Here is a 72,089-nt window from a genome sequence, read left to right as displayed (position 1 = left end):
CTGCTCTTGCATGGAGGGAGCATTTAAAATCGAAAGAAAATGAAAAAATTGCCAAAGCTAACGCAGTAAAAGAGCGAAAATTGGAACGTCAAAAGCGCAAATTGGAGAAATTGGATAAGATGCGAAAACATAAAAAAGGAAAGAAAAAAGAAATATGCAGATCCTGCAATAAAGAGCTTGACAGCGACGTGGAGAATGATGCCCTAAAAAACGTAGGGTGCGATACGTGCCCAAACTGGTATCATCTTAAATACACCGAATTTCAAAATCTTCGATATGATGAAGTAATTGAATTAGATTTTGTATGCACTGCATGCAAAGAAAAATAATTCCAACATCCATTAAAAATCGTTTTTTTTAAGACAAATAAGTATAAAATACTTTATTGATTTTTTTAATGTTTAAGACTGTGTTGAAACAAGAAGACAATAAATTCCAAATGTTACTTGATGATCTCTTTTTTATTCTTACTTTAGTTTAGATTTAAGTTTAAATCTGTTAAGAAGTAAAACAGCAATTTATTTTCATTCCATGCCTTAAGTTTATGTTAAAAACAAATCTACAAAAAATGAATTCCAAATGTCTGTAAAATCTTTAATTTTTTTACTTATTATTCAAAGCAAATATTCATTAAAATGTGAATTATTTATGTTAATGTATGTTTTTGATATTTAAAACAATAAAAATGATCAAACTTATAACAATTTTTTATTAAAATACGATGTGCCGACTACTGGAACATGTCATGCCGACTATTGGAAAATGCTGCCTACTACTAGCAAAAAATCACTATTTTACTTAATTCCCAAATTTCACAAGTTTTATAAGTAATGATCCATTTTTTTTTGTTTCATCGTAAAGTAAACAAAATTTCGAAGCAGATAAGCTTAAATTCATTGCAATTGGAAAAAAGCTCTCGGAATGGCAAACGTATGTGCTTAAAAAACTAGTATTCAAACATCTTTTAAGAAAATGGTGGAAAATTGAATATATTTGATGTTTTTAGTTGGCTCCAAAAACTAATGATATAATTTCATTAAATAAATGAAATAGTTTCATTAAATAAATGAAACAGTTTGAATAAATGAAACAGCTTCATTGAATAAATGAAACATTTTCATTAAATAAATGCAACAGTTTCATTAAATAAATGAAGCATTTCTGAAGTCACCAATACTATTTTGCGGAATGAAAAAGGGGTCTGAAATCTTATCTATATTTCTTCTAATTATTTTTCTTTATTAAACAAATGTTTTAAATTTTCCACAATCATAAACAGAACACATTTATAAATTTGCCACGAACATCCACCAGGATGTAGGGTAAGTGCTCCTAAGTTCGGCATGTCCCAATAGTCGGCAGTTTTTATATTTAAACTTTAATAACTAAGAATATACACAAGTAAACAATAAAATAACGGTACAGTGACGTCAACCACAACCTCTGCTATCATTCCATAAAAAAAAAATTGAGCGATGATGACTCATTGCGACGGAATTTTGTTTTCAGTCTGTGTGTGTCGCTCAACACGTGTGCTAGTGGTTGTTTCTTAAGAAAAAATTGGTGGAGGTGTCGTCATTAAAAGGTAAACAAACATATTAAATTTAATAATTTTGTGATCAAAAACTGTTTATTATAGTGAAGAAGAGACTAAAGAATATTTTAGCAATTTAAATTTTTTAAAAAACTACATGTGTCTGCCAATTAATTCAATGCCGACTTTAGGAACAAAAAAATTGAGATTTTCCATTTGTCGGCAGTGGGATGCCGACTATTGGAAAAAATGCGATTTTGTCCAAATTAACTCAAAATGATAAATTTTGTTAAAAAATGGGTTTATAATCGTTTCATAACAAAAAAAGTAGATCTGAGTAAGTTTACCCAGTAGTCGGCATGCTTTAAATAATTATAGGTACCTGCCTATATTGGGATGCCGAAAGTAACTAAAGTCGGCATTAGATTTTATTTCTTGTATTGTTGAACAAAAATAGACTATTTTGCGTTGCAGGTACATAGACATTAATCAAAAATGACCTCAAAAGGAAAAAGGCCCTTTGGCACTTATTCGGAACAGTGCCTTAGTGATGCCCTAAATGATATAAGAAATGGTTTACTATCCATTTCGGCAGCAAGAAAAAAGTATGGAGTTCCTCGGTCCTCATTGCAGGACAGACTACGGGGTCGAGTTCCTGAGGGTCCAGGGAAAATGGGACCACCTACAATATTAACATCAGCTGAAGAAGAGCGGCTAAAAAACTGGTGTCACGATTTGGCTAAGTGTGGTTTTCCACTTAAAATGGATGATTTTCTAAACACAGTACAAGGGGTAATTAAAGCGGATAAGAGAACTACGCCATTTAAAAATAATCGTCCGGGCAGAAAATGGTTTTCAGCCTTTTTAAAACGACACCCTGATATAAGCCTTCGAGAATCCGAGGGAATTTCTAAAGGTAGAGCAATAATAACAGAAGAAAATAATAGAAAATGGTTTTCCGACTTATACGAATTCTTAGAGGAACGCAATGTACTAGATATTATTGATGATCCAGCCAGGATATTTAATGGGGATGAAACCAGTTTCTCAATGTGCCCCAAAACGGGAAAAGTTTTAGCCCCAAAAGGTTACCGAAATGTGTACACTATTCAAAAAGGGAACGAAAAGGAAACCGTGACAGTTTTATTGGTTTTTTCGGCGAATGGAAGAATTGTTAATCCGATGGTTGTTTTTCCATTTACCAGAGTACCAAAAGATGTAGTAAATAGTCTCCCAGAGTCATGGTTTCTGGGAAAATCGGAATCAGGATGGATGACTAGCGAAGTATTTTTTGAATACATCGCTAACTGTGTACATAAATGGATTGAGGAACAGCAAGTCCGTCGACCAGTCTTATTATTTGTCGATGGGCATAAATCGCATATGACGATGGAATTGAGCGAATTTTGTGACAATAACCAAATTATATTGTACGCCCTGCCACCTAACGCAACCCATATTTTGCAACCGGCAGACGTCAGTGTTTTTAAACCATTAAAATCAGAATGGAAAAAAACATTGCGAGAATGGCAAAATAAACCTGAAAATGTATACAAATGTCTTTCGAAATCTACCTTCTGTCCTCTCCTACATTCAGTACTTTCAAAAATTGACTTGGAAGGCACCATAAAAAATGGGTTCCGGAAGTGCGGACTGTATCCTTTAAATCCCGATAACATAGATTACACAAAATGTGTTAGAAACTACTTAGAAGAAATGAACACTGAATTTAGTACTACAAATAACAGCTCTATTGCTACGGACTGTGACAAAGCAATTGAAATCATAAATCTCATAAGTCCAAACCTAAATTTACGGGGAGTTGAGGCTAAAGTTGTAATAGAAGAAATAGAATCTTGGAAGAACTCACAAAATGCATATAATGTTGAAATACTAAGCAATATCACCTTGCAATCTGGGATTGAAGAAGTAAATAATACACCAGCGACTTCTCCATGTGAAGTAAACAACAGCTGATGCCTAATTTTTGTTCGACTCCGACAACTTCAAAAAATGCAGTGGAATGCGGACCTTCTAATGCTTCAATAAGCGATCCAATTGTTCGAGATATTTTAAGTCCCGCTAACTCTTCTTCAGCAGGTAATTTTTACAAACATATCTTCAATAAAAAATATAAAATTGATTATTGATTTCGAATTTAGGTTCTCAATCGGTGATACAAAACTCGGGAGCGTTAGTGTCAAAATCATTTGAAAACCACCTTCACTTTCCAAAATCAACTTCAGCCGCAAAACCTACCACTAAAGTCAAGGCTCCAAGTGCAATTTCTGCTCTTGCATGGAGGGAGCATTTAAAATCGAAAGAAAATGAAAAAATTGCCAAAGCTAACGCAGTAAAAGAGCGAAAATTGGAACGTCAAAAGCGCAAATTGGAGAAATTGGATAAGATGCGAAAACATAAAAAAGGAAAGAAAAAAGAAATATGCAGATCCTGCAATAAAGAGCTTGACAGCGACGTGGAGAATGATGCCCTAAAAAACGTAGGGTGCGATACGTGCCCAAACTGGTATCATCTTAAATACACCGAATTTCAAAATCTTCGATATGATGAAGTAATTGAATTAGATTTTGTATGCACTGCATGCAAAGAAAAATAATTCCAACATCCATTAAAAATCGTTTTTTTTAAGACAAATAAGTATAAAATACTTTATTGATTTTTTTAATGTTTAAGACTGTGTTGAAACAAGAAGACAATAAATTCCAAATGTTACTTGATGATCTCTTTTTTATTCTTACTTTAGTTTAGATTTAAGTTTAAATCTGTTAAGAAGTAAAACAGCAATTTATTTTCATTCCATGCCTTAAGTTTATGTTAAAAACAAATCTACAAAAAATGAATTCCAAATGTCTGTAAAATCTTTAATTTTTTTACTTATTATTCAAAGCAAATATTCATTAAAATGTGAATTATTTATGTTAATGTATGTTTTTGATATTTAAAACAATAAAAATGATCAAACTTATAACAATTTTTTATTAAAATACGATGTGCCGACTACTGGAACATGTCATGCCGACTATTGGAAAATGCTGCCTACTACTAGCAAAAAATCACTATTTTACTTAATTCCCAAATTTCACAAGTTTTATAAGTAATGATCCATTTTTTTTTGTTTCATCGTAAAGTAAACAAAATTTCGAAGCAGATAAGCTTAAATTCATTGCAATTGGAAAAAAGCTCTCGGAATGGCAAACGATTAAAGTTACACAAACTCTTAAAGTGCCGACTATTGGTGCACTTACCCTATTGTGTTTGCCAATAATCGGTTGTTTAACTTTCTTATTATACGGCAAACAAAAGAACGGTTTATATTAATCCATCTGCCGAATGAATATATTAAAACTCAAATTTTTATATTAGGGCCAAATTGTGATTTGAGGGTATTATGATATTTTCCCCAGACCATGGGAAAAGTGGTAGAAAGTGGCAACCCTGTTAGGATAACAAATGCACATTCATTCTAAAATGACACTACCATGCCCCAAAAGACAAATTTAAAATAAAAGTAGAGCTAATAGAAACAAATAACAAAACAATTTTTAATAATATTCTATTGTTGCTTTTGTTTTGCAATCCCCATTCTCGAGGATCAGTCAATATTATTGTGATTATTATCCCATCCAGCTACAAAGTACAGAAATGGCTTGTTTAAAGCTCTCTATACACAACAGGGAACAACTGGACACAAAATATTACATTTTAAAAAATTGAAACGGATCCAAAAATCTATTTAATGCAGAATACTCGATTTATTGCTTTTGATATGCACAACACTGTACATATGTGTGTATATAATCACATACATCCAACATACATATGTATGTATATACGAATATTAGCAGAAGCGTAACTGTACAAAAATTCCTTACTTGCTTTACTAGCGATTGGCTTTGATATACATACAGTCAACCAAAAAAGCCTACATACACCCTATAAATCTCGGGTTTTAAGGGTAAGGAAGCATTTTTATGAAAATCAAAGTACATAGTTATATTTCGTATCCTTAATAAACAATATTAAATACAACAAAAATATATTCCATAATACGAATAACGGTAAATTCTATAAAAACTAAAAAATTAATAGGGAAAAAGTGTACATACACCCAATGAAATATGGATATTACCGTAAAATTTATGGAATAAGCAATACAAATTGTAATTTTTTTTTTTTTGCTTTAGCAAATGCCTCTGGTTGTTCATGATATCTTTTAGGCAAAATAGGAACACATTTGTGGATTAATTGCCGTAATTTTAGGTCCTGAGCTTCGCTAAATATACGAATTCCTGAGTTTTTTCATAAATTTTATAGTTTTCACAGCATTCCAAGGGGAAAATTACATGCAGAAGCCATGGAATTACCTTGTAATAAGGTCTGGTACGATCCTCGATCATCCACTGAATCAGCAATGCGAAAGTATCCAACATTTATAGCGCTTTAAGTGACCCTAACGATCATAATACGAGAGCATAGTAGTTAACTGCGTAAATTTCATACAAATTTCATGCATTCTTTGGTAGTGGTTTTATTTTGATGCTTTGGAAGCTTTAGGAGCGGGTTTGTAGAAAACTATTGTACATTTCTGATTGAGTTAAGGTCCAAAAATTATATCAGACCTTATTACAAGGTAATTCCAAGGCTTCTGCATGTAATTTTCCCTTGGAATGCTGTGAAAACTATAAAAATTATGAGAAATCTCAGGAATTCGTATATTTAGCGAAGCTCAGGAGCATATATTATCCACAAGAACAACTTCAAAGCGTTTTAGGATTTCAAAATTATTAGTCTCGCTGTATTTTCTGGGGTTTCATAAACTACCAGACTGAAAAACTCAAAGAAATCTGCAAGTGTCCGCTTTAACGAGCTATGCGCGAAATCTGACCTGAAATAACGGCAATTAATCCACAAATTTGTTCCTATTTTGCCTAAAAGATATTATTAACAACCAGAGGCATTCGCTAAAGCAAGAAAATGTAAAATTTCTATTGCTTATTCCATAAATTTTACGGTAATATCCATATTTCATTGGGTGTATGTACACTTTTTCCCTATTAATTTTTTAGTTTTTATAGAATTTACCGTTATTCGTATTATGGAATATATTTTTGTTGTATCTAATATTGTTTATTAAGGATATAAAATAGAACTATGTACTTTGTTTTTCATAAAAATGCTTCCTTACCCTTAAAACCCGAGATTTATAGGGTGTATGTAGACTTTTTTGGTTGACTGTACATATTCATTCTCATTAAAATGTTTGTCTCATTTTTTTCTACTTGTGTATCAAGGCTTATTCTCTCGTATGGTATTCTCTGTTTTTCCTTGTTATGTATTTCTTTGTTGTTATGAAGTAAATTCCAGCTGTGCGGTGTGAATGTGCGTCTGTGCGTTTAACAAGCAGAAAACATGATTAGGCAAAACAACCCTGTCTGCCAAAAAGTTGATCAGGAAATTTTCAGCAACATTGTTTTAGTTGACATTATAACGCCGCCAAGTGCGGATGAATAACAATTTTACGATTCGTATTTTTAACTTAGAAAAGTAAGTATGTAAATATTGGACAAACTATTTCTTTTAAGTTTTATGTATTCATTTGTTTATATAAGTGAATTTTCATTTATTTGGGTTTTTCTTTCTAATAAATGCAAGCAATAGAAAATCTAAAGAAGAGTGGACAGAAAAAATGCCAAGAGTCTGGTGTCCAGCGACAAAAGACAAATAAATTACTAACAGTTTTTATGATATTCAATTTTACTTAATGGTGACAACGCCCAATAGGATCATAAACTTCGTTGAAAGTAGGTATGAAGTATGAAGTGTTTAATGTGAAAAGAAAATACAAATATTAAACTAAAACTCTTTCATGTAGTTTTTATATGTACAGTGGTTTTATGTGAATTTTGTATGCTGTATCCCAACATCATGGAAGTACACAGCGGATGACTGAGTGGCAAAATATAAAGGTAAGTTATTGTGTAGAAAACCAGTTATTTAGTAACAAATTGTTTATTCTTTCAATTTTACTTACAGATGACAACGACAAATGGTATCATTAATGTATTTAGTTAATACCTAAGGAATCAAAAATGACGTCTTGTATCCATGGTCAAAACATATTTAGCGTTGACTTAATTTTTATGCATTACGTGAGTATGAAATGACTTCATAAAATAAATGAAATCTTACGTTACATCAATGAAATGTATCATTGATTTTGAACCAACGTAAGGCTTCATTGCATTAATGAAAGTATTTCTTTACATTAATGAACGTATTTAATTACACTAATGAAAATATTTCATTGCATTAATGAAAGTATTTCATTGTATTAATGAACGTATTTCATTGCAATAATGAAGAAGTTTCATTGCATTAATGAAGAGGTTTCATTGCATTAATGAAGAGGTTTCATTGCATCAATGAAAAAGTTTCATTTCATTAATGAAGATATTTCATTGCATCAATGAAGAAGTTTCATTGCAATAATGAACAAATTCGTTAATTTTACTTTAATGAAACTCAATGAAACTTTTTTCGTTTATTCAATGAAGCTCTACGTTGGGTGCCGTGACATAACTCCCAACGGACATAACTCCCAAAACGATTTTGGGAGTTATGTCCGACCCCCCTTAGCGGACATAAGTCCCAATGGGAGTTATGTCCGTTTTTAAAATTTAAGTGATTTTTATTTAAATACAATTTTTATTTCAAATGTATAAGAAAAAAATTAAAAATTAACTTTAAGTTCATATGCATTTTTCATTCCAAAAAAATTATAATTGATTTAAAATTTTTAAGAAAATTAAGTACAAAATAAGTAGAAGTAGAAAATCGAACTATATTCAAAATTTGCCTTCCAACATAAACGAAAAATGCTGCCTACAGAAAATAAAAAGTTTTTGTTAAAATTCGCAGATACCTTCTGTAAATATTTTAAAAAAATCGCGCCAGTTTTTACGAAAATATTTTTACAATTTAAGAAGATAAAAAGTTTTTTTTAAATATTTAAATACTTTCTGAAAAACGAAAAGCTCCGCAGGCGCGCGATTTTTAACAAATATATTTTCACAACTTAAGAAAATATTTTTTTTTGCAAAAATATTCAAATACTTTCTGAAAAACGAAAAGCGCCGCAGGCGAAAATATTTTTGAAAAAATCGCGCGATTTTTTACAAAAATATTTTCACAGTTTAAGAAGATAAAAAGTTTTTGTAAAATATATTCAAATGCTCTCTTTCTATTTTTGAAAAAATCGCGCGATTTTTTACAAAAATATTTTCGCAAATTAAGAAAATAAAAAGTTTTTGTAAAAATATTCAAACACTTTCTGAAAAACGAAAAGAGCCGCAGGCGAAAATATTTTTGAAAAAATCGCGCGATTTTTAACAAAAATATTTTCACAGTTTAAGAAGATAAAAAGTTTTTTGTAAAAAATATTCAAATGCTCTCTTTCTATTTTTGAAAAAATCGCGCGATTTTTTACAAAAATATTTTCACAACTTAAGAAAATAGAATTTTTTTGCAAAAATATTCAAATACTTTCTGAAAAACGAAAAGCGCCCCAGGCGAAAATATTTTTGAGAAAATATGGCGCGATTTTTTACAAAAATATTTTCACAGTTTAAGAAGATAAAAAGTGTTTGTAAAAAATATTCTAATGCTTTCTTTCTTCGCGCGATTTTTACAAAAATATTTTCACAATTTAAGAAAATAAAAAGTTTTTGTAAAAATATTCAAACACTTTCTGAAAAACGAAAAGCGCCGCAGGCGAAAATATTTTTGTAAAAAATCGCTCGATTTTTTAAAAAATATTTTCACACTTTAAGAAGATAAGAAGTTTTTGTAAAAAATATTCAAATACATTCTGGAAAATCGCGCGATTTTTACAAAAATATTTTCACAATTTAAGAAGATGAAAAGTTTTTGTAGAAATATTCAAATACTTTCTGAAAACCGAAAAGCGCCGCAGGCAAAAACATTAAAAAAATCGCGCGATTTTTTACAAAAATATTTTCACAATTTAAGAAGATGAAAAGTTTTTGTAAAAATATTCGCGATTTTTTACAAAAATATTTTCACAATTTAAGAAAATAAAAAGTTTTTGTAAAAGTAATTTAAGAAGATAAAAAGTGTTTGTACAAATATTCAAATACGAAAAAATATTCAAAAACGAAAATATTTTTGAATATATAGCGCGCGAACTAATTTTATGAAATCAGGAGGATTTTGTGGATACTTCGGTATTGTTTGTCACTTAGGCCTTCTCAAATGTATAATTCCGCTTACGTTATAACTTCTACTCTAAAATTTAAAAAAATGTATAACTATAAATTTCAAAATTAAGCAAAGAAATAATTTATAAATTAAGAAAAAATCGTTGGGAGTTATGTCCGCAATTTTTTTGGGTGTTATGTCCGCTTTGCTTTACGGACATAACTCCCAACGAATTTTGGGAGTTATGTCCGCAAAGCACAGCGGACATAACGCCCAAAATCATTTTGGGAGTTATGTCCGTGGGAGTTATGTCCGGGCACCTCTACGTTGGCCAAAATCAATGAAAAATTTCATTGATGGAACGTAAGATTTCGTTTATATAATGAAGCTTTTTCTTTCAGTGTACTAGGTAACTGTGATGTTGTGAATGCTTGAACCTTCACACCTCTTTTTCTAAGTCATGAAGATCTTTCTTAACGTCCATCGGTGTGGGAAGATTGTTTAAAAGATTGTAGCAGGGATTCTCGTGGCGATAGCACTTAGAAAGCCAATTATCAATATCTTGTTATGCTGATGAGCCGGTATAATTTTATGATAATAATGAAGCACTCTGTTGCAGTCCTCAAGTCAGCGACTGACAAGCTGGAATACTTAATCTCAATTCGTATCACGCTCTAATTTTATGGCAAAAAGCAGTTGAGACAACTTAAATAAGCTGCTGAACGTTTCACGCGATCGGAACCAGGGTACCATCGACCAATATATACAAGAGAACAATAGAATAGTATGGAATTAGATGAGTGAAATATTTTCATAGTCTTAAAGACATTTTAGTTATCTCTTTCGTCATCAATGATAGAAATTGACTACTTTATCTTATAATCACCATCCGATCTATTTGCCGCATGTAGTTTTAGGAATACATAAGTTTAACAGTTCCGTAGATAACACCCTACCTTAGGGAACTCCTTCTTTCATTTACCGGTCTTCGAATTCTTATTTCTTATGTCTATAGTTTCAAATACGGCTGGAGTTAGAATCCTCTATGTCATCGAACAGATTAAGGCTAGAGAAGGCCTCGTATAGGCCAAGGATCATCATGACTGTTTGACGCTTAAACCTGAATCGCGTCTATGAAAATCTCTCTCCTTAAGCTGGTATGTGAATAAACGTATCAACGGCTCACAGAGTTGCGCAATGGACCAAATTTGAAAAAAATGTGATGTTACCTTTTATATATGTTTACGTTTCTTTCTTACAGTAAATACATCATTTACGACGAATCTGAAAGAATTTTGTCGATACGTGCATCCATAACGAAGTTATAACTGTTTAAATATGAAAATATTTCCCAGGTAATCTAAAGCGATAATCATATGAAAATTAGACGATCACTATAGTAATTACTTCTGAAAATCTCGTTGATGATATTAAAAGTTTTGGATGGGGATTTGAGGGGTGGACTATAAATATAAAATTTTAGTACAACAAGTTGACATCAACTGGACATCGGTAAAGTACCGTTATCAAGAATTAAAAATTTAAATTTGATAAAAAAATATAAATTCGCAATATTTCGTAGAGCATATCTTTTGATTGTCACCTTGGCTTGATTTCCGTTAATTGGAAGCAAATTGTGTAAAAACATTCTGACCTGCATCTTTCTAAGGTATATCGGTTCAAATTTATATAGGCCCCATATATGTATATAGGTTTGGTTACCTTTTTTGTTCCAATGAAAACACTTTGATTAATGTTTTGGTAACAAAGTAAATTTTATTAATATTAAAGGTGGGTTCATTAATTAAATAAAGTGTAAGATACAAAATTTACAAAGTTCAGAAACACAAATTAAACAGGAATTTACTTTAATTGTAATAATTCACTTCTATGCTATCTTCTTCTAAAACTTCTACTAAACTTCAAATATCGATTTTTACAAAAATATCCTTCAAATTTAATATGTAATATTTTCTTAGGACCCTGAGTAGTTTCACCGATTTTCGCAAAAATCAGATTAGGGTATAGCCCCAATATATATCTTCCCCCGATTTTGCTATAATTCGCTCAATTTTTGATGAATAGCCTTCAAATTTAACATATGATGTTTCCTTAGGCCCTTGTTCAGTTTTACTGTTGACTTAGGTTGATGAATGTTTGCATATGTACTTATGAGGGCACAGGAATGAAAAATATCAACTTTGGTCCATATCGGTTCAAGTTTGAATATGGCTTCCATATATAATTTCTCCCAATGTCACGTCACATTTTCCTAATTTATTCAATATCTCACATACATTGCGTGTTTAGTGCATCGAATACTTAAAATCGGGCGAAAATATGTATGCGAGCTATATCCAAAATTGAAAAACGACCTATGAAAACATCCCATGTTAAATTTGAAGGCTATTTTTCAAAAATTGACCGATTTATAGCAAAATCGGTGAAACTGAAAAAGGGCCTAAGAAAACATTCTATGTTAAATTTGAAGGCTATTGTTCAAAAATGTATCTTTCAAAATCCCATGTTAAATTTGAAGGCTATTTTTCAAAAATTGACCGATTTATAGCAAAATCGGTGAAACTGAAAAAGGGCCTAAGAAAACATTCTATGTTAAATTTGAAGGCTATTGTTCAAAAATGTATCTTTCAAAATCGGTGAAAGATATATATGTAGGCTATATCGAAATATGTAGCGACTTTTGCGAAATCAAATCAAAATCGGCAAAACTGAACAGGAACCTGAGGTAACATCCCATGATTTATAGCAAAATCGAGGGAAATATATATGGGAGCTATATCCAAATCTGAACCGATTTTTACGAAAATCGGTGAAACTAGCCAGTGGCCTAAGAAATAATCGCACGTACAATTTGAAGAATATTCGCTCAAAATTGAACGAGTTGTAGCAAAATTGAGAGAAGATATATAAGGGGGCTATATCCAAATCTGAACAGATATGGACCAAAGTTGATATTTTTCATTCCTGTGCCCTCATAAGTACTTGTGTAAAAATTCATCAACCTAGGTCAACGCCTTCTGTTTTTGTCCATTTTTGTACGGAAGCGGAAATACTGTGCGGCGCTCTCTGAAGTTATTCTACAAAAACTGCCTTCGCAGTTGGTCTATAAAAGACTTTATTCTAAAGCCCATCTCTAAATCTACGAACGAATTCCTTCTGAAGTTCTATTAAAAAGCCCGTCTGCAGTAATGCTATGAAAGACTCCCCTCGCCAATAAAAGACCTGCTTCTAAATCACGGCTATAAAGACTGTTTCCTGCAGCTTGTCTATGAAAGCTAGTTTTTTATGGACTTGTTTGTTAAGGTAATCTATGTACGATAGACTTCCGCATGTTGCCTATGAAAATATGTCGTCTGAAGTTATTTTAGGAAAAACTAGCTTGCTTGTGAAAGACTCTTATGAAGCTCACCAATGAAAGGCTTCCTTGTAAACATTGTCTATTAAAGGATCCGCTCCGCATTTCTTTTTGATAGGCTCCATTTTGAAGTTTTTTTAACATCTATGAAAGTTCTTCTGAAATACACACTAAGCGATTTTCTATTTATTTATTTTATTTATTTCAAATATTTACTGTAATAAACAAGTAAAAAAGCATTAAGAGCGGCCGGGCCGAACTTTTCATACCCTCCACCATAAAATATTCATTCCTGTCCCCAACTTTAAGTGAGTACGTTAAAATGTCAGATAATGTACATAAAATGCTTCATTCGGGAGGCCATTTTTTATGGTGCCTATATTTAACTGTTGACAATTTTTGGTGGGCTAGAAATTGGGAGGTACTGTTATATAGGGGTTATAATAAAACATGGGCCTATGTTGACAGTTTTTGATGGGAGCCTTTAATGTCAAATAATTCCTAATTCGGTTAAAAAATTTAGCTAGAATCCTCAAAATATCGAAAATCGGTACATAACGTGGGAACTTCAAATGTCATTAACAGCTAGTTCGGAGGTATCTGGGCTATACGAAAATATGAACTTAAATGAACAATTTTTGTTGCAGAATTTTTGTTGACTTTTAAATTTCAAATTACAGAAAGTTCGTCCAAAAAATAAAGCTAAGGTACGGAAAATCGGGAGGTTTGTTTTGGGGCTATACAAAAAAATTTTTAAAAATTTTAGCTAAAATTGCCAAATTACTAAAAATTGGGAGGTACCGTTACATGGGAGCTATATCCGAACATGGACCTGTGTTGACAATTTTTGATGGAGAGGTGTTGTGACCACTAAGAACTTAAAATGTCAAATTACTGCTTTTTCGGTTTAATATTGTAGCTAAAATCATCAAATTACTGAAAATCGGGAGGTACCGTTATATGGGGGCTCTCTTGACAATTTCTGGTGGAGAGGTGTGGTGACCACTAAGAATTTCAAATGTCAAATGTTCAAATTAAAGATAATTCGGTTAAAACTTGTTGGTAAAATTCTCAAAATACCTGAAATCGGGCGGTAACGTTATACACGCAGAGAAAAAATATTTTTCGCTTTTGTTGGAACAAAAATATATGTTTTGGTTCCAAAAATGTATTTGTTTTGTTCAAACATTGTAATCCAAATCCAAAAATACCATCTTTTGTTCCAAACATAGAAAACAAAAACAACTTTCGAATTTCCGCAATATTGTTAAAATCGTTAACAATACCGATTGTAGGAACTATCATAATCTAATTTTGTTTACAAAAAGTATTGTCAATACAGAAAACCAGCCCAGAAATTTTTGATTTGAGTGCATATACTTCTCATATACACTTTTCGCATAACTTGGATATAAATGTCGCGTATAATATTGCAATTATTGATGAACACAATACATGGTTTGCTGCATTGGCTGACAACAAATACAAACAAAAAGCCACAAGAACCCACCACAAAATAAGGAATAATTAAACACCATAACAAACATGAAAAGGAAAGAAGAATGAAACAAAACAGAAACAAATAAAAACAAGAGTCTCACAAGTATATATATGTCCACTAGTTATATAAGTTTATTGACATTTAAGAACCCTAAATGTCAATTGATAGCTAAATCGGTCTGAAAATGTAGATAAAAACGTCAAAATGCTGTAAATCGGGGGTATCGTTATATAGGGGCTATACCAAAACTTGGACCTAGGTCCACAACTTTTGTTACATAAGTTTAGTTACACTTAAGAACCCTAAATGTCAAATTATAGCTATATCGGAGTGAAAATGTAGCTAAAAACGTCAAAATACCGTAAATCGGGGGGTACCGTTATATGGGGGCTATACCAAAACGTGGACCTAGGTCCACAACTTCTGTTATATAAGTTTAGTTACACTTAAGAACCCTAATGTCAAATTATAGCTATATCGGAGTGAAAATGTAGCTAAAAACGTCTAAATACCGTAAATCGGGGGGTACCGTTATATGGGGGCTATACTAAAACGTGGACCTATGTCCACAAGTTTTGTCACATAAGTTTATTGACATTTAAGAACTTCAAATGTCAAATTATAGCTAAATCGGTCTGAAAATGTAGCTAAACCCGTCAAAATACCGTAAATCGGGGGGTACCGTTATATGGGGGCTATACCAATACGTGGACCTATGTCCACAACTTTTGTTATATAAGTTTATTGACTTTTAGGAACCCCAAATGTCAAATTATAGCTACATCGGTCTGAAAATGTAGCTAAACCCGTCAAAATACCGTAAATCGGGGGGTACCGTTATATGGGGGCTATACCAATACGTGGACCTATGTCCACAACTTTTGTTATATAAGTTTATTGACTTTTAAGAACCCCAAATGTCAAATTATAGCTACATCGGTCTGAAAATGTAGCTAAAAACGTCAAAATACCACAAATCGGGGGGTACCGTTATACGGGGGCTATACCAAAACGTGGACCTATGTCCACAACTTCTAATTTATAAGTTTGTTAACACTTAAGAACCCTAAATGTCAAATTATAGCTACATCGGTCTGATAATGTAGCTAAAAACGTCAAAATACCGTATATCGGGGGGTACTGTTATATGGGGGCTATACCAAAACGTGGACCTATATCCACAACTTTTGTTATATAAGTTTATTGATAATTAAGAACCCTAAATTTCAAATTATAGCTAAATCGGTCTAAAATGTAGCAAAAAACGTCAAAATACCGCAAATCGGGGGGTACCGTTATATGGGGGCTATACCAAAACGTGGACCTATGTCCACAATTTTTTTTTATAAGTTTATTGACACTTAAGAACCCTAAATGTCAAATTATAGCCAAATCGGTCTGAAAATGTAGCTAAAAACGTCAAAATACCGTAAATCGGGGGGTACCGTTATATGGGGGCTATATCAAAACGTGGACCGATATAGCCCATCATCGAACTTGACCTGCCTGCAAACAAAAGACGCATTTTCCCAAAATTTCAGCGTCCTATCTCTTTTTTTGTGGATTCTAGAGTGATTACCACAGACGGACGTGCTCAGATCGACTTAGAATTTTACCCTGATCAAGAATATATATACTTTATAGGGTCGCAAATGAGTATTTCAATGCGTTACAAACGGAAAAACAAACTTAATATACCCTCCATACTATGGTGGAGGGTATAAAAATTACAATAAAATTATATAAAAAATATAAAAAATAGCACTAGCATCTAAGGCTATCGGCTAAAATACACACTAAGCGACTTTCTTCTTTGGCTAGTCAGTGTAAGGTAAGTGTGTGTGTTACATTCCCCATCTGAACCTGCTCTTGTGGTAGCCAGCATCACTCAAAGAACTCCTCTCAGGGTCGGTTCCAACCCTACCGCCAAGCACACGGGGATGCACAATTAAAAGGGGTGAAAAACAAGTAAAAAAAAGTATCAGTCGGCTTGGCCGACAGAGATATACCCTCAGCCTGTGTATATTGAAACAATTTTTTCCCAAAAAACGTATGTATTTTGAGGGTTTTAAAATTTTTGAAATTTTGTTGATTAGATTAAAGAGCAGAAGTTTTGCGGGGGAATTACTTAAAGGAATGGATCGACATTGACCATTATGGAAGCCGACCTCCAGCCACTACATATGGTGCCATAGGGGGGTTTTACTCGCTTCGGGCTGTCTGCTTAAGAAGTGTGGTTTTGCCCCTGAAAAAACTTTTACCATCGTAATTGAGGCAGCGAATGCAAGTTGCTTCAACAAAAATCAAAGTGATTCGATAGGATGGGAGGTACTGGATGAAGTGGACAAATATAGTCCATATTTGGACCTGATCTATATCTGGTAGATATATTAAGATGTGTTAAGTATGGACCAATTCGGCCACTCCCTTCAAAAGTTACCGTACGAACAATTTTTCCGAACATTTTTGAAATTTTGTGGGGGGGGTACCTGAGGGAGTGGACCGATATGGCTTATCTTCGAACTTAAACTATGTTTGGACAAAATATTACTAAGGCCAAATTTTGGACCCAATCAGCAGATCCGTTGGAGAGTTATCTTGCTCTCCAACAACCCCACACGGTGTCATAGGGGTTTTATGAAACTTTCAAGCTATTTTCTCAGGAAGTTTGGACTTGCCCCTGCTGAAACCTGTACCGTCGTATGGGGGGCAGTGAATACAAGTTGCTAAAACAAAAACCAAAGCGATTCGAAAGCAGGTCCTAAACTGAACTTATCCGAAATTTTGTGTGGGAGGTACCCGAAGGAGTAGACCTATTGAGTCCATATTGGAACCTCATCTAAGTCTGGTACATATTTGACGATGAGCAAAGTATGAACCAAATCGGTTACCCCCTTAAAGAGTTATCGTGCGCACAAATTTTCCGAACTTTTTCGAACTTTTGTGGGGGAGGTACCGGAAGGAGTGGACCGATATAGCCCATCTTCGAACTTAAACTAAGTTTGGGCAAAATATTACGAAAGCCAAAATTTGAACCGAATCGGTTCATCGGTTCGAGAGTTATCGTGCGCTCCAGCCAGCAGGACAGACAGACAGACGGACGGACATGGCTAGATCGACTCCAAATTGTCTGAAACACATTTCGTCCAAACATACTTGGGGTCTAAAACCATTATTTCGATGAGGCACATTTTCATCGTATCAAAGTGTATATACCCTCCTTAGCCTAAAGGCTGAGGGTATAAAAACAAGCACACAAACATAAATACAAATACTACACATACCTTGATTACCCATAATATTACTATAAGGGCCCCTTATTCCACACACACTTACCTTACAACAACTTATCTACCTCGCCTATGAAATGCTCGCTTAATTTAATTCTTCCATACACATTTTTCATTTCCTTTTTAGACCATCTGAAGGGATAACTCACTATCCCTTAGTTCACAGCATTTGAATTTTGCTCCATATGGCAATCCTTACTGCCGCCAACCCTAAGGCCACTAGCTTCATTTAGTTCTCATTCATTGGTGTTGATTGGTCTTGATGAAGTTACCGAAAGTTAACCGTTAGCAAGTTGCATGTTTTGCTACATTTTGGAAAGTTTCCCTCAATGGTGATTGTGGCAGTTATGCTGTACCATTCACTTATGTTAACTGACACTGATTAGTGTTGTTTAATATAGAGATTTAAAGGTATTTCAAAATTTATTACCCGATCAGTGCCGAAAGCAATTGATATTTATTGATTTTAATGATTGAATAAAATGCCTGAAAACAATGGCGGAACACTAGAACAACCAAAGTAAATATTAACCCCCCAAGGATAATGTGAACTACTACTCCTAACTACGTATGTTTATATGTACATTGATTTTCAATTTTGTTAACTGTGTTGAACAGTGGAGCATCTGATTGAGCAGAAAACCAGGTATAAATCACAGATTGAGTAACTAAAATTCACTTGCTTTAAGATAACTACGTGAATCTTTATCATTTAAATGAAGTATTTACCTTAGGGTTTAATAAGAAATGCTTTTGCAGAATTTTATGCTTCATTACTTTTTTAGATTGTTCCTCCTAAAATTGAATTTTATTTCCCCCTCAAAACCTACTTGCCAATTGTGGTGGCTAAGATGATACAAAGTATATTTAATTACTTTAATATTTGGCGTTAATGCCACTCGTTAGGTGTACCCCGATGGGCACAGACGACTCAAAAGCATCTTTACACCAAATACAAGATATCATTTGTAATCATTGAGGATGTTAGAAATCTTAAAGTGAAAAACAAAAGATAACTTTGAATACGATGGTATCAGCTCCATAGAAATCAAAAGCCACGGTGGCAATAAAAACAATAAGAGAATGAAGTTTTAAATTGGCATATAAATTCTTGCTGCGCAGTGCGTCATTTAAATTAGTACCTTATGATCATTTGGTTCTGGTATTCATGTGCGTTGTGCTAAGGTATGCCAACGGCCACCCATGGTGTGTGTATCAAATTTAAAGGCAACTAGAAATTATGGCGTGAAAAATTAGAAGAGATTCATTGCTGGAAGCATTAAGATGTTACCATTAAATTTAATTTGGAGTTATGAAATACGTTATAAAAATTTAGAAAGATGCCATAATTTTTTCCATTATACATCCGAATCAATCATAACTAATGGCATAGTATTGAGTTTGTTTTTCCAGTTGTAACGCATTGAAATAATCATTTACGACTCTATGCAGGATAAAATTCTTGATAAGACTAAAATTCTGAGTCTTTCTAACCATGTCCGTCTGTTGCAGTCAACCTTGCGTTCGCAATAATTAAGCTAGAACGATATAATTTTGCAACCGATTGTCAAGTGCAAAGATAGGCTATATTTGTCCTACCGATTTTCCGTATTTTGAGAGGTTTAGCTACTTCATTTAAACCGAACTACCCGTAATTTGACATTTAAGGTTCCCTGCAATCACGAAACTTTGAGGATTTTGAGGATTAAGCTACATTTTTGACCAAACCACCTCTTAGTTCGCACTTAGGTTCTCAGTGGTGGCAAAACTTCTCAATAAAAAGTGTCAACATAGGCCCATGTTTTGGCATTGCTCACATATAACAATATCTTCAGATTTTCGGTATTTTAAAGTTTTTTTTGCTACAGTTATTGATTGAACTATAGTCACGAAAATTCTACACCAAAAATTGTTAACATTGGTCAATTTTATAGCCCCCTCCAGATTTTCGGTGTTTTGAAGATTTTTAGCTACATTTTCTGACCGAACTTCCTGTTTTGTGACATTTGAGGTTCTCAGTGGTCACAAACCTTCTTTATTAGAAATTGGTCCACACTTTGATACTGCCCCATAAAAAGGTACAGCTCGATTAAAGATATGTTTATACCCTTCACCGTAATATGGAGGGTATAATTACATTTGTCGTTCTGTTTGTAATACATCGAAATACTGACCGGAGACCCTGTAAAGTATGTATATATTCTTGATCAGTGTTAAATTCTCAGTCTATATATATATATATATATATATATATATATATATATATATATATATATATATATATATACACTAGCTGACCAGGTTCCGCGTTGCTGGCCCGTCGTTTTGGATTTCCATGTAAACGTTAGTAATCTATCAACAATTTAGCTATCTAATATTGATACCTTTAATAAGGCGAGTAAATCGATCTACAAAATTTGACAATTCGTGTGAGAACAATATTTTTTTTTTCAAAAACAGGGGTAAGGCTCCTTTGGAGGCATAAATTATTTCTGTACTAAATTATCGACATAGGTCCACGTTTTGGTAGAGCTACTCTAAAACGGTACCTCCCGAGTTTCGATATGTTGAAGGTTTAAGTCTCATAATCCCACAGAAATGGTTACAATTTGGTATTAATTGTTCAGTGTGGGTATAAAATATAGAATATTCGGTACAGGTCCATGTTTTGAAAATAGTCATCGCTAGATTTCTAACTTCGGTATTTGTATGTGTAAAGCCACATTATTCATACGAAATGGCTATAATTTGTACTTTGTATCCCTTGGGGGTATAAAACATTTCTGCAGAGAATTATTGGCATAGATCCACGTTCTAATGCAGCTACCATAGGACTGTACCTCCCGAGTTTCAATATTTTGGAGTTTTTAGAGTGATATTCGATCGAAAAGGCTACAATTTGGTGTTTAGTCTCCATTATGAAGTTGTTATGTACCTTCCGGTTCTCGGTATTTTCAAGGCTTTAGCGGCATTATTCAACATTTTTTGGTATGTAGTCTCCTTTGGAAGTATCAAATATTTTGTCGGTAAAATCCACGTTTCCATATAGCCCCCATAAAACGATACCTACCGATTTTTGGGGATTGACCAAAATGACCAAAAACTGCCAAAATTTGTTGAACAGGATGGTCCCGTTGTGTGGGGTCTAAACCATAACATTGAACTTTATTAATAATTTTTGGTACGAAGGATTCATATCTTTCAAGAGGTCAAAATACCAAATTTCAGCCGAATCGATCTTAAAGTGTCGCTAAAATCCACAAAAGATCTAAAATCGGACGGTACTTTTATGTGGGGGCTATGACAAAAAATGGACCTATTTTCAAAAAAATTATAAGTACTTGTTTTCTACATTCTGAAACCCTTAAATATGAGTTTTAAGAAAAATCGGTTGATAGTTGTGGGTATTACCGTTCTATTTCAATTGGATACTACGTACAGTCACAACAGGTATTTACAAAAAATTCTCCGATCTTAAAATAGAAAAATCCACTTTATTTTAACTGTGGCAAATTTGAGCACGATTTGACTTCTGAATTTATTAGTACAGACCCCCTGCTATTTTTCAAATTCGATTTCGAGGTGGACATATTTGGACATTTTTTAAAAGTTTAAGTATATTTAACAAATATTTGTAAAAAATATATATAAAAACTTTGATTTTTTTACGATAGTTTTACAAATTTCATCGTTCTTTTTGTAAATATTATGAAAGTACTCACTTTGGTCTCACTTCTGTATATTTATGCAGCGACGCAATACAACAAAAATTGTATATTTTACAGCACAAAGTCTGTTTTACATAAAAAAGTGACAACTTTGGTACTGCGCCAATCAACGAATACTAACGTTATTTACGAAAACTAATTATTTTCAGATGACTTGATGCGTTTTTTATTATTCTGTGCAAAAAAAATCAACATTTCGAAACTTCCAAAATAGGGTTTTGGCCAAAAATTTCCTGATTGAAACCTATGTGCATCGGTGAATCATAAAAAAATGACTTCAAAATGCTAATTGAATTTATCTAGACTCTGCTGTATTTCAAGACCTAAAGTTAATGTTCACGGTGTGTTTGCTGCCCTCTTATTAAATTAGTAAATCTAATCAAAATGAATAAAGTTTTCAAAAATTGGACACAATCGCGATATTCTGATTTAAAAAACCCATTATTGACAGAGGGCACAATTACTATTGTTTTTACTAATACGTCTAATAATCTCAGAGTTTCGCGATTTGTTAAAACCTGTTATGGGAGAGGTCCCCCATCCTCTCCATTTTCTGTATTCTACCACCTTATGAACCTGCACACACGGAAGTCTAATTTAGAACATCATGCCAGTCTTAAAGAATTTATATACATTTAGATAGACCATAGCATAGTTTACCCGTCGTTTTAGTGACCATTTCACGTTCCAGTTATTTAACCATCTTTGAAATTACGTTTTGCCTGATTTCTCTATAAATTTTTTGGAATTTCGATCACGCAGCATTTTACATTATCGAGGTTGTACTGTAATCCAAAATGTGGGGTTGTTCGCGCTTTCCCACTTATTGAAGCCAGTGTTTATAGCGTTTTTGTAGTCACGATTACTAAAATTAAGGATATTATCTAAAATAATAAATTTTTGAAAAATTGGGCTGTCCGCGATATTCCATTTCCGAGATGATATATATATATATATATATATATATATATATATATATATATATATATATATATATATATATATATATATATATATATATATATATATATACAGCTCGCAATTTTTAACATAGAGCTTTGTAATTTGGTACAGAAGTTTTTATTACTCCTAAGATGTTTGGTATAGTAAACGGGCTATATCGGTCCACGTTTTGAAATTTGGTACTTAGTTTTCGTCGGGGGTACTAAATTTTCCTCTACAAATTTGTCGGTATAGGTCCACGCCTTCATATGGCCCCCATAGGACGATACCTCCCGATTTTCGGTGTTTTAAAGGTTGTGGCCACAACAATCAACCGAAACGGTTGAAATTTGGTATTTGGTATACATTTGGGTTATTAAACGTACCATATGAAATTTGTCGGTATAGATCTTCGCCTTCAAAAAGCACGTACCTTCCGATTTTCGGTGTTTTGAAGGTTGTGGCCTCAATATTCCTCAGAAATGACTGAAATATGGTATTTAATCTTTATTTGGGGTATTAAACGTTCCATATGAAATTTGTCGGTATAGGTCCACGCCTTCATGTATCCCCATAGGACGGTACCACCCGATTTCCGGTATATTGAAGGCTTTAGAACAAGTACCAAAATTAAACCATTACGGTGTGAAATAGTTGAAATTTGGTACTTGTTCTTCGTTGGGGGTATACAACTTTCTCTCAGAAATATGTCATTATGGATTCACGACTTAGTAGAGCCCCCATTGAACGGTACCTTCTATTTCCGGTATTTTGAAGGTTGTGGCCTTAATATTCCAACGAAATGGCTGTAGATTGGTAGTTGGTCTTCATTTGGGCTATTAAATGTTTCATATACAACTTGTCGGTGTAGGTCCACGCCTTAGTATAGCACCCATAGAACGGTACCTCCCTATTCCCGGTATTTAGAAGTTAGTGACCTCAACATTCCACCGGGGCTAAGATTTGGTACTTATTCTTCGTTGGGGGTATAAAACTTTCTCCCAGAAATTTGTAGGTATAGGTTCACGCCTTCATATAGTCCCACATAGAACGGTATAACGATTTTCGGTATATTGAACGTAATTGCAACCCACCGAAATGACTGAAATTTGGTATTTAGTCTTTGTTGGAGGTAAAATCCTTTCTGACTGAAATTCGTCGGTACAGGTACATGTTTCGATATAGCCCCCTAGGACGATACCTGATGTAACTGGTACCTGATTTTCGTAATTCTGAAGATTGTGACGTTATTATATCACCGATAGACTGACATTTGTTATTTAGTCTTCCATGGGCTTCGTATATCTTATATCCCCCATAGAATCGTACCTCTTGATTTTCGGTATTTTGAAGGTTTTACCGAAATATCGGAAATATGGATTTAGTCTAGTAGGCATAGATCGACGTTTTGATATAGCCCCCATGGGACGGTACTTCCCGAATATCGGTATTTTGAAGGTTAGCCACATAGTTTTACCGAATTTGCTGAAACGAAAGGAAACTAATTGTTCCATTTAACTTCAATAAAACTTTTGGTATAGGGTATAACAAGTCCGGCCTGGCCGAACTTAACTCCGTTCTTACTTGTTAGACAAATTTTCTGACCTAATTTTAGCATTTGGGTATCCTTGGTCGAAAAAGGTTTTTACGTAAAATTGTGGACAGAAAAGGAAACTAATTGTTTCATTTTATTTCAGAATATTTTATAGTGGAGTGTATAAAAAGATTTTGTTAAGTTAAACATTTGTATCTTTGTTCGTTTTTGTTCTAGTTTGTAAAGATCCTACATCATTTTCTGAGTGGAGGTTTTCTACCCATTAAGAATACGAAATAACTACAGTAGAAAAATCCTTTAAGAGACATCACAGCTGACGGTATCGTTTACCTTCCAATTTGAGATTCTGAAACTTTCAAAATAGGGAAAATCGTGCACTAACATTATATTTGGACTATAAATCTTGGTCCTACACCGAAAAGTGTGGTTGGGAGTATCGAAAATCTTCCGATAACATTGCATGAGGGCTACATCAAAACGAAGGCCATACCATCAACTCTGTAGGAACAGTTTATACCTCTTGCAAAAACTAAAAGCAAAATTTCAGCCATTTCAGTTGAATAAAGTGGTTAAACCATTCAAAATATTGGTACCGTTTTAGGGGGAAGAGCTATACGCAAACGTAGACTTATACCGACAATTCTCGGCAAGTGTGTTTTATACCATGGACTAAATGCCAATTTTAAGCCATTTCCGTGTGATAATGAGGCCAAAGTCTTCAAAATACCGAAAATCGGGAGACATCTTCCTATGGTTGCTCTATCAAAACATGAGCTTGTACTGAAAAGTTTCTAGGGGAAATTTGTGTTTGCCCAATGAAAACTAAATACTAATTTTCAGCTGTGAATGGACAGGGGTGATCTTCGAGTACAGCATTCATACTGTACCTTTGTATTGCCTGCGCAACTGCATTGGTGGGAATGCTATTTTAGCATGCCCGATTGGATCTTTGATCTAGAATTTCTCGCTTGTACCTGTCTATTAGATTGCCAACATCTTGTTGTACTGATGCACCGGTAAAATCTTCAAAATCAACAAGGATTCTAATGCTGCCGGCCATCGTATTGACAACCTTGTTCCTACTCCAATATCTTGGGGTACTTAGTGGTCGGAATTAAGGCACCATCGAGCAATATGTTCATGGGGAGCCTAATTTCAGCCGACCACGTTGTAAACACTGTGATATTTCTATATTTTGATATATCTGTCATGGAAGACAAGCTATAACCTATCACATACATATGTCATCGACAATATGACACGACGCCAAGATCGTAAAATCATCCGCATACATTACGATCTCTGTGCCGTCTGGAAGGTGTGGAATTTTAGTAAGGTGGAGTATACACAGTACCGGAGATATCACTCCGCCTTGTGGAACTCCCTGTTTCACTTTACGGCTCTTGGACTTCATATTTCTGTATTCCACAAACAACTGGTCTTCACACATATAGTTGATGGAGGAAAGTCTTCTCTATATCCTCGAACAGTTTGGCATGGTTGAACAATATGTATTCTGTGCTTTGGTTTCGATGAACGTGCTTTGGTTACTATGCGCTACTAATATCTATATACGGGACCGCGAACTGAAGTCCCTGTGGGAGAGCGAAGCGGAGTCCCTGTGGAACAGCGTATCGAAGTTAAGGTGAAACAGCGAAGGGAACATCCTTTGAAAAAGCGAAGCAATGTTCCTTCGCATAACCTACTTCTCTGTGTCCGATGTCCCTGCTGAACAATGAGCTGAAGTCCGTATGGTACAGCTAACCAGCAAAGCGATGCCCCTGTGGAACAGCGATGCGATCCGCAACTCAATGTGTAGTACGCAAAAAACAATTCCAAACGTAATGATAACTAGGTGGAAGTTTTCGGATCTAGGATAGCTTCTGTCCCAAGAAAGGTATGTCAACCAGTGTATCTTACTCCCTGCTTGTACTAAGCTACTCATCAACATCCAGTGACCTGAGGTATAAAGCGAATGAAAATAATTACTCATAACACTGTGACACAAAATGGTGGTGAAAATGTGGGCCAGAGTATATTAAAGTATATTAAAAATCCTGAAGGCAGATCCGCCGTGAGTAAATCTTCCGAGTTAAGGCGTGATTAAATTTCTGCTGAAGACCCAGTAAGGCATCTGAAATTAGCGTTATATCTTTGTTAACTGTTGTTTTAGCTTATTTATGAGATGACATGTCTGCAGTCAATCGAATGAGGATTATTTTCGTTGAGCATTTCGACCTTCTAACTCGCTTCCTTCAATGTCTTTTTCGTCACTTATTTTAAGAACCGCTATGAAAGTACCACAAGATGATGTTTTTCAGCTTCGAAATGTTCTGCAAAAATGTCGCTCAGAACATTTTAGGTAGGGCTCTCTTTGACAACTAATCGATTTTGTCTCGACTACCCTGTTTGATATTAATTTGAGAGAACAATTACCATGTTTCGGCTAAATCGATTAGTTCCTTAGAGAGGTTTTTATAGCTCTGGGGGTAATTATATCAAAAAGTATGGGCTTGCATCCGAAAAAAAGACCGTGGTAAAAAATGTAAAATTTTGAAACAATTCGTGAGCTGGCATTACTCATCACTTTTGCCAAAAAAATTTAAATTTCGTTTGAGAGGTCTGGAAGAAATATTACCATGTTCCAAGTTTCGTCCAAATCAAATATTCTTATCATATGCTATCCTGCACATCAGTATCTGTATTTGGTGCAGGTAGGGTACTTTTGAAGCCTTTGGGCTATAATATAAGGAAATATGGACTTTTCCTGAAAAAATTACTAGAGAACAACCTGGTGCAAATAACTTCAAAATTGTAAGAGATGTCTTTAAACTGTAGATTTGCGAAAATTTTTATATTTAATCATCCATGTGAAGTTTTGTTCTACATGCTCTGAGGATTCAAAAAGTGTTAAATGACTATTTCGTTGAGTATTCAATACCATTACATGGTGGAGGATGAAAAAAATGGTTTTGTCTTGCCAACAAGAACAACAAAAAGCGAAATACTTCAACATAAACAAAACTGAAAACATTTAAACAAATGTCCTGCACTTAGTTCTCATTTTCAAACAATTTGTTTGAATGGAAACCCGACATTTTTAACACAAGACAATATTTGAATGGCATGAACCAATAAACTTGTGTAGTTTATGTGTTAACACGAATTTCAAATGCCAAAAATGGTCAGCGACCGGTTTCAGTTTGGATGAAACCAAAAACCAAACCGAACTTTTATTTGGTACAACCACACAGCCACTTGTGCCACGCATCCAAGGCGGTTTGTTGCATGTGTCCAGAAAGGCTGGCAAAAAAAAAGAGAATGCGGCAGCACAAGACAAAACATGTTGTCCAATAAAATACAAGCCAAAACAAAATGTGGTAATGGTCAAAACAACGGGTTTTATTTTGGTGAAGCACACATTTGTTTATTTTTGGTCAAATAACAACAAGAACAACAACTACTACATAACATCTTCTGTTTTCGAGGCCACAATACGAAAAGCTAAGTCTGAGCTTGTTCTTACCAAATACAGGGTGGAGGGGGAAACTACTAAATGTTGCCGCCAAACAACACCACACATCGATGTTTGAAAATGTGTCAAAAAGTGCATAAAATAACCAATGGAATGTCAAAAAAGCCAAGGAATGAACAACGTTTTTCTCTTTCAACACAACTTCTAAGTGTCGATGTTCTTCTTCTTTGGTGGGAATTAAAAAAAACAAGCAAACTGCAAGACAAGAACTATAGATCTCAAAGAAATCCCTTAGCGTTTGGGTTATATATCCAAACCTTGAACTTGACCTTAATGATTTTATGTGGCAGACAACAAATCAAACCAAGTAACCGACATACTGCAGCAACTCCACACAACATACTTCCCGGGCAGTAACAACAACTGCAGCCGAATCAGAAACCAAAAAAACCCCATCAGCAACAACACTAATAACAATGGACAAATATTTTAAATCTTTTGGTAGGTCGAATGTGTGGTGTGCTTAATAGAGTGGGTCGAGAGTTTTTAAATTAGTACACGCAAAAAAAAATCGGCCTCTCTAACATATGTCCCAAACATATTTTGCAGCAAACAAATATATGTTTGCAACAGTCCCAAACATAATATATGTTTGGGTCTGCAAACATATATATGTTTGGGTGGAAACAAATATATGTTTGGGTGCAAACATATATATGTTTGGGTGCAAACATATATATGTTTGGGTGCAAAGATATTTATGTTTGGGTGCAAAGATATATATGTTTGGGTGCAAACAAAGATATGTTTGGGCGGAAACAATTTTATGTTTGGGTGCAAACATTTTATATGTTTGGGTGCAAACAAATACAAACCCAAAAGGCACAAAAAAAACAAACACATGCACCAGTGGGCGCTTACTGAGAGCAAGGGAGCGTAAAATTCAATGTAAAACACTTTCAAATGTGTGCTCACTTGCTCTCAGTAAGAGCTCACTGGCTATCTCTATAGTATACACACAAATGTTGTGGTTTTTATTAAAAGGCAAAAGAACAACAAACACATAGGTACATACAAAATTCGAAAGAAATACATAACACACTTTAATAAAAGAAAAACTGATTGAAATAATTTGTAGTCACACTTTTAAAAAGGAAACATATATAGAAACGTAGTTGAACGCTTCTCCTTAGTTGTGAAATAAAACAAATTGTCCTCTTAGTTGAAATCATCAGCGGGGAATCGGCATCTAGAATCAAATGATTATGTAATGTAATAAATAAATATGGATATGCCATATTTCAAATATACATAAGTATGTATGTAATTACCAATATTAAATGCGATTTCTTCCTTGTCCAATAAAATAATTTCATTCAACTTTCCGATTCAATTATAAAATGTAATGGGCATTTAATTTACTAAAAACACAATTTCTTTAAGAAAACACAAAACACTGATTTATTCACTCACTTTACCGTGTTGACTCTACAAAGGCAACTAAAACACTGAAGAAAGAAAAAAAATATAATTCATATCATTTCTTCTTTTCTTCTTCGTTGGTTAACAACAACAAAACAAGAAACACACGAGTTTGACGCATATATGCCACCAAAGCCCCCTTCTTCGCTTCTACGTCTTCTATTATACAATACACACAACTCTTTATTATAAACAGTGTTGCCGTTCGAAAAAAAATTTTCGGCCCAAAATTTTCCTTAAAACGGCCCAACACGACCTGAAACGGCCCAACATTACAAATTAAAACAAAAATATATATTTCCCATAGATACCTTTTATTACTTTTAGAAAAATCGAAAAAAAATTTTTTGAAGTCGGTGCCAACGATAGCTCTAAAACGAATTGGCGATCTTCATATCGACACGTCCAAATAATAGTATGCTAAGTCTAAAAAGTGAGTTTTGCAGGAGAATCTCTCAAAGTGTGGAAATTTTTTTGAACTTCAGTACTATGCTAAGTAAATATTTGTTTATAACTTCTGTTCGGATTGACCGATCATTACCAAAATTTGACAGAATTTAAGTTAAAGGACGTTCGACACCTCCAAATAATAGTTTGCTAATTCTGAACAGTGAGTTTTGCAGGACAAGCTCTAAAATTTGGAAATTTCTTTGACCTTCAGTACTATGCTAAGTAAATATTTGTTTATAACTTCTGTTCGGATTGTCCGATTATTACCAAAATTTGACAGAATTTAAGTTAAAGGACGTTAAATATAAAAATGTAAAGAACTTGAAAACATGCTAAGTCGACTTAGCATACTATTGTTTGGAGGCGTCGATATGACTTTATTATATTATTCATGTGAGCTTATTAAATACATAAAACGCTTGCCTTTAAGCGAGACAGATTAAAAAAATTATTTTGCCCAATTTTTTGACAAAAACAGTCAATTTTTTCGTTAAAATCGAAATTTTGACTTTGACCGCTCAAATTTTTTTTTTAAAATATACTATGATCGGGCCATCAGTTTTCGAGCTATCTTGGCACCGCAAAACGCTTTTACAAAAATATGGTTTCCCAGATAACCATTTACCTCAAGAATATGCACTATCTTTCAACAACAAAAATTCCAAAGGTACTATAAGATGTGCTTTTTGAGATGAAAGAAAGTATAGTTTCACCGAGTCTTAGAAAACTCCAATCTGTTACTATTAAATCGGGGTCACATTCTTCAAATCTGGGAAAATGTAATTTCTGGTTCATAAAAGGCAAAACTTCGTTTGAGGTTACCTTATATGGAGTTATTGTATTTAGTAGTTTAAGGGCCATTATTACATCCTTTCTTTTACTATTGGATGGATTTGAAAACGCAATAATAGCCCAAACGTAATAATAGCCCAAAGAATAATATTTGATATTTTATAAAATATTGTTTAAAATTATTAGCATGAAAACGGCCCAAAATGGATTTGGGCCGGCCGTCGGCCCAAAATTAAAAATTATTTTTTATTCGGCCCAAATTTGGGCCGAAATGCCCAAAACGGCAACACTGATTATAAAGCAGCATTCCACAGCCGCGAGAGCACTGTTATTACTCTCGTTGACAAACATCCTCTCTCCACCCATGAAAAAAATGTTCTAACATAAAAAGTATGTTTTACCCAAACATATCAAATTGAGATATGTTACAAAATGTTGCAAACATATATTTGTTTGGACCCAAACATATTATGTTTGGATCCAAACATATATTTGTTTGCAACCGGTCCCAAACATATATTTGTTTGGATCCAAACATATTTCTAACATAAATTTTTCTGCGTGTACGTACGAGGGCTGAACGATAACTATCTGGCCTAACAATGAAAACCTCAAATATCTACAATCAAAAATAGTTCTATTTATTATTTATTTAAATATTTATTACAATTAAAAGCAAGTAAAAAAGTATCAGTCGGCTTTGCCAGCGGAGATATACCCTCAGCCTGTGCTAATTGTAACACTTTTTTCACGAAATACGTATGTATTTAGGGTTTCACAATTTTGGTCGTATGAACCGACAAAAATGTTGATTTGGATTAAAGTTCAAAAATTTTGCGGAAAAGGTACTTAAAGGAATGGACCGACATAGACCATGGGGGTGGCATAGGGGATTTTTACACCCTTCGGGCTGTTTTCTCAAGAAGTATGGACTTGCCCCTGAAACAACTTTTACCATCGTAATTGAGGCAGCGAATGTAAGTTGCTTCAACAAAAATCAAAGTGATTCAATAGCAGGTCTTAAAATGAAGTTATCCAAAATTTTGTGTGGGAGGTACAAATATAGTCCATATTCGAACCTGATCTATATCGGGTAGATATTATGAGAATATGTAAAATATGGACCAAATCGGTCACTCCGTATATTTTTGAACTTTTGTGGGGTAGGTACCTGAAGGAGTGGACCGATATGGCTTATCTACGAACTTAAACTAAGTTTGGAAACAATATTACGAATGTCAAATTATGGCCGGAATCGGCAAATCCGCTCGAGAATTATCTTGCGCTTCCACCCACAAACATGGTGTCATAGGGTTTTTTTTTTTCAACTTTCAGGCTATTTTTTCAGGAAGTATGGACTTGCCCCTCAGGAAACTTATACCTTCGTATAGGGGACAGTGAATACAAGATGTTGCAACAAAAACCAAGGCGATTCGAGAGCAGGTCCTAAAATGAACTTTTCCGAAATTTTGTTTGGGAATACTCGAAGGAGTTTACCGATTGAATCCATATTGGAACCTCATATAAGTCTGGTAGAAATTTCATAATGTGCAACGTATGGACCAAATCGGTTACTCCCTTCAAGAGTTATCTTACGCAAAAATTTTGCGATCATTTTCGAACTTTTGTGGGGGAGGTACCGGAAGGAGTGGACCGATATAATCCATCTTTGAACTTGAATTAAGTTTGGGCAAAATATTACGAAAGCCAAATTTTGGACCGAATCGGCAGATCCGTTCTAGAGTTATCTTGCGCTCCAACCACTACACACGGTGTCATAGGGTTTTTTGTAACTTTCAGGCTATTTTCTCAGGAAGTATGGACTTGCCCCTAATGAAACTTACAGCGTCGTATAGAGGACAGCGAATACAACTTGCATAAACAAAAATCAGAGCGATTCGAGACCAGGTCCTAAACTGAACTTTTCCGAAATTTTGTGTGGGAGGTACCCGAAGGAGTGGACCGATTGAGTCCATATTGGAAACTCATCTAAGTTTGGTAGAAATTACACCATGTACAAAGTATGGACTAAATCAGTTATTCCCTACAAGAGTTATCGTGCGCACAAGTTTTGCGACAATTTTTGAACATTTGTGCGGGAGGTACCTGGAGGAGTGGACTTATATGGCCCATCTTCGAACTTAAATCGAATCTGGACAAAATATTTCGATACCCAAAATTTGAACCGAATCGATTGATCCGTTCGAAAGTTATCGTGCGCACCAGCCAGACAGACGGACAGACAGACAGACAGACGGACGGACATTGCTAGATCTACTCAAAATTGTCTGAAACGGATATCGTACAAACATACTTGGGGTCTAAAACCATTATTTCGATGAGGCACATTTTTGGTCGTATCAAAGTGTGAACACCCTCTTTAGCCTAAAGGCTGAGGGTATAATTATAATAAACTTATTACTAAAAGCACTAGCGATTACGGATATCGGCTAAAAATAGTTTTATTGTTTTCTTAAGTAGTCTCCAGCATGGTTTATAAGCTTTTTCATTTGCTCCAATTGTTGAATCCCTTTTTCCACTCAGATTTACGCACCCCTAAAACATGTTTTTTGAACGCTTTTACAGCATCTTCTGGCAACGAAAACCGTTGACCACGCCTTGTTTCCTTGATATGCAGGAATCAAATAAAGTCATTGGATCACCAGTCAGGGCTGTACGGCGGATGACCCATCAATTCCACGTTTTGTCCGTTCAAACATGCGCCGGTTTGAATCAATGTGTGAGAGATCGCATTGTCATGATTCGTCTTCATTTGTTCGTTTTTCCGATTTCTAAGGAGACTTCTGGCAAACAAATTGTAGTGTACCACTCAGAATTAACCTCCTTCATTTCTGAAGCCATATAGTCTCCACACGGTCAATTTTGCCGAAGAAACAGACGACCATTTGCTTCGACGTGCTTCTTACATGACCAACTTTCGTTTGATTTCGCTTTCGAAGACCTAAACGGTCGATTCCAGCCTTGTTTCGGGCTGCTAAGCATATATTTAAGAATCTTCGCCTGTGACCATCTTAAAAACGTCGTTTGAAGCACCGCGATCATTTTTATTCACAATTTCACAAGAGCCTTTTTTAGAGACTGACCAATTTTGCCAGATCTAACGGCATGAGTTTATGTAATATCAAATGTTAGTTGGTAGAAGAAATGCCCAAGGATGCCTCTATCTTACGGTATACAACGATCTTGCATTATCCGTTCATGAACGGCTTTATTTTTTTTTTGTCACAACGGTCGATTTTGGACGTCCCTTACGCCTTATTTTTTTGGCAATTGTCGGCCACGATCGAATTCATTTAGCCAGTTTTTCATAGTGCTATAGGATGGCCCTTTATCACCATACAAAAATTTTATTTGATCGATGCCCTCTTGTCGTGATTATCCACGTCGAAAGTTGTGAAAATGTTCGGACGAAAATGTTCACAAGTAAATTCCATTTTTTTGCAAAGTGATTTTTCAAGTCACTGTAAACAACACAACACAAGGTCATATGACGAACTGCTCTGAGTACGTACATATATGCTAAAAATTGTGAAAAACAAGTAAGAAATGCGTTAAGTTCGGCCAGGCCGAAATTGTTATACCTCCACTCCGAGTTGTATTGTCTTGTATGAACAAGACTTACTACCGAATTTCAGCAAGTTCGGTAAAAAAAATGTGGCTAACCTTCGAAATACCGAAATTCGGGAGGTACCGTTCCATGAGAGCTACGTTTCTATGGGGGACATAGGAACCCGCTGAAGCACCGGAAATAAGTAGGCATCGTTCTATTAGGGATATACTAAGGCTTGAACCAATACCGACAAATTTCATATGAAACGTTTTACACCCTAAATCAAGACTAAATACCAAATTTCAGCCATTTCGGTGGAATATTGAGGCCAAAACCTTCAAAATACCGGAAATAAGGAGGTACCGTTATATGGAGGCTATACTAAGCCGTGAACCTGTACCAACAAATTTCCTGGCGGAGAGTTGCATACCCCAAACGAAGACCAAATACCAAATTTAAGCCATTTCGGAGTGATATTGAGGCCAGAACCTTCAAAATACCGGAAATAGAGAGGTACCGTTCTATGGGGGCTATACTAAGACGTGAACTTGTACCGACAAGTTTCTATAGGAATGTTGTATACCGCCAACGAAAACTAAATACCAAATTTCAGCCATTTCGGTGGAATATCGAGGCCAAAACCTTCAAAATACCGGAAATAGAGAGATACCGTTCTATGCGGCCTATACTAAGGCGTGGACGTATACCGACAAGTTTCTGTGGGGAAAGTTGTATACCCAAACTAAAACTAAATACCAAATTTCAGCCATTTCAGTGGAAAACTGAGGTCACACCCTTCAAAATACCGGAAATAAGGAGGTACCGTTCTATGATGGCTATACTACTAAGTCGCGGACCTATGCCAACAAGTTTCTGGGGGAAAGTTGTATACCCCCACCGAAAACTAAATACCAAATTTCAGCCATTTCGGTGGAAAATTGAGGTCACAACCTTCAAAATACCAGAAATAGGGAGGTACCGTTCTACCGGGGCTATACTAAGGCGTCGACCTATACCGACAAGTTTCTGGGGGAAAGTTGTATACCCCTAACAAAAACTAAATACCAAATTTCAGCCATTTCAGAGGAAAAATGAGGTCACACCCTTCAAAATACCGGAAATAGGGAGGTACCGTTCTATGGGGGCTATACTATGGCGTGGACTATACCGATAAATTTCATATGGAATGTGGTGGACTATTGTGGCCACAACCTTCAAAATACCGAAAATCGGGAGGTACCGTTCTATGGGTGCTATATGAAGGCGTAGACCTATACCGACAAATTTCTGGGTGAAAGTTTGATACCCCCTACGAAGACTATGTACCAAATTTCAGACATTTCGGTGTGATAATGAGGCTAAAACATTCATAATACCGAAAATAATGTGGTACCGTTCTATGGGGGCTATATGAAGGCGTGAACCTATATCGACAAATTTTCGGGGGGAAAGTTCTATAACCAAAACGAAGACTAAGTACCAAAATTCATATCGGTGTAATAGTGAGGTTAAGACCTTCAAAATACGGAAAATCTGGTTGTACCGTTATATGGGGGCTATATCAAAACGTGGACCGATATAGCCCATTTGCAATACCAAACATCTTAGAAGTAATAGAAACTTCTATATCAAATTACAAAGCTCTATCTTAAAAATTGTGAGCTTTATCTTGATTTCAACAGACAGACGGACAGACATAGTTGTATCGACTTAGAATTTTACCCTAAACAAGAATATAAATACTTTATAGGGTCTCCGATGAATATTTCGATGTGTTAGTAACGGAATGACAAATTTAATTATACCCTCCATATTATGGCGGAGGGTATAAAAAGATCAAATGGTTGTCTAGACCAGATAGTTTTCGTGCAGCCCTCCTACAATCAGTTTTGTATGACAAACAAATCTGGCATTCACTACTGTCAAAGTGTACTCAGGATAATATTAATGTTTCAACGATGATAATCACATGACATTATTGTCATCGAAGAGGTTGGGTAACTTTTATGATTTAAATACATCAAATAATCCAAACAGTACAAGGCAATAATGAAATCTACACACATATTGCCAAACGTAGATAAAGTCCTAGAAAAAAATACAGACTTGAAACAAGTGAGAAAATGCTATAGTCGATACCCTACACCACTACCCCTGTGCGTAAGCTTTTCATTGGTAAACATTTCTTTTATATTTCGTGACCATCCGATCAAAACTGCGACCTGTAGCGTGATTGCCAAAAATGGAAAATTTAATATATTGCTGACTTTTGCGATATCTCGGTTGTTTGCCCACTTACGCTAACATACTGTTACGGAATTAGGTTTAACTAATCTCCGTGTAGACGTTGTTTTATTCCCCCGATACGATTTGTACCAAATAAAACAGGGTTCGTTTTAGATTACGTTTCTACAATGCTTTATTTACTTTATTACACTTATTCGGAACCGACTTTAATTACTAAGCACACAGCTTGTATCTAGTTAGCACGCAGCTATTCTTTTACCGATCTGTTCAGTTCAACGCTTAAAACACAACTCAACTCGTCATTGGCAGTTCCCCTATATTTATACCCCAAAGTCTCCTTGGTCTAGAATTATCCAGAAAGTCTGGCAACACCTCGAATCTGTGCAACGAACACACAGACGCACATTCGCACTAAGCGAACAACCATACTCACATACATACATGGGGGAATACAGGCGGACGACAAGCACAGTAATGACGTAATTACAACAACAAACAAATGCAAGAAAGAAGTAGCAACTAAACGATAATTACATGATTATGGCAAAACAGACAAAAGCACATTAATAAAAGGTAAAGTAACATCTAGAATAATGAAGAGAGTTCTACATGGTAGTTGTTGTTGCTTAAATAAAGTAACTGCGTAATAAAAACTTTACGTTACAATTTTAATTTTTAAATTAACGGAAATTAAACTAAATTAACCTAAACCTATCAGTTACATTCGTAACATTGCCTCCCGCTTAAGCCTGTTCGTCCCGAATAGGCACAGTTCCCTCTCGGTGGTATGGGCATTGGTAACACTGCTCCCGCTTAAGCCTGTTTCTCTTGACTAGACGCAGTTCTCGTTCCGTAGTGGTGGCAACCGATTTAGATGTGCCCTCTATGCCATTTGCTTTGGACCTTCGCTCTTCTGGACGTCGTTGCTTTCTCTCCAGGAATCGCGACGTTGTACCTTCTTCCTTTGTGGTCACCCCCCTAAGTGCCACCTTATCTTCATCGGACTTGTCCTTCCTTGCTGTACGGCCGCTTTTCGATGGACCTTTCCTCGAGGTACATCTCTTTTTCCCCCTCGTTACGGGATTTGTCCGCTTTCCTACGGGCCAATTGTCGGTGGCTTCCACCTTCAGCGTACGGACATCTACAGCGATTTCGTCAGACTCTGCGCTTGGGCGACACATGCTTTTCTTCTCTTTGTAGCCCACATTAATCGGTATTTCCACATTGGACCAAGTCATCACACGGTGCTTTATGTCCAGGTTGATGTCGAAGGCAATCATGAAGTCTACACCAAGTATAACTTCGTCCACAATATCGGCCACTATAAAATCGAAATTTACAGATTTTCTACCCATGCTCAGCCTTTGGTAGGCCTTTCCATGAACCGTTGTTGTCTCGCCTGTGGCCGTCCTCAATTTGACTCCATTTAACGGCAATACCTTCCCTTTTACCAAACCCGGTCTAATAATGGACTTTGTTGCACCGGTGTCCAATGTCAAGGTACGCAATACACCATTGATGAAGCCTTTAACCGTTAGGTTGTGGTTCTCCTGCTGGACTATGGCTATAGAGATTGTGGGACCATCGTTTTCATCCTCTGCCAGCGGCGCCTCGTGATTGACGGAATTCACTATATTTGATTCACATAATGTCTCTATTTCCAGATTCTTGGCCACCGGTTGTTCGTCGCTTTTTGAAGGCGGTGAGGGGGATCTGGGTCTTGCTTGCCGCAATCTGCATTCTCGGGCCATGTGTCCAGTTTTCCGACAGTTATAACAAGTCTTTTTCGTTCTAGCAGGCCCTCGTTTCACACGCATTATTGCATATTTCTGCATGTCGACAACGGTCTGGGAATTGTTGTCCTCAACTTCCAGCCTCCGCACGTTGTAAGCTTTAGGTTTCACCAGCATCTTCGCGGTTTCTTGGGCCAGGGCAAACGACACGGTTTCTGCAAATGTTCCTATCGGTGCCGCATACGTCGCAAATTTTATCTCTGGATCACGAATACCACTTGCAAATGTCTCAATCTTTATGCGGTCCACCAATGGATGTGTCTCTCCTGGATATGCCAACTGCGCCAACCGCTCTATATCAGCCGCAAAGTCTTGTAAGGTCTCGTTTGGCTTCTGGACTCTTCCCCTCAGTTCCATTCGGTAGATCTCTTGCTTGTGTTCACTACCGTACTTACGTTCAAGAGCAGCCATTATATCTCCATAGTTGTTCCTAGAAGCGGCGGGAATACTCTGTAATACGTCAGCAGCATCACCCTTCAATGCCATACGGAGTGATACCGCCTTGTCGTTGTCGTTCCAAGAATCTCTAGCAGCCAATGTCTCGAACTGTAATTTGAACACATTTAAAGAGGTAGAGCCGTCGAACACTGGAGGCTTGATTTTTAACGCGTTATGGATAGCTCTCACTGGACCGCCTTTAATTTCCAGTTCCGACATTTTCTTTTCTATGCCCAGAATCTTCTCATCTTGAGCCATAAATTTCTCGTCAACAGACAAAATCTTTTTATCCAACTCTTTAATTTGTACCTCCACGTTTTCTACTCTCTTTTCAATCACCCTCGTGATGTTCTCGAGTTTCTCGTTAATTGTTCTAGAATTTACCTCTAGTTTCTCTTCCATGCCCTTAGAGATTTTTCTAGAGTTCTCTTCTAATTTTTCCTCTAATTTTCTGGAATTTTCTTCCATCATTCTACAATTTTCTGCCTTCATTTCCATCATAAGTCTGGAAGTTTCTTCGCTTTTCTTATTCATTTCCATGGAGCTTCCTTCTATTTCCTAATTTCCACCATCATCATAGCCAGCATTGATTTCAAATCGTCTCCCCTGGCAGCTACCGACGAAACTTCCTCAACGCTGGATTCGTCCTTTGCCGATAACTCGACTTCCTCCTTACCGTCGAACTCATATTCATCGATGTTCATTCCACGGCGCTCGAACTCTTCCAACAAGCGTTTTTGTAGTTCGGCCTTGTTGCCAGTAGAACACAACTCCAACTTACTTAGCTCCTTCTTCAAGTCTTCCACTCGTAGATCCTTAAACTTCATTGTAGGATGATCGTAATCTCACTGCTGACACCAATTGTTACGGAATTAGGTTTAACTAATCTCCGTGTAGACGTTGTTTTATTCCCCCGATACGATTTGTACCAAATAAAACAGGGTTCGTTTTAGATTACGTTTCTACAATGCTTTATTTACTTTATTACACTTATTCGGAACCGACTTTAATTACTAAGCACACAGCTATTCTTTTACCGATCAGTTCAGTTCAACGCTTAAAACACAACTCAACTCGTCATTGCCAGTTCCCCTATATTTATACCCCAAAGTCTCCTTGGTCTAGAATTATCCAGAAAGTCTGGCAACACCTCGAATCTGTGCAACGAACACACAGACGCACATTCGCACTAAGCGAACAACCATACTCACATACATACATGGGGGAATACAGGCGGACGACAAGCACAGTAATGACGTAATTACAACAACAAACAAATGCAAGAAAGAAGTAGCAACTAAACGATAATTACATGATTATGGCAAAACAGACAAAAGCACATTAATAAAAGGTAAAGTAACATCTAGAATAATGAAGAGAGTTCTACATGGTAGTTGTTGTTGCTTAAATAAAGTAACTGCGTAATAAAAACTTTACGTTACAATTTTAATTTTTAAATTAACGGAAATTAAACTAAATTAACCTAAACCTATCAGTTACATTCGTAACAATACATATGTACTTTGCATCAATATAAAGGAGATATTTTCTTCTTCCATTGACGGGCTTTTCTTTTGAAATACTCTTTCCAGAAGCGGAGATATTCGCATAAGAATAAAAGAAACGTTGACTGTTCTCCACCGTGCCACCGTGGTGCAATGGTATGCACGCCCGCCTTGCACACAGAAGGTCGGTGGTTCGATTCCCCGGCCAGGCAACATCAAACTTTTTTCAACGGTGGCAAAATACCCCTCAGTAATGGTGGCGACATTTCCTGAGTATTTCAGCCTTGTAAAACTTCTCTACAAGTGGTGTCTTTAGACACGCCGTTCGGACTCGGCGATAAACAGTAGGTCCCATATCATTGAGCTAATATGAATCGGGGTGCACTCATTGATATGAGAGAAGTCTCCCTTGTCCCGTATGGGATGTTGTGGAACAATGTTTGTTTTTTTGTTTTTGACTGTTCTCCACATAAGCTTTTTGCTTATTCAGACTCGTGAATATTATCCGACCATCACCAAACTTAATAGGCTTCTTCCTCTGTGGGACCCGCATCAACTCCGATCCGATCAAAATTGCGATCTGTAGCGTGATTACAAAAAAATCGGAAAATGGGATGCATTAACGACTACTGCGATATCTCTGTTGTTTGACCACCTACGACAACCTACATTACATCGTTCTCAAGTTGATATTTTTTACTTTCCTTGCCAGGTTTTGCTTTTGATATACCTCTTAAAGTAACAGAGATATTGGCTTTCAAATAAAACGTTGACGTTTTTGCCCACTCATACCCCTGAATATTATCCGACCATCATCAAAATCAATAGGCTTCTTGCTCTGTGGGACTCCCATTAACCCCCCATTATAGATGCGGAGATAAAACGTTGACTTTTACTCCAAATAAGTTTTTTGCCCATTCCGACCCCTGAATATTATACGACCATCACCAAAATCAATAGGCTTCTTCCCCTCCGAGACCCTCATCAACACCCAAAATTTGGTGACGATCCGATCAAAATTACGACCTGTCGCGTGATTACAAAGTTTAGATGGACAGACGGACGGACGGACGGACACACATAGATCGACTCAGCTCGTCGAGACATTCATTTTGGTATATATAAGTATGGGTCTACGACCATTATTTCGATGCGTTACAAACTTTTTTGCCAAAACCAACTTATAATACCCTCCCCACATAGTGGTGTAGGGTACAAAAAGTCATAACAAAACACTCCACTACGTCGACCTATTTTAATAATTATAATAATATCTGAAGATTCCAGCTCTATCCGCTCACCCAAATCCAAAGTTTACCAAATTTGTCATAACAACACTCCATTACGTCGACCTATTTTAATAATTTTTGAGGGGATTTCGAATTTACTGACCACCGTTCCACTCTATTATACCGTGGTCATTACAAATTATTGAATAGCATCAGCGTTGTCGTCATCAGAAGCAGCATCACCATCGTCATCATCTTTTCATCAGCGTTCAATTCTAAAGCATCAACAAAGGTCTTCTCTTCATTGCCAAGGGTGAAGTTCAAGTTTAAATTTGCTACAGTCGTAGAAATACAAATACATGGAGTGATTATTGTTGTAAGAAAACTTTACTAAGCGTGTGCGCACTAACACACATACACAGTATTAACAAATATGCCACCATAACTAATAGACTTTAGCTTTATTAAGCTATGAATCAGAAAAAGAATAAAGTTAATATTTTTTAAATGGCTGGTCAACCACCAAACAATAATTTCTTACAAAGTAAAAATAGATTGCACGTACCGCCGAGGAAAGTAAATAGTGTGGGAAAAAACTGCGTTTATACTGCAATTTTTCGTATCTGCTATTTTTATATATTCTTTTTAAGATTTTAGATTTTTAGGAAATGTACCGGTTACTTCTCTTTAAAATAAAAAAATAAGTTACAGTGTTTTATTTATAAATGCAGTAAAAAGTAGAACGTTTTTTCTCTTAGCCTCATTAAGTATTCTTCTCAAATAAAACGCTTGTCGTTTATTATACCCTCCACCATAATATTGATGGTATATTAAGTTTGTTTTTCATTTCATTTGCGACCCTATAAAGTATATATGGGGATTTCTGAGTGAAATCGGACACTTTTTTAGGGATAAACCGATTCAAACCAAATTTTTGGGTATCTTTAATATTTTGTCGAAATTTAGTTTAAGTTCGAAGACGGGCCATATCGGTCCACTCCATCGGGTACGTCCCCAAAAAAGTTAAACAATCCTGCGACGGCCGGTTCTATGTACCGGATTGACCCGAGGAATCATTTCTCGGTCAGGGGTCGTCACCTCAGGAACTACTTGTTCGTGTTCGTCCTTATTTTTATTTTGACCTTCCTGAGGGAGTGTTACGACTGGGTTTATATTGCTTCGTGCTGCACCAACATGAACCCCAGTGAGTCTTCATCGTCAACATAATCGGATTATGAAACTCCCCCACAATCTCCCCGACAGCAGTATCAGCCGCAGCCATTAACACCGCGTATTGCTGTCCCAGTTCCTGAGGATGTGACATTCCTGCAGTTTAACTGCGATGGACTTCGAACCAAGATCAATGAGATTGTGAATTTTTTAAGTCGGAGAAATATTATGGTCGCGGCGATCCAGGAAACGAAGCTGAGCAACAACTGCAGTCTTCAGAGTTGTGATGGATACAATGTTCTTCGCCAGGATCGTAGAAGAAGTGGGGGTGGAGGGCTTGCATTCCTACTGCACCAGTCTGTCCAGTACAGACCTATCTCACCTGAGCTAGACTCTAAGGACCCATACTTGGATTGTATGGGGGTAGCGTCATTTCCCTTGGGTCGGACCATCTCCCAATCCTCATCACCATAAACAGACCACCAGACTTCATAACCTCTGAACGCCGCATCATGTAAAAGCGGATTGGCAAGGTTTCAGAGAGTTCATTAATCAACGCTTCAGTGAACTGCCCAATTCCTCTGATATTCGGGTAGCAGAGAGGAAATTCCGAGACATCATCACTGCTGCAGCCGCTCGCTTTATTCCTGCTGGTCGAATAAATAAGACTCAATTTCCCAGCAGAGGCGACGGGATTAGCTAATGAGCGTGATGAGCTTCGCCGCACGAACCCTAACGACCCCAGAGTCAGGGAACTGACAATGGAAGTCAATAGATTAGTCGGTGAACACAAGCGGAAAGAGTGGCTAGAACATCTGAAGTGCTGCAACATTGGAGCCGGCTGTAATAAATTGTGGACAACGGTTAAGGCGCTATCGAACCCTGGTAGGAGAGACGATCGGACATCTGTCATGTTTAACGGCGTGGCTGTGACAGATCCGAAGAGGTGCGCTGGCTATTTCTGCCGACAATTTATCGAGCACCCCGATAGCGACCGGGCGAAGAGAAGTGCTTTGCGATCTCATCCAAAGCGCTTGGACCTGACGGAATTTCTATGGTGCTGCTAAAACAGCTGGATGACCCAGGAGTCGAGTATTTAAGCAAGGTCCTCAACTTATCGCTAGCCACCCTAATAGTTCCCGATGTCTGGAAGATGGGCAGAGTGGTCCCGCTGCCGAAACCTGGCAAAGATTCCAGTAGAGGTGAGCCATACAGGCCGATTTCACTTCTATCGCCAGTAGCAAAGATACTCGAGGCATTACTCCTCCCCAGCATCAAAACGTGTTATCCAGCATAGTTACACAACAGCACTGCACGCCATTTCCACATATATTGGACGAGGACTCAACCAGGACAAACCATGTCACAGAACAGTGATGGTAGCATTGGATCTGACCAAAGCATTTGATACGGTCTGTTCGAGAATACCACCCTCCGGCCTTGTCTGAAACGCTGGGTCATCAACTATTTGTGTGGTCGCCAACCATACGTGGAATTCAGAGACAAGAAGTCCAAACCCCGTAGAGTGAAGCAGGGAGTTCCCAAGGAGGGGTGATATCTCCCGAACTGTTTAACCTCTACCTCTCTGCACTTCCACGCCCTCCCGACGGCATTGAGTTAATTACGTACGCGGATGATTGTACAGTCATGGCGTCAGGTCCCAACATCGGTAATGTTTGTGACATGCTAAATGCATATCTCATTGATCTTGTAGAGTTTTTCCACGAGAGGAATATGAAATATCCACCACTAAGTCAACAGCCACACTGTTCACCACATGGACGGCGCAGATGAAGCTCCCACTGAATGTGCAGGTCGACGGTGCAATTATTCCGACCTCAAACTACCCCAAAGTCCTAGGGGTCACATTCGATAGCATTTATAAGTCGTCCCAGCATACTACAGTTATCCGCGATAAGCTGAGAAACAGGAACAAGGTCCTCAAGTCCCTAGCCGGCAGCACTTGGGGTGCGGATAAAGAAATCTTGTTAACCACATTCAACGCGATAGGTCGGTCTGTGGTAAGCTATGCGGCGCCAGCGTGGTTTGCTAACGTAAATGACACGCAATGGGATAAACTAAAAATCTGCCAGAATGCTGCCCTGAGAACAACTACAGGGTGTCACCTCATGTCTGCAGTGGACCATTTACATGAGGAGACCAAGATCCTTCCTGTGCGTCGACACAACAGGATGTTGACGATGCAGGATGTTGATACCAGGCAGGTTTAAGGGACATTCACACTGATGCGGTTGCAAAGACGCTGGTAGCCTACAGTGCGAATATCGTCCTCGACGATCATCCACCACCCGTGGCAGCAGAAGAACAACAGCTGCCAAGACAAACGAGAGTCGTGTTGGCACAACTTAGATCTGGTTGGTGCAGCCGCCTCAATTGTTACTGGGCCAAGATTATTAAAAATGGTGTGAACGATAACTCACGAAGGGAGCAATCGATTTGGTCCAAACATTGCTCATCGTATTATTCCTTCCAGATATAAATCGGGTTCGAATATTGACTATATCGGTCTACTCCTTCGGGTACCTCCCACACAAAATTCGTATAAAGTGAAGGTTATTAGCTCCTTTCGGAAATTTTGAAATTTTTTTCAGTAGGTTGCAGCTCCCTTCCCGATGGTACAATTTTTTTCTTGCGCACGTCCATACTTCCCGAGACATTGGCCTAAAAGCTCCAAGAAACCCGGACGTTACAAAATATAATGGATAATCCACAAGATAACTTTCGCAGGGAGTTTCGGTTTGGCTCAATCTTTGCACATCTTATTATTTCATCCATTCATACATCAGGTTGGAATATTGACTATATCGGTCCCGTCCTTAGAGTACCTCCCACCCGAAATTTGGGAAAAGTACAGTTTGAGGACTTCCATCGGATCTATTTGACATTTTTTGCAGAAGGTTGTTTTCAATAATCCCATTATAACTGTAAATTTTTTTTCTGGAGTAAGTCCATACTTCCTGAGATAACGGCCCAACATTTCTTTTAAAGTTTAACTATGTAACTCTGAAAAGACAAAAACTTCTAGTATGCATATTTTGAAAGTACATATTGAGACAACAAAAACCCTAGTAGGGTTTGGTCCTGCCAGATCCAGTTCGGTACTGATGGCCTCGTCTAAACCGGGCTTAAACTACAGTCTCAGAAACGAATAGGAATTTGGCATTGCTGTCTTTGGCAATATGTAGCCCTAAACTTGTAGAACCTATCATTGAACAGACCACATAAGAAGAACTGAATTTAGGGCATCAAAATCGATAAAATATAGAAAATTTTACTTTAAGTTTCTTTGACCTTTTTGAATCTTTATGTATGATTTTTAAGACTTCGTCTTATCGGGCTATTAGGTCTACGTTTTTTTAGAAAAATTGAATAAATAGTGTTTATTTTTCATTGATAAACGTAGACCTAATAGCCCGATAAGACGAAGTCTTAAAAACCATGCATAAATTTTACATAATTGATGAAATTCTGGCAATTGTCAGCTAAACTATTGGGTGTTGAACCATGTAACTCTTTGCAATAATCTTCCAAATAAAGTTATCGGCAATTCTTCAGAACATTCTGAAACTCTAAAATGCTTACTTCATGTTGTTTCAGTAGTATTTTACATCATATCTTTTACAACACGTATTTCAAACACAGTTCACACCAACAGTTTATCTTGCATTTCGGATTTCACCACATTATTGACATATTTATTAAATCGTCGTTGAACAATATACTGAAAACAACGGCATAGAGGCATTTTACAACAATGACATGTTCTAAAGAGTTGTGTATTACATTCCGGGGATATTTTTCCAAAAGAAAATATTCAGAAAAAATTAACGGTTTTGAGATAAGGTGCGAAATGTATACAAACTATGGAAATTTTCGATATTTTATAAAATTTGAGACAATAAGTTCATTATGTCTGCAAATACTTCTCTCTTGCCCATATCTACAAATTTGCTTCAGAGGTGAGATAAAGATTCACAAAGGTTTCAGAGATATAACCCAGAATTGCTTTAAAAAGTCAATATTTAACCACGTTTAGATAGGTTAAATAGATAAAATCCAAGCTGGGATTTTTTGTTAAAAACTTCGGTTTGGGCGTCCCTCCCCTATTATGAAAAAACGAAAGAAAAGAAAAACAAACCCCTCTAAGTTGACGAACCCCGCAAACGTTTTAAGGACCATGATCTGCGAATCTTCACCTGGAATGTTCGCACTCTTTAAAGAGAAGGTGCAGTTTACGAATTGGCAGATGTACTTGAAAAGTACAAGGCCGACATTACTGCCATACAGGAAATACGATGGAATGGGAAAGGCGTCACAACAACACCTACAGGTGACGCACTGTATTATAGCTGCCATGACACAAAGCATGAGCTTGGTTGCGGATTTGTAGTTGGTCGGAGATTAAAACATCTGTCTCCAGCTTCACCCCAGTGAATGAAAGACTCGCTGTAATTCGATTAAAAGCAAAATTCTTCAACATCAGCTTTATTTGAGCTCATGCTCCCACTGAAGACAAGGACGAACAGACCAAAGATATATTTTACGAGCGCTTAGAAGAAACTTATGACTGTTGCCCTGCCCATGACATTCAAGTTATACTAGGAGATTTTAATGTCAAAATTGGAAAGGAGAATATCTTTGGCCCAACAGTCGTGAAACTCAGTCTCCACAGTGAAACATCTGACAATGGTATGAGGCTGATAGACTTTGCAGCTGCAAGAAACATGGTAGTTAGCAATACCAGATTTAAGCATCTCGATATTCGTAAGGGCACCTGGCTGTCGCCACTCAACTGGCCCAACTGCTTAATCAAAGCACTCCTCGTCCCGATAACATATCACCAAGGTATCCATGGTATGACCAGGAGTGTCGTGCTGCTACCGAAGAGAAAAATGCGGCATATGGGGCTACTTTACAATCAGTAGCAACGCGTAGCGCACGAGAGAGGTATCGGGAGAAAAGGAGAGAGGAGAAACGTCTTTTCCACAGGAAAAGGGAGAGATGGAAAAGGGGGAATGTGAACAAATCGAGATACAGGAGACAGAATGAAGTCAGAAAATTTTACCAAAGAGTGAAACATTAAACTGATGGCTTTGGAACTGGCACATCCTCCTGTAGAGACCAGCAAGGTAATCTGGTAACTGATATAGATAGCGTGCTAAGGATATGGAAAGAGCATTTTTCCAAACTGTTGGTATCCAATAGTAGCGAAGTCGACGAAGATACCACAAATCCAATCCCAGAAGATGGTATTGAATGTATACACCCGGCCAAGATTAGGTAAAGACAGCAATAAACCGGCTGAAGAATAATAAGCAGCAGGAGCTGATGGCCTACCAGCCGAGCTGTTTAAAACCGGAGGCGACACGCTGATAAGGTGTATGCAGCAGCTAGTTAGCTCCATCTGGCAGGAAGAACGCGTACCCGACGATTGAAACCTGAGCATCCTGTGTCCCGTCCATAAGAAAGGAGATAAGACTTTATACTCCAACTATAGGGGCATAAGTCTTCTCCCTATCGCCTACAAGATAGTGTCAGGGATATTGTGCGAACGACTAAAGACCATGGTCAACGAAATAATTGGACCGTACCAATGCGGCTTTAGACCTGGCAAGTCCACCATTGACCAGATATATACCCTGCGGCAAATCCTGGAAAAGACCCAAGAGATGCAGATCGACACCTACCACCTTTTTGTCGATTATAAAGCAGCCTTCGACAGCCCACTAAGTCCAAAGTTATTCCAAGCCATGTCTAAATTTGGTATCCCCGCTAAGCTCATTCGGCTTTGTAAAATGACTCTAACTGACACAAGATCTTCAGTTAAAAGAGGAAAGAACCTCTCCGAAGTGTTTTGTACCAAAAAAGGTGTCAGGCAAGGAGACAGCCTTTCGTGTGATCTTTTCAACATCCTGCTAAAAAAGGTTATACGAGAGGCAAACGTCAAAAGAAGTGGTACAATCTACACATCATGGACGATCAGTAAAAGACGTAACCGATACCTTTATGAAGGTCGAAGAATCTGCTAAAGTGGGTCTGGCGGTAAACGGCGAGAAGACCAAGTTGATGGTGTCGACGCGCAATGCGTCCATTGAGATCGGACCAACTGTTGAAGTTGGTTCCTATAATTTTGAGGTATTAAAAAACTTCGTATACCTCGGCACCGCTGTAAACACAACAAACGACATCAGTTGTGAAATAAAAAGAAGAATTTTATTGGCCAACAGATGCTACTTTGGCTTAAGTAAGCACTTCAAAAACAAAGCCACAACTCGTCAAACAAAGCTAACGCAGCACAGCTGACTGATACTTTCTTACTTGTTTTCTTTGTTTTTTTGCTGTGTTGATGCTGCTCATCGGCAAAACATTTCAGTATATTTTCAGATTTTTGTTGACTAACGTTTCCAGAGAAAATATCGAATTATGTAAGAACTATGAGCAAAGAAATACTCATTCATAACTTCTTTGATATTAGTCCAAATAAAAAAATGTTTTTTTGTATTTTTTGTTGTTTTATCAGCATATCAGCTATTTAATAAAACATAGAACAATTTTTGCACAGTGGGCTTGAATGCAATTTTCGCGATTTAATAGTTAAAATCAACTTTCATCAATGATTTTCCTGAATTTTTTATTATGTAAAACAACGAATAATTATATTTGTTAGTGGGATTCGAATAATTACTATTTTTTTTAATTTTTTTTTAAATTTGTCAATAAAGTTTTTCTTTTATACCACTGTTTAAAATGTGTTATTTTACCCAAAAAAAGAAAATTTGCATTTATTAGTATTTGTTTTGTTATGTTATTTTGGAATTTATTTTAAACATCTTGAAAATTTATTAATTTTGCGATTTTAAAAATGGTGTAAATTAGTGTATGTACCAGCATTAGAGGGTATGAAATTTTTTTGTGTCCGCGATATATTTAGCCATTTAATACTTCCTCTTTGGTATTTAAATGATCATCTTCTGGAGAAGATATCACATTAATATTTGATAGATTATTCGGCTCGGACGCCCAATTATATAATTCCGGAGCTGTGGTTATATGATCATAAATTTTGTTTGTTTATTTATTGCTGGTACAACAATAAGCTAAAACATTTTAAAAATCAAAAAAAAAAAAAATGACAACGTTTTTAAGATGTTTAAGATAAATTATCAAACAATACTACAAAACAAATGTTAAAAATGTAATATTTGTATTATTTTTACCATTTTTTTAAACAACAAATGTTTCACATTGGTATAAAGGAAAAAAATTTATTAACAAATTTTGCACTAAGACGATTAAAATACAAATTTGTTCGTACTTCTACCAAACTTCTTTTTTTTTGAAAATAGTTGAATTGTTTTTATTTTTTTGACCGAACTATATATAATTTTACTTTTGAAGTTCACAGTGGTGATAAGACGTCCCCAATAAAAATGGTCACGATAGGTCCTCCCAATTTTTGCTATTTTGGGGATTTTAGTTTCCATTTTTAATCGAACTAGCGGTAATTTATCGTTTTAGGTTCCTAGCGGTCATAACACGTTTCCACTGAAAATGGTCAATACAGGCCTATGATTTTTGTATAAGCCCCCATATATAAGTTACCTCCAGATATTAGGTGTTTTGGGGATTCTATCCACACTTTCTGACCGAACTACCTGTAGTTTGACATTTGACCAAAAATTATTAACATAGATCCATGCTTTTGTTTGGTTCTATATAACGGCACCTTACGAGTTTAGATGTTTTGAAAATGTCAACAATATGTTTTCATCGAACTATCTGTAATTTGACGTTTGAATTTCACAATGGTCACAGAACATCTCCACAAAAAATGATCAACTTTGGTCCGTGTTTTGATTAGACCCATATAGAGTTACTACCCGATTTTAGGGGTTTTAGTTGGCACAAAACTTCTCCCTACCTAAGTTATACATATTTTCACCTAAAACTTTGTACAGGAAAGAAAATAATATTCTATATTTAGTATCAGAATATTTTATGGTGGAGGATATACAAATTTCGGCCGCCGAACTTATTTTTTTTTTGTTTTTATACCCTACACCACTATGTGGGGAGGGTATCATAAGTTGGTTTTGGCCAAAAAGTTTGTAACGCATCGAAATAATGGTCTCATATATCAAAATGAATGTCTCGACGAGCTGAGTCGATCTGGATATGTGTGTCCGACCGTCTGTCCATCTAAACCTTGTAATCACGCCACAGGTCGCAATTTAATCCGATCATCACCAAATTGGGTGTTGATGAATATCCCGAAGGGGAAGAAGCCTATTGATTTTGGTGATGGTCGGATAATATTCAGGAGTCGGAATGGACAAAAAACGTATTTGGGGAAAAAGTCAACATTTTATTTCAAATCGAATATCTCCGCTTCTATATGGGGTGTATCAAAAGCAAAACTTGCTAATGAAAGTAAAAAATATCGCCTTTACAACGATGTAACGTAGGTTGTCGTAGGTGGTCAAACAACGAAGATAGCCGCTAAAAGAGCCCAAATTTTCATCTTTGCGATTTTAGATATAATGGCGAATATCACAGCTTTGGTTGGGGATCTTCCAAAAACAAAGTCTGACTATGAAAGTAGAAAATCTCATCTTTACAATGAACTAAAGTAGGTTGGCGTAGGTAGCTAAATAACGGAGATATTGCAATAGTCGGTAATACATCCCATTTTCAATTTTTTTTAATCACGCTACAGGTCGCAATTTGGATCGGATCGTCACAAAATTTTGGGGGTTAATGGGGGTCCTACAGAGGAAGAAGCCTATTGATTTTGGTGATGGTCGGATAATCTTCAGGGGTCGGCATGGGCAAAAAACTTATTTGGTGAAAAAGTCAACGTTTTACTTCACAGCAAATATATACACTTCTATATGGGGTATATCAAAAGCAAGAAATGCTAATGAAAGTAGAAAATATCACCTTTGCAACGATGTAGCGCAGGTTATCGCAGGTGGTCAAACAACGAAGATATCGCAATACCCGCTAATAGGACAAAACTTTTCATTTTTGCGATTTTAATAATAATGACGAATATCACAGCTTTGGTTGGGGACTTTCCAAAAGCAAAGTCTGACTATGAAAGTAGAAAATCCCGTATTTACAATGATGTAAAGCAGGTTGGCGTAGGTGGCCAAATAACTGTGTTATCGCAATGGTCGGTAATACATCCCATTTTTTAATTTGTTTGTAAACACGGTACACGCCGCAGTTTTGATTGAATTGTCACGATATTTTGGGTGTTTAAGGGGGTCGGATATTATTCAGGGGTCGGAATTTAAAAAAAAAATATTTTGAGAAAATGCCAACGTTTTATTTCAAAGCGAATATCTCTCGTCTGTTACAGGTATATCGAAAGCAAAACCTGGCAAGGAAAGTAGAAAATATCACCTTTACAACGATGTGAATTAGGTTGTCATAGGTGGTCAAACAACAGAGACATCGCAATAGTCTGTAATGCATCCCTTTTTCCATTCTTGTGCAATCACACTACTGGTCGGAATTTTGATCGGATCCTTGCGAAATTTTGGGGGTTGATGGGGGTCTCACAGAGAAAGAAGCCTGTGGTTGTCGTACCTTTTCCATTTTTTTATTTGAGTTGTACTGACGATGCACTTAAATGTATTTCAACAAAATTGACCTGTATTAATGAAGACATTCAAAGCAAAGGTGCAAAGCTATCCCAGTTGTAATATTTTGAATTTTACCAGTCTAAAGCTTATGCACAGGGGTAGTGGTGTAGGGTATCAAATAGTATAGCCTTGGCTCACTTGTTTTTTTTTTTTTGTGAAGTAGCATATTTTTCACAGTGGTATATAGGAAAAACTTTATTGGCAAATTTTACAAAAGGACTTAAAAATTTTTTAATAGTTCGTAGTGTAATATAAAAAATTCGAGAAAATTGTAAAAAATTTGATTTTAAATATTAAATCGCGAAAATTACATCCAAGCCCACTGTGGAAATTTTTTCTATTTTGTATTAAATAGCTGATAAAACAACAAAAAATACAAACAAATTAAAATTGGACCAATATTCAAGAAGTAATGAGTATTTCTTTACACATAGTTTTTACAGAAAACAACTTTTTCAAGGCGCGGTATCTCTGGAACCTTTTATCAAAAAATCTGAAAATATACTTGAATGTTGTGCTGATGTGCCGATTTCACTCAGATATTCTCAAATATACTTTTTGCTAGGTCATATCTGGCTATTAGCAAAAAAATAATTGATTATATAAATTACTAGCCGGCCCGGTTCGCGTTGCTGGCCCTTGAAACAGTTTCATGTCAACTTTTCTTAAGAAAATTATATTTTTCTTGCGTCGCGAATTAGTCGGGATCTGCAAGTGACTATAAATACAACATCTTCAGAAATGAAATTTGGCGGTATGTTAACTTATGACTTGAGGCATGCTTTTATTTCATCTGCTGGAATAGTATAACTGACAGTGTTTGTCTTAAATCTAAACATGAATAATTGCTCTTAAATCCTTCAAGAATCGTTCCAAAGCTTCTTGGAAATTTGTATGTGCCATCGTACATTCGTTCAGGATAATAATTTCCATTTAATATTGCATGTGTGCAATTCAATCAATAGAATGGACTGGACATTCTATGCACCTATCGATATGTTGCCTTCTAATCTAAAGACTTGCTTTCCAATAAGACCAAAGCTCGTTATGCATAACATCGGCTAAAATATGTACCCAGGGTTGGGGATACGGACACGTTCGTAAGTTTATATAGCATATTTCCAACAGGGACTATCCCTGTACTTGATCTGAAAATGACATGGAAATCGGTTCGGAAGTTTTGGAGATTTAAAAAAATGGGCGGGCTAAAAGGATTTTAAAATAAGGAGGGCATGGAGGAGGTACCCCGTTCCCTCCAAAATTCAAAAAATATATATAGCCTATTTTCACCACGGGTATTCATAATGGCCATCGCTGAAAATTCTCTGAAATTTTAAAGAAAATCGGCTCATTAGTTTCAGAGATATAACATATTTAAAAATTTGGCATGGTCGGGTCTTTAAGCCCTAAATAAGTATCTAGGGTCGAAGATTCAACCACCGTTGTCTCGCAAATTTATTTTCTAAGCCATACGTTAGTATGTTTTGCAAAGACAGAGTTTTAATAGAATAGGGCAAAGAGGAGGTACCCGCCCCTCAGAAATTCAACAAATATATAGTCACCAGGGGTCATCCCTATCCATTCTCTGAAATTTTCAAGAAAATCGGTTTAGTAGTTTTGGATATATAAGATATTTAGAAAGTGGGCGTGGTCTGGTCCCAAATGAGTACATAGAGTCGGAGACACAACCACCATTGTCCCCAAATTATTTTTCTCTCCGATTCGTTCTTTAGTTTTGTTAAAATATCCTTTTTAAAAAAATAGGGCATGGGGGAGGTTCCCAGCTCCCTCCGAAATTCAACAAAATATATAAACTATTTTCACCACGGGTCCTCCCAGTAGATTCTCTGAAATTTTCAAGAAAATCAGTTAAGTAGTTTTGTTATATAAACTATTTAAAAAAGTGGGCGTGTTCGGGTCTTTATGCCCCAAATCAGTACCTAGGGTCGAAGACACAACAACCATTGTCTCGAAAATTAATTTTCTCTCCGATACGTTCGTCAATTTTGTTAAAATAGCGCTTTTGAAAAATAGGGCATGGGGGAGGTACCCCGCCCCCTCCGAAATGCAAAAAGTAAATAGCCTATTTTCACCACCGGTGTTCCCTGTACATTATCTGAAATTTTCAAGAATATCGCTTCAGCCGTTTTTGAGTCTATTCGGAACATACAAACATACAAACAAACAAACATACTAACATACACACATTGTCTTTTATATATTAGAAGATTTCCCTGACAAAGTATATTTCCCACTGTGTCGCCAAAAAGAATTTATTGAGGTCATGACAAATAACTCCACAAATATAAATAAACTGCCTCTCAATAATTTAAAGTGTCACAAACCTCAAGATGAAATTAATATGCACTCCACCTTGTGACCGAAATAAATAATCCACATGCAACAGTTAAAAAAGAAGAAGAACCAGAAGATAGGACTCAAGCCAATTACTTGTGATTCTTACAATGAGCAGCAGCAGCAGCAGTATTGTGCCTGGGCACAGGTCGACAATGCAATGAATATTGTTGTTGTTTATTTTTTGTTGTAAGTCATCATCAACATCAAGTCATTGTTTAACATTGTTTGGTGTTGATAGCATCTTATGGTTGATTTAGCATGTCTACTTGGTTCAACACTTGGTTCTTGCCCTTCCTGCTCAGTTCTTTTTTTGTTCATGTTCCTACTAGCTGCAGCAACAAATTCTGTGCAATGGGCATATTCTCTTCTTTTTTTCTACTACGGGGTCGCCCATCATCATGATCTTATTGTCCACAGCAGTATGATGGCATCGACTAGATATCCAACCTCTGGTAATAATGATTATGAAGACAACGATGCTCATGATCATTGACATTATTCCATAGGTATTCGTGAAGTTCACATAGCATTTTTTGGTGCAATGTCATTCCCTGGACCTTTTGTTTAGTACGGTTGTCATCGTCTATATATTAATATAATGTGTTTTGGGGCAGTATGCATTTTGGAAGAGTATGCGAATTATTATAATTAAGTGTAAAGTTGTGTGAATATTCTATATAAAACTATATAATGTAGTAGAGTAGAGCAAATTTCCCATGGATAGACTTCTGAGGTTTCGATATTAATTTTCTTTGTTGGTGCAAAGTGGGAGAAAAGGGGTTTAAAAATAGATTGGGCACACAATACATATCGTTTCATATTAAGTCTCCCATTGTTGATTAATATTTCCACTGCTATAATTAAGCAATAGCAAATGTATATCCCCCATTTGCATACCTCCCTCCTAGAGGAAACACACGCCATACGTTCAACGACTTGCAATAAAGAAGAGGGAAACCCTCTTACACACACTATATTTAGATTAACTCTTTGTTTCTGTTGAAGTTTTTGTAAATTTTCGTCGACTTGCAATGACTTTATAATTATAGCAAAAATCAATCAAATTGAACATAGCCACATCTTCCCCCTGCCACATCACAAACAGGACAGGACAGATAGACACATAGACGAGAATATAGCGAAATAAAACCAAAAAGTGATTTTTTTGTCCATCTTTTTCTGTCTGGCTGTCTACTAAAACCCTTTTTTAACATTTCAGCACATTTTGAATGACAACCAGTGTTGAAAGCTATTTACACACAATCATGCTGCAATTTTAAAGGGAATAAAAATCTCTAATAATGAATGGATTCCAAAATCAGGCAAACACTTGTAATGTTGTTTTCGTTTCGTTATTTTCAGGGTAAATGCCGCAGCAGTAGGATTATGTTTTTTTTAACTGAATATTTGTAATGTAGAAAAAAGCGGCATGATAATCCCTTGTTGTTTGTTTAACCTTAAACAAATAAACATCTCAAAAACGGGAGAAGCCAGCTAGTGATATACGCACATTAATGACTGTAATTAATTATTTATTATTCTTCTCTTTTTTGTGCCTATTCCATAATTAATACCGATTGTAAATGTAAATGGCTTTAGTTGTTTTTTGTTGGGGTGGTAATTAAATTGAATAGCTGAGCATTTATGTTACTAACTGAAGTAGAAATGGTAGTTGGAGTTGGGTCCGAATATGTAATACCCTTCACTGACTGACTGTTATGTGTCAAGATTAAAATGTGGACAAATATTGACAAATTTGGTACAGATGCTTTTCTTCAGATTTGATGCATCCAAACCCTATGTCTATCCACTTTATTGAAACTAGTCTTCTCAGCCTTTCCCTAAAGAGAATCAATTTTAACTACAATAACTTTAAAAACTTGTTGTTTTTTACATTTGAAAACAACAAATAAGAGATTTAGCTGGCTTACTTTAAAAATAATAAGTAAACACGCATCTCAACAAAACTGCCAAAGTGAATCTGAAAATTAGAATATTCAAAGAAGTTTGGTCTAAACATTAGATAAACGAAAAAATATTGGAACTAGTTTCCTTGAATTTTTTTGCATTTTAAAAAAACTATACCTGTTTATTGTTGTGGCTAAAAAAACCAAAATGCGTAAAAATCCGATCGGATTTTAATGATGATCCAATATGCATATACCCTGCAGGAAATGTCAATAGTGAATCTTTACTGACTGATTTTATAGATTAAACAGCTATATAGTACGTTTAATAAGACGATGAACTTACACTTTCGTTTAAATAGTATATTTTATTAAAGAAAAAAAAAACATATACTATTGAAAATGCTAAAAAAGTACAAAGTGCATATTACAATCTTTTTATATCCTACTCCTCCATGTATGAAGGGTATTATAAGTGTGTTTTGCTAAAAATGCATGTAACACCGCGAAGTATTCGTCGTAGACCCCCAATGTTATATACCATTTTACATATCTCGACGAGATAAAGCGATATAGCGATGTATGTCCGTCCGTCCGTCTGTCCATTATAAATTGTAATCCAACTCCAGGCCGCAATTTTGGACCGATCGTCACGAAAATTTGGTATGGAGTTCGGTTTCACACCAGAAGAGATCGCTATTGTTATTGGTGATGATCGTGAAATATTTAGGGGTGAAATGGACCAAAAACAAAATGTTTATCAGAATTTGTATTTGTTTGTAGGTCGCAATCATAGTCCGATCAGCGCGAAATTTTAAATAAGGTGTGAGCTTATGACAGGAAAGAAGCTTGCAATTTTACATGATGATCAGATAGTTTTTAGCGGGTGAAATGGACCGAAACTTTTGTGTGAAAATTTAAATATATATCATGGTGTAAGAAAGAAGGTGATACAATAATAGCAACCTATGTCTTCATTTGCTGTCAAAACATATTTTTAATCAAAAATAAATAACAAATATTTCGCTTCTATAAAAAATATCTGTGTACAACATCTTTGTTTAAGCTTCGCGAATAATATTTTAACGTTTTCTTCTAACTTTTGTGGATATTTCGCGCAAAAAAAAATTTGACAGCAAATGAAGACTACAACCTAACGTCAAGTATTGGATCACCTTGTTAAATTTTCCTTGATATATATCTTATATCTTTATTCCTGGTAGACACATTCCGCCCACGTGAGTTATTTTTGAACGACGATCTCTCGACCTTTCTATATATGCCAATTATGTTGATGTACCTGCTCAGAAAACAGAGTTTCAGCCTAGTATATACAGAAATTCCACAGTTTTAATTGTGTGTATAGTAACCATAACCACGCTAGAGTTCGCAGTTAGAGTTTAATACTGACAACTTTTTACACGAGGTAAGAATTTTGGTCAAGGAAGATGACAACAATTTTGGATAATTCTAATTTTTAACTTTTTTGGGAAAACTATCCAAATTCAATTTTTGGTATATGGCGAAAAAAAAAAATTTTTTACAATCGATGAATCCGAGTTTCACCCTTTCAGAATTCGCGAACTGTTAACATATTCTATATAGTATGATATACTTTCTTTAAACTGAAGTGTTTTAGGAGGAATCCCATAAGGTCGACCATTAAAATTAATTTACGTGGAAGCTGTGTTGGCATCAATGTAGAAAAATAGGTAAAAATGGGTTGAAGCCAACAAGTTTTTTTATGCTCCCTTCCGATTTTAGGCTTAACCTTACATTTTATAGACATATGCCCAAAGAAAGACTCAAAGAATACTTCATGGGCAGTATGATACTAGTGTATCATTTTTCGATATATCCACTGCATCCACCTAAAATTGATGCTGACATTTTGAAGCCGGAATTTCGGGGTTTTTTGAATTGTTTTAATAATTCGGACGCGTAACAAGATAATATTCAAAACTCACATTAGGATTATAAAACTCTTGATTCTACGTCGTTTAATGAATATCTCATGAGTGTGCTCCTTACAGCATCCTAGTAATTGGAGTCTAAAGGCCAATATTTGATGCGTGATTTTTTTTAAAAAAACTTATTTTATGCGTTTAAAATTTGCAAGTGCCATTCAATTTCCGTTGTACCCCGCGTGAATTTAGTTTTTTTACGCGACGGATCTAATGAGACCTTCCGCGATCGAATCCATCCACTAAAACCGCGGATATAGATACCCTGAAAATAGGAAAAGCAGCAAAAAATTATTTCGACAAATCCGCGTACTAAACCGCGATTTTCTTGAAATTTTTTTACGTAAATGGAATCCTTTATCCGCGATTATAATATTTGCGAAAACGCGTGTCATAAATTACAGAGATTCGCGTGTAATATGGGTTTTTCACCAAAAATAGAATGTGGAGGCACATCCGCGGTTCTTGAAGAATCTAATTAAAATTGGTATATTCGGACGTATTTTTATAGGCGCTGACGAAACCGGATGCGCATCAAAATCGTATGCACATTGCGTGACTTTTACCAACTTTAAGGTTTTTTGCAGTGTATGATGCAACTGGTGGCACACAATGGCCCCTGAGTGAAACATCGAAATATGCATACATTTTGACAGAGATTGATTCGCTGTATCCAAAAACGGATGCGCATCAACCGACTTTAACTAATTCGCGAATAACAGGCTTTTTAATTTTAATATTAATTGAATGATTGTAATTTCAATATTACTCTTAATTTCCTACCCTTATAAGTTATCACAGTAATCAGTTAAACTCTCGCGATGGTAAACCATATGTTTTGATGAAGTTTTAACTGTATACATTCATTATTCTATGGGATTTTAGCAAAATAGTAGGAGAACTCCCAAATATTTTTTTCTAATTTTTAGAATCAAACAAAAAAAATATTTGCAACAATATTTTCCAACAATAAGTTTTTCTCTTTTGTTGTTACTATAATATGCAATTTATGTACCCAATCTCTATAAATTTGGTATCATATTTTTCTACGCATTGTCTAGATTCCGCATATATTCTTTAATTTATTTTTGAGGGTTTGTACGGATTCTGGGACAGGATAATTTGGATTTACTTCAAAATTTGTTTATTATTTGTTGACTTTCCGCGAAAATAATAATAAATTTAATAACTATTTAAATATCTACGAATAGATATGGACTGCTGTTAACGATTTATGCATACATTTTCTCATAACAACAAAAAAGATATTTTTAAATATTTTTTCTTTATATGAGAATAAAAACCGCTATAACTTTTGCGCGCATTGGCCAATTTCGTGAACGCGAGCTGATTTGAAACCGGATTTTTTTTCCTTTACCTCTGTACCAAAAATCGTAGATGTGCTCGTAAAAAAAAATTTTAATTTTTTTCAAATGGAATTGTAAAGGAATTTTGTTATTCGCCATATATATTATTATTAAACTTGAAAACCAAAATGAATATAGCGGTTTGTTATTGTTGTGATTTTCTTACATAGAACTACATTTAAAACTACATAAAGATTCCCAGGTTTTTAAATTACAATGCTGTACGGGGTCTTAAAGTTTTTGTGATACCTTTGGTAAAAAGTAATGTAATAGTACCTCGCAATATTGATCTTTTTTCATTGATCGATTCGATAAAAATCGCTAAAATTCTTTTAATATTTGTTATAATGATTTAATTACCCCCACAAAAGTTCAAAATTTTTCGCTAAGATTATTCACACGATTGTTCCAGAAGGGATAACCGAATCGTTCCAAACTAGGGATGTGGAAATATTACGTCCATGCATATATCAGGTTCGAATATGGACTATATCGGCCAAATCCTTTGGGAAAATTATAGTTTAACAGCTCTCCTCGAACCGTTTTGAATTTGTTTAAAACATGTTCGCCTTGCGGACCCTGTTACGACGGTGCTATTTTTTGTGGCAAGTCCATATTTCCGGAGACGACGCCAACTAAACAGACTAGTGCATAAGATAACACTCGAAGGGAGAAACCGGTTTGGTCTTAATTTTGTACATCGTATTATATCTTAGAGATTTGGATTGCGGGCGAATATGGACTACATCGGAACTCTCCTTCGGTTGCATCCCACATACATTTTGGAAAGAGTTCCGTTTAAGGACTCGTCTCGGATTGTTTAAATTTTTTGGCTTTGTGGCCCTTGTTACGACGGTACAACTTTTTTGTCAAAGTCCATTCTTCTTGGGAAATTGGCCCAAAATTTACTCTCTGACTTGTTTTAATAATATGTAGCGAAAAAGTCACGATTGGTCATTATAAAATACGGAAAATAAGACCTCACGTTTCCAGTAACGATGGCGTATATATCGTCACCATAAACTACCGCAAAATATAACTGTTTTATGTTGTTGTTGTATGATGGAGAAAAACGAAAACACTCAAACAATAAGAAACTGAAAATAAATGGTTAAAAAATTTGACAAAATTATGTTTTTTTTGTTTGTTTTTGAATTAAGTCAAATTATTTGATAAACATTTGTGTTGTGAAATTCCTATTTTTTCCCAAATAAAACTATTGTGTACGTGTGTTGTGTGCGTGTGTATGTGTAATTGCGTGCGTGTGTATATGTAAACAAATGACGCAAAAAGCAAATGTAAATAAACTTCATTTATTTCTAAGTTTTCGTAAAACGAAATCATATAATGTGCTAATCTAAAAAGGATTTTGGAAAGCACTCCTGACAAGTTTAAAGACATTAGAGACGAGGAGATTCACATACTGGATTGAACGCACTAACATGCAGTCAAAACAATGAATCAGCAACATTCCCTGATAACAACAACTAAAATGACAAAAGCCGTTGACAGATCTTCCAGTAACACCAGTAAGGATATAAAGAAATAATAGTTTTCCTGAATATTTTTAACTAATATTTTTAACTAAATTTCTTCAAAATAGTGCTTCGGGATTTCTTCTGGGGGAAAAGGGATATATTTGGGGATTTTTGCGGATGAACGACACTGAATTTGGGGATAAGGCACAGAAATATGCTGGCAACACTGGTACCGTTCTATGGGGGCTATATGAAGACGTGGACCTATACATACAAATTTCTGATGGAAAGTTTTATACCTTCAAAGAAAACTAAATACAAAATTTCAGCCACTTCTGTTTTATAATAACGCCAAAAGCTTAAAAAAACAAAAATCTGGAAGCATCGCTCCATGAGGCTATATAAAAACGTGGACCTATACTGATAATTCTATTGTGGAATGTTTCAAACGCCCATCGAAGACCAAATACCAAATTTCATCCGTTTCGGTTTCATAATGTCACTGAAACCTTCAAATTACCTAAAATCCAAAGTTTCCCTTCGTGAACCTATACAGACAAATTTCTGGTCGAACATTGTTTACCCCCAACGAATACTAAATGCCAAATTTCAGCCATTTCGGTTGGATAATGAGGCTAAAATTTTTAAAATAACGAAAATCGAGAGGAACCTTTCTATGTGGCTATATCAACATTTGGATATATACTGAAAATTCTCTCATGGAATGATTTACGCCCCCATCGAAGACTAAATACCAAGTTTCATCCATTTAGGTTTGACAATGACGCTGAAACCTTCAAAGTACCGAAAATCAGGAGGGGCCGTTCTATAGGGGTAATATGAAGACATGACAGAAACATTTTTGCTTATTTTGAGTTTTTGAAGCACTAAAAAAGTTCGAATAATGCTTGATCTTGCACAGAAATTTAGCACTGATATCTAGCTAGCGGTTTGCAAAATATGCTCCAAACAGTTATTTTAGTTTTTGTGTAATAATCATTTTAAGTTGGGAAGTCAAATTTCAATCGCTATCTTAACCCAGATATGCCGAGTGTACTACATGTAGTACACCTGTTATTTTTAGTTTTCTGTGCTTACTGTACCTTAATGTTTCCAATTAGCTGGCTGAGGCGCTGCAGAACATAACGGTCAACAAATCATGCGTTGATAACTTTTATGCCTATTTTTTAGAACAAAGATTTCAGTTTTGCGAAATTAGGAAAAGAGTGAAGATGTCGCGTAATCGGTGCGAAAACCAGTACGTAGCAAAAGTTTGTGTGAAAAAACTCATTATATTATATTTTAGTTAATGTATTTGTAACTGTTCTACATTAACTGACATAATTTATTATCTTAGAAGAAAGCGATGAAGAGTTTTTTTCGGGATTCCTGTGACATCGCAATTGTACCAGCCGAAAATGTGAATAACTATGTCACGGATGAAGACTCTGGAGAAGAAGATGTAGTGAATCTTGAAAACTTTCCGCCTCCATTATTGATTGCTAGAGCAGAGCTGTTTCGAAATAGTGATTCCACTGATTCAGATAGTGAAGCCGACATTAAACTTGCCTTCTTGCAACAGGCCAAGAAACGCAAATGTATCAGCGGCAAGTGAGTTGGTTAAAGCAAGATCTTGAAGACACCGAGTCTATTGTTTTAGAATGTGCACAGGAAATTTTACCAAAACCCCTTGAATTGGCTGAAAAATGTGTTTATGAAAACTTGTTGCAAGTTATTGCTCAATACACCAATGACTATGCATTCAAACATAATGAAACTGGAAATATAACTTGGGATGAAATCAGATGCTTTATTGGAATTTTGTTTCTAAGCGGTTACATTAGAAATTCTCAACAAGAGCTTTCAAAGTAATGCTCCGAAAACCATACAACATTCAGTAGATGAGCAGATGGTTCCATACTATGGTAGTCACGGATGCAAGTATATCCATGGAAGGCCTATAAGATATGGTTATAAATTTTGGATTGGAGCGACTTACAAAGGCTACATTATTTGGTTCAAGGCATAGCAATGTGCTTGGGCGTTCCCTAATAATACATACAAGGAAATGGGACTTGGACCAATTGTAGTCTTAACCTATTGCGACGTACTATCGCAAATACAACCCGACATGGTTCATAGATTTTATTTCGACAATATATTTACTACAATAAATTTATTGGCTGAGATGGAAGATCGTAACTTGAAGGGTACTGGAACAATTCGTCACAATCGTTTGGGTAACTGTGCTCTGCTAAATAAAAAGGATCTACAGAAAATAGAGAAAGGATGGTATGACTAACGCAAAATTAGAGATAAAAATATAATTGAATGTTGCCGGAACGACAGCAGTACTGAAAGCGTTGCCTCCAATTTCTATCCAGTAGAACCATCAACAAATATTTCACGTTGGTCTCGAAAGGAGAAAAAGTGCATATGCATTCAACAACCACGCCTTATTCATGAGTACAATAGCTATATGGATGGCGTTGATCGAGCTGATCAAAATATTAGCTTGTATCGTGTCTCTATTCGAGGTAAAAAATGGTATTTCCCAATATTTACACAGCTCATCTATCTTGCTGAGCACAATGCCTGGCAACTTCATAGACATTTGGTCTCGAAAGGAGAAAAAGTGCATATGTACTCAAAAACCACGCCTTATTCATGAGGACAATAGCTATATGGATGGCGTTAATCGAGCTGATCAAAATATCAGCTTGTATCGCGTGACTATTCGATGTAAAAAACTGTATTTCCCAATATTTACACAGCTCATCGATCTTACTGAGCACAATGCCTGGCAACTGCATTACATTTGGGCGGTACAATGGAACATTTAACTTTTCGTCCACGCGTTGCCACTTTGCTTATATCCTCTTATGGAAAACCGTCAACAAAGCTTGCATCAGGATCGCCACATGACATCAGATTTCATAGAAGAGATCATCTGCTTACTGAGAACAGACGTCAAAGAGATGGAAAATGCAAACAGCTACGTTGTAGTCATTGCCATAATAAAACCAATCCACGTTGCATCAAATGTGATGTGCCTCTTCATGTCAAGTGTAATGTGGAGTGCCACACCACCAAATAATATATTTTGTTAATAAGATTTGTTTTACTTATGTACAACGTTTTTTGAATAATAAATTAGTTAATTGAAATTGCAAAAAAATATTGTCTTTTGCTTACATATATGCCGAGTATACTACATGTAGCACTGCCTTAAAACCCAAGTTTTTCTTCAGTTTTGTAATATTATTAATCAGAATAACGCTATTTTGCAAAACTACAAAAAATGCTACAGAAGTTTGCCCGTCGGCGCGTTTTTCTCGAAACTGGGTTTTTTGATATGTGTCACTCTTTGAGTAAATGAGCGATATGTTGTTTAAGATATTTTTCAACTCATGTCGCCATAGAATAACTAGGTGTTTAGTGCGGCATACCCATTAGGGATATAACCAAAAAATACCACGCCAGTACCATATGCGGAATATTGTCCTGATAACGAAAACGCGTGTTTTAGTTCGATTCGATGAAAAAAGTTTCCGCACCGACTGCGATTACAAAAGCGCTTTAGATATTTTTTCTATTAGAAAATTGAATTTGCTTTGTTTGAATAAATATTTATAGAAAACAAGTACTATTCTCAAAGGCAAAACCATTAAAAACAATCTTCAACTTTCGCGAAATCGTTGCAAATGACCACATATTCTATTGGCCGATAGGTACAATAAATACAAACATAAAATTCGCAAGTTTATAAAGAAAAACAAAAAAATGCAATATTGTCAAAGGTGCATTAAACGCTCTGAAATATCGCGATTCGATAACTAATTGGTCCAGAATGGTTTGATATTGATTTTAAATTAGATTACAACTATTAAGAATTTATTACGAAAAACGTATATGACATTATAACAAGTAAAATTAAATAATGCATTACTGAACTTCAATGCATTTGGTACGGAAATTTTTTTCGCGATATAGAAAAAATTACACCGTATTCATAGTAGATTTCATGCTCTACACGGCTGTGCGGTGGTATTTTTGATATTTGCAAAAAAGTTATAACCCTAATATCCATGTTAAAATATTGAGTTAGTAAGTTGATTTGAAAGTAGGTACGGCTGCCAAAAATTACTATAAAAACGTCCTTTTTGGTGATGGATATTTTGCTTGGTAGTGCTTTAATGAAACAATCATACAAATTTTCTTTAATTCAATGGTTTTAATATTTTAACATTGTTTAAATTTCATTGAAGTGTAACATACCATAATTTTTTAAAACCTTCTGTTCAGATCGCTATCTTATGACACGACCCCAAATTTGCCGTCACACGATGAATCTATGAAATTGATTTGTTTATTATGCATTGCAATTTACAGACCCTTCCTACAATTTAATGCCAGATTATTCTCATAAAATTTTTCAACAATTTTTCTCTGTATCAATTTCGTGCTACGAAGTTTCAGCTCAAGGGCTGTTTGGTGTTATTTTTACAGTTAAATTGAATTTAAATGGTTGCATGCTTTAACCCAATTAAAGTGTTGCATTAAACGCAATAAGGGATAACTCATTTCAGATACATACAAACGAAGCGGTCAAGTGATCTCTACTCAATACACATTGTTTTTGTATGTTTGTTGTTTTTTTTTTCTTCTGAAAATCATATTATTGATCCCATATATGATCGAAATCTACAACAATCGTTTTTAGTGTAATGGATAATGTCGAACATACACGAACCATTCCTTCATGGTCGGGATCAATTATGCAGCTTCTCTTTGCTTGAAATTGAAAAATTGATTTGTTTACTTTTTCGCCTCTTCTGTGTGTCGAAGATAAGAATCCATCCAATATACAGTTTAGCAGTTTGTTTTAAGGTTAAAAATAAAAGACTTAAGTCACGAACATCCAATACTTAGCACATGACACAGGTAAAAAACGAAGGAATGCAATCAGCAGTAATAACATAACATTTGTTATGTGTATGACAATGTAAATGATAAGCGTATATATTGTAAATACCGTTATAAAAGAAAAAATAGACATGAATACTGGAATGTGTACATTTTACTTAATATTTGAAGAGTCCTTGTAATTGTAAAAAAGTATAATGAAGAAGATCTGATTTAGTGTTCAAACACAGCCACAGTACATAACAGGTGTATATTTTTTGTAGTTATATACACATCAAAAATCTACGAAATATTTTAAATATCATTTAGTCGAACGTTATTTATTACATATATTTTCTATAATTTTCTTGTTAAATTGTCTTTCCCTTAAGGCAATTTTCATTTCATGGCCTCTAAAAAAGAAGCTTGAAAAGTCAAAATTAATTTCAGAACATGATTCAGGGAGTATCATACAGCAGCAGCACCACAGCCTCAGCATCAACCACAAATTTCATCCTAGACATCAGATTATAAATTTAGTTTTATATACATACAATGTTGAGGAGTTCCTTTGCCCAGTTTAATCTGCAAACGGCATAGATTTTCTCAATTTTAGTTATTTTTCTCTCACACCGCCGAAAAAGAATTTAATTCATCTTTAACGATGAGGGTAGGAAAATAAGTCAACGAAATCTTTGTGTATAAAAATTGAGGGCAACAAAGAAATAGTACATTTACAACACATCTATATTAATAAAAGAGTAAAGTGATAGACTGACTGATTGATTCATCAACGCCCAGGCGAAACGGCTGAAGCTAGAATCCTGAAATTTTGGGTGTGGATCACTCTTGGTCCGAAGGGGTCAGATAAGGCTGGGTTTTTGGAAATTCGAACTGGAAAGTACTAAAAGGTACTAAATATGGTACCGTTTGCATTTGGCGAACCGGTTTAGCTAGAACCTTGAAATTTGGAATGAATGTCACTGATGGAGTGTAGGAAAGATGTACTAAAGGGTTTTTAGAAATTCGAACTATAAGTGTACGAAAAGTACTAAAGTGTACTAAATTTGGTGCCAATTCGTATTTTGTGAACGGATAAAGGTGAAAGGTTGAAATTTGGTGTGCGAATCAAAGTTAAAGGGTGCTGTTGACATAAGGAGGTGGTTTAGGAAAAGTGCACACATGTGTACGAAAAGTACTAAATGGTACTAAATTTGGTACAATTACGATTTCGGCGAACGGATAGAGCTGGAATCCTGAAATTTGAATTAAGGCTAGCTACTGTTGGAGAGTAGAATGGAAATAGTTTTGAAAATTCGTACTTATGGATACGAAATGTACTAAATTTGGTACAATTATGATTTAAACGAATTGATAGAGCTGGAATCCTGAAATTTTGAATTAAGGATACATTGGAGGTAGTTTTGAAAATTCGTACTAATGGGTACATAAAGTACTAAATTGTACTAAATTTGGTACAATTTCGATTTGGGCGAACGGATGGGGCTGGAATCCTGAAATTTTAATTAAGGCTACTGTTGTAGAGTAGAATGGAAATGGTTTTGAAAATTCGTACTTATGGATACGAAATGTACATAATTTGGTACAATTATGATTTAAGCGAATTGATAGAGCTGGAATCCTGAAATTTGAATTAAGGCTACTGTTGGAGAGTAGAACGAAAGTAGTTTTGAAAATTCGTACTTATGGGTACGAAAAGTACTAAATGGTACTAAATTTGGTACATTTGGGCGAAAAGATAGTGCTGGAATTCTGAAATTTTGAACTAATGCTACTGTTGGAGAGTAGCATGGAAGTAGTTTTGAAAATTCGTACTTATGGGTACGAAAAGTACTAAATGGTACTAAATTTGGTACAGTGGGTATTTGAAGGAGCGGATAGAGCTGGAATTCTGGAATTTGGTATGACTACGGTTGGAGTGTAGGGCAGAAATATACCAAATGGTACAATTTGGATTTGAGTGCACCGATTGCGCTGGAATCCTGTTTTTTGGAATTAAGATTACTGTCGAAGTGAAGGATTGAGGTAGTTTTGGAAAAACGTACTTATGGGTACGAAGAGTACTTAATGGCACTCAATTTGTTGTTGGGTGTAGAGACAATGCTGGAATCTGTATTCTTTGGATTTAGGGTGTGTATTGGTGTGCATACCATAAGTACCATAAGTATACGAAAATTACTTAATGGTACTCAATTTGTTTTTGGGTGTAGGGACAGTGCTGGAATTTTTATTTTTTGGAGTTAGGGTGTGTATTGGTGTGCAAAGTTGGTCTCGCTGTTAATATGTAAGCGTGAGATACTGCTGATCTTTTTGAAAATCTAACTAAAGAGGTAAGAACAGTATTAAAATAACAATAAATATTGATTAAAATTGGTATAAGTGCAATAAAATTTTCAGTGATCGCCATTTTCATATTTTATATTGTTTATTTGTTTTTTATCCTTTCCGCATACGAAGTAGCGGGCACTTTGCCAGTTTACAATATTTGGAAAGGGAGCAAGAAGAGTAAGAATGTTGAAATCATCGAAGGTATTAAATAATACTAAATATTTAATTTTTTTATTTATACACCCGACCCTTATATAATTAACTTTGTCATTTCGTTTGTATATATAATTGTTCCACAACATCCCATAGGGACAAGGAAGACTTCTCTCATATCAATGAGTGCACCCCGATTCATATTAGCTCAATGATATGGGACCTACAGTTTATCGCCGAGTCCGAACGGCGCACAGTTGTCGAAACCACTGATCTAGCGGCGCGAAATTAATAACTTGGAAACGAATGAAGATATCTTTCTGAAATTTTGCACAAACTCAATCTGTGTCTGTGGGTAATTATGGACTAAATATGAACAACATAGGCAAATATTTTGGTATAGCCCCCATATAACGGAACCTCCTGATATTCGATATTTTCCTTCCAAATTAGTTGTAATTTGGTACTTAGGGTTCCTAGTGATCACTAAACCTTTCCACCAAAAATTGTGGACATAGGTCCACGTTTGGGTATAGGCCCCTTTTAAGGTACCTCCCGACTTTCAGTAGTTTGGGGATTTAAAGCTACATTTTCCTACCAAATTAGGTGTAATTTGGTATTTAGGGTTCCCAGTAGACACAAAAATTCTCCACCAAAAATTGCGAACATAGGTCTACATTTTGATATAGCCCCCATATAACCGTACCGACAGATTTTGGGTATTTTGAGGATTTAAGCTATTTTTCAAGACCATTTATCAGCAAGATTTGCAGCTATTTGCAGATAAATTTTGGTTATTCGGAATCTAGGGAGTCCAATTTAATTATTAAAAAAATAACTGGACGGAACCTCGGCGGACCTTTGTAATTACGCTCCATCCAACAAAAGTATATTGCACTAAAAACATGCAAAAAATATTAATTTTTGAAAATTTATTGCTTTATAACTTTGTAACTTCAGGCCCCAAACATTTTATTTTAATTTAACTTAAACCCTCCTCTATCAATAAAAAATAAACTTTGTTTAGTTTTATTACGAATTTATTTAACAATTAAACAAATATGAGATCAGGTTTTTAGCAACAATTTTATTAAAATCTGATCCGTCAAAATTTCTTGCACTTGACACTGAATAACTGAGTGAATATTTACAACAACAAAAAAGTAAAAACAAAATCTTAGTCGGCAGAGAGTCTGTAATCGATATAATGGAAAACATTTCGTAATTTTATACTTTGATTTTCTGACTTTAGCGCCGCTAGATCAATGATTTCGCCCTCTGTGTGGCGTGTCTAAGACACCACTTTTGTAGAGAAGTTTTACATGGCTGAAATACTCAGGAAATGTCGCCAACATTACTGAGGGGTATTTTGCCACCGTTGAAAAGTGTTTTGATGTTGCCTGGCCGGGGAATCGAACCCACGACCCTATGTGTGCAAGGCGGGTGTGCATACCATTGCACCACGGTGGTCGTTTGTAACTCGTGGAAATATTTGTCGGAGGTCCTATAAAGTATTCATTTCTGATCAGTATAAAATTCTAAGTCAATATAACGATGTCCGTCTGTCTATTAAAATCAATATTTATGATATAGCCTTATAATTTGGCACTGATGTTTGGTACTGAAAATCGATCCACTCTTTGATAATTCCCTCATAGAACAGCACCTACCGATTTCCGATATTTTTAAAGTTTTAGCCTCACTATCACGCAGAAATTACTGAAATTTGGTAGTTTGTCCTTCTAGTGACTACACAACTTTCCCCCAGAAATCTACCAATACAGGTCCACGTGTTGACATAGCCCCTATTGAAAGATACCTCCCGATTTTTGGTATTTTCATGGTTTTAGCCTCACACTGAAATGGCTACAAAACTATTTCCCAGAAATTTTTTAATACAGGTCCAAGTTTTGATATAGCCTGCATCGAACGGTACCGTATTTTGAAGGTTTTAGCCTAATTAGCATTATCATTATTATTACATGTCGAAGATTTGATTTAGCCCCCATATAACCGTACCCCCGATTTTCGGTATTTAAATAGTTTTATCTTCATTATATCTTAATTATATGGGTGCCACCGTGGTGCAATGGTATGCACACCCGCTTTGAACGCTTAATGATATGGGACCTACTGTTTATCGCGGAGTCCGAACGGCGCACAGTGGTCGATTTGAAATATTTAGGCGGCCAAAAATATTTTTGGACGTTAATGGCTTCGAAAGACAGTATTTTTTAAAAAATATGTATTTATTTAACAAAATAAATAAGAATAACATATATTTTATAATAAAAACACATTTTATTTTCATAAATCATAAATACATAAAAATTATAAATAAATTAAATTGTCTTATTAAAAGATGTTTCTATCTCGACTTCTTCGTGCTCAATGCATGATTGTGTGTGGAGTTCGGCAGGTTCTAATAGTTCTATAACTTCACTGGAAAACATCTTGTGTGAAGTTTTCTTTAACGATCTTTCACTACTTATGAGTGCATCTGATGTAAGAAGCAATCTTTGATAAATATCTTGAAAAATTCTGTCTGTATGACCGAAAATGTTTATTTCGAGCTTCTGCAGCCTCCTCCGACAACTGACCGATTGGCAGCAGTACATTATCTATGATGGTCGCCCCATGTAATAGTTATTTATGCATTGTTGGAGTCATGGGATGCCAGTCGTATAATTCCACATACATTTGCGCGGCGTTGAAGGCATATTCTTCGAATTTTGTTGTATTTATTTTGTGTCCACTTGAAATCGCCTCTAATAACATTTTAAATCTATGCATTAATTCGTGGTTAATGCCGCCGCTAATTCTGTGTTTTCAAAAAATCTCCTACTCGTATTGCCATCATTGGTATTACCAAAATTGGCTTTAGGCATGTCCACCAACAGCCCAGTTTCTAAGCAGAATCTTTCTTGGATTTCTTTTTTCCTTTCTTCTTCTAATGTTTTCTCTTCCTGGGTCCTTTTCTTTCCATATTTCTTCACGGGCAATTTATATGCCAAATGCAGAATGCTTTCAAAAATACGTTTTTTTTGCGTGCAATACCGAAATTCCAAACTCAAGAGCATCTTGACTTATCTCGTTCTTTTTGCTTAAATTATTGAAATCCTTGCAAGTGGCGCCACATATATAGCATCGGCTAGTTGAGGTCGTGTTGGTTACAGCATTGCAAACTTTGCCATCAACCATGGTCATTTTTAAAATGTGATTATAAGCAAATTCTTTTCCATCAATATTTACTTTTGTAGGAGTGAGGTTCTTAATTTCATTTTGCACATAACTTATTTCCTCCTTTGTTACATCTGTAGTTTCTTTCACATACCGAAATCTGATGGGGCGGCAAAATCGTGGTGATGATGGTGTTGGGTTTTGCCACAACACTTTATTGTTTTCTTTACCACAAATAATTTGAAGTGGGACAAAAGAACTCAAAAATATACTCGCATCGGATTCGGCGTCTTCCGAGAATTTTTGTTTGTACCGTGCTTGTTGTGACCCGTCACACCCCCATTTATAAATTATCGTTAATGAATTTCTTCCAATTTCGTTAAGGGTTGATAACACTTCTTATAGGTAGATTGATAACAGTTGAATAGTATGATCCATTAG

The sequence above is a fragment of the Musca autumnalis genome, unplaced genomic scaffold (assembly GCF_047663935.1).
Source record: "Musca autumnalis isolate F117 unplaced genomic scaffold, ASM4766393v1 scaffold_2, whole genome shotgun sequence".
Lineage (NCBI taxonomy): Eukaryota > Metazoa > Arthropoda > Insecta > Diptera > Muscidae > Musca > Musca autumnalis.
This window is presented reverse-complemented; position numbering follows the sequence as displayed.